At 37.8% G+C, this 72,089-nt stretch overlaps 2 long non-coding RNA genes across 2 annotated transcripts; one reads left to right on the top strand and one right to left on the bottom strand.

Annotated features, from left to right (window-relative positions):
• Window positions 1-38,612: 38,612 nt before the first annotated feature.
• Window positions 38,613-42,417, bottom strand: LOC148133021 (uncharacterized). Its single transcript, XR_015747042.1, has 3 exons — window positions 42,128-42,417; window positions 39,800-39,874; window positions 38,613-39,130 (listed from the first exon to the last, which is right to left on the bottom strand). It is a non-coding gene; the product is annotated as an uncharacterized LOC148133021 (long non-coding RNA).
• A 10,008-nt stretch (window positions 42,418-52,425) lies between these two features.
• LOC113417281 (uncharacterized) lies at window positions 52,426-63,410 on the top strand. Its single transcript, XR_015745949.1, has 6 exons — window positions 52,426-52,488; window positions 59,330-59,373; window positions 60,064-60,133; window positions 61,969-62,057; window positions 62,164-62,417; window positions 62,747-63,410. It is a non-coding gene; the product is annotated as an uncharacterized LOC113417281 (long non-coding RNA).
• The last annotated feature ends 8,679 nt before the right edge of the window (window positions 63,411-72,089 follow it).

The raw sequence follows: 72,089 nt of genomic DNA, 5'->3' as shown, positions 1-72,089 counted from the left end.
CCTCTTTAGGGTTCAGTGACTGGCCCAAGATCACCCAGGTGGCATTGTACCTAAGGATGGACTAGAACTCACCATCTCCCAGTTTCTAACCTGGTGCCTTAACCACTATACCAAACTAGCCCTCTTGATATCACTTGATTTGGACCTTAATTCCATTTTTCTTCCCTTCTTCTCAGATTACAACAATTTTGTTGCTATCACATGTACATGATCATTGGATTGACTCTTTAACATACTTATAATTCATATACGTCTTATAAGCAAGGTTGTATATGAATATTTTTAATAAGTCTCACACTGATTTATTATTTATTATTTATTAATTATTACGGTAAATTTCTATAGCGCTCATCTCACCCTACTTTAGGTGGTTTACAACACCATAATAAAATGATACAAAAACTAATACTTTACCATTGACCAAGTCTGCAATGATTGGAATTTCTCCAAATATTGCAAAAGCCTCCTCAAGTGGGAATACTTTTGGTTTATAGAAACGTTGGACTAGCTTCTCTCTCTTTTCTTTACTTCTCATGCCAGAATATTCTATTTTGGTTCAGATAGAGGCAGTTTTCCCCATATTGTGATTAAGAGATGCATATCTGAACATAATGAAATGAATACATCACTTCAACAAAATACACACACACAAACACACACATTATCATTGTATGATCAATATTATAAATATACTTCAAAATACAGATATAAAAATTAAAAAAAGTTCTTGGGCATTGGAGAATACTCTCTTTGGAAGTTATTGCCTAACTTTTCTAACAAAGTGCTTGTTAAAATATATTTTAGATCAATTTATTTCTCAGTATAATATCTCTTCAAGATAAATGTATAAAGAGTTAACCTAATATGTAACTCTTTCAACAGGAACAAACAGCTGTAAACTGAAAAGGCTTGAGTCTTAATTTGGATGTGCAAAACCCAACAAATGAAGCGTAGGAAATATATGGAGACTACAAAACTGGACTGTACAGGTAAATTATTCAGGTAACTATATATATAAAATATCACAAGGTAATATTGGACTGTTTTAAATTAGTGAACATTTTTCTCATAGTTGCATTTCACTACATATATAATAATTCCATACAAAGTTGTTCTGTATCATGAAGAACAATAGATTGTGATGACCTTGGGTTGGCATTAAAAATCTGCCGAGTACCTTTATTTCAACAACCTACCTTTGTAGTAGTGTTTTTCTGTTACAACATTACACTTTTTTCTAGTTATTATCTGGGGGAGAAAAATCCAAAAATTGAGTGTGAAGGAAGGTCTACTCCTAAATCAGTTCTTCAAATCTTATAAAGCATGATCCAGTGTTTTAAGGATTAAAGATTTCAATAGTTAAGGATTAAGCATACATTTAAATATCATACAAAAGATAAAGGGTTCTCCTACCCAGTTGTGTCCAACTCTAGAGGGTAGTGCTCACCTCTGTTTCCTAGCTGAGGGAGCCAGTGTTGTCTGAAGATGTTTCTGTGGTCATGTGGCTGGCATGAATATACACTGAGGTACACAGAATGCTATTACCTTCTACAGTATTGAAAATATTGCTGTTCAATCATTCATTTGCTTCTGACTCTAATGGATACCATTTTAATATGATACTCTTATAGTTCTTATAATTAGTTCCTGCTAATGTCCTAGTGAACATATTTAGTAACCTTATCTTCTATTAGCCTCTTTCAATTGCCTTCAATATTTCTATGTATTTCTATCCAATGACTTCTGCTTTCATGTTTATTGTTAGTACCTCTAGTGAGCAATTTGGTTTTGCTACATCTAATATAGAAGGATGGTTCTTGTAATTCAAAATATTCTCTACAATATTCTTTGGCACTATAACTCCAAAATATCAAATATTTTCTGTTCAGTCTTCTGAACCTCCATCTTTCTAAGCCATATTTTATTAGTGGTAAAATTATAGCCTTGACATAGTGTATTTATTTTGTCAATATGTTGTCTCTGCTTTTTAATATTTTGTATAAATCAGTCCAGTTGTTCAAGAAACTGTAGTATTTTTATTTCAACAATCACATCCCTTGTGAATTTTTACACCATGAAGATAACATCTGTTTTTTTTACTCCAACTTATGAAGGAGAATATTTGTAGTTCAGGGTTGAAATGAGAGGTCTTTGGTGCTCTGTGAGCTTGGTTGTTTTCTTGCAGATGTTTCATTACCTGAACTAGGTAACATCTAGTAACATGTTAGCACTGATGATGTTACCTAGTTTGGATAATGAAACGTCTGCAAGAAAACAACCAAGCTCACAGAGCATCAAGGACCCCTTACTCTAACCACTCTGATTGTTTGCATTTAAGATTCTATATTTCTTCCTCACCCAAAATGATACAATCAGATGATTCTCCTAATAATTTTAATTCCTACTTCTCCTAGTCTGGCATTTATCACAATATATTATGCAGATAAATTAATGGAATAAGATGGCAGTATACAGTATTTCCATAGTATCCTCCTTTCTCAGTTTTGAACTACTTAGCTACTCCATCTTTCCTAATTTTTGCTTCCTAATCAATAGATAGATGAAGTGCCAAGTAGAGCTATGTTTTTAAGAGTTATCAATGGTTTGTTATGGTTTACATGGTCAAGAGCCTTTGTATAATTAATAAAGCATAAATAGACATATTTGTGGAACTTCTTTGCTTTTTCCATTAACCACCAGATGTTACCCATGCGATTCTTGGTGCTTGTGAATCATACATCTGGCAGCTCTTATTTCCTCTATTATTGAGCACTGGACTGTAAAACTTGAGCATATCTTAACTAACATGTGAGATAAACACGATTTTCAGTAGTTTAAGCATTTTCTAGTACTGCTGTTTTGGCAATGGAAAATGAATTGATCTGCAGTTCAGCAAAATACTGCTTTATTTTCCATACCTAACAAAGTACTTGTAGCAGTTCAGCTACCTCATTTTAACCTCCAGTTTTATCGTTAGCAATATTTTCTAAGCTCCATTTTGCTTGTTGCTGTCTTTCCTTCTCTGGTTCTGCTCTTCTTTGGAACTCAGTATTTAGTTAGGCAAATTTCCTTCTTTCCTTCTGTGCTCTCTGCCTTCCTTTGGCTATTTTCAGCTTAAAAGCATGATCTTTGGGGGAGTTGCTTCTTCTTTAAGAATGTCATGAATGTCAGCCGAGAGTTTTTCAGGCACTCTTTTATCAAATTTAACCTATTAGATTAAATCTAATCTATTAAATATTTTATTTCCCTTTATCAAATCATCATATAGAATATTGCTGAGGTTGAGGGTCTGGTAATTATTTTCTTTACTTTAAATTATAACTTGGGAAATTGGAATTTGTGGTCTGAGGGCTAGTCCTTGTTTTTGCTGTGTGAATAGAGCTTCTTCATCTTTGCTTGAAAATAAGAAAAAAACAATTTCTCTCCCTCTCAATATATAAGTAGCCCTTGAGTTATAACCACAATTGAGCCCAACATTTATGTTGCTAAGTGAAACATTTGTTAAGTTACTAACAGTTATTTGATCATGTAACTATAGGGATGCTGCAATGGTTGTAAGTGTGAAAAATGGTCATAGATCATTTTTTTCAGTGCTGTTGTAACTTTTTCCTGGAAATTGTATGTGCCAAGAATAGGCATTCTATGGCTCACAATTCCCCATTTATTTTCACCAGCATGATTCCTATGCTTATGTTAGTGAGTGTAATAGCAAGATTATCTGCCATTTCTAAGTATAAAACAGAGAAACATAAGATTACTATATCAAACCTATTTCTCCAAAACAGAACAAGTTGTTCTGATTCCCTAAATCCTACATGAAATCCCAGCCGATAAAACAGAATATTTGCAGCTTAGGGTTGAAATGAGGGGTCCCTGATGCTCTCTGACTTAATTGTTGTGTTGTAGACATTTCATTAGCCAAACTAGGTAACATCATCAGTGCAGAATTTCAGCCGTTTGCACTGATGACATTGGCCGTTTTACAGCTCTGACCTAATGTAACCCACCTCCCCATTAAAGCACAAGGACAGGTAGCATTGTTAAAATTAATTGTGAAGAGTTTGTAATGCGGTGTGTGTAAATCTTTTTTTTCTTTTTACAATGGTGCAACTTCTCCCTGTATTATATTAGAGAAGAGGGTTTTTATAAGAAAATAGAAAAATCCTTGTCTCTAGCTGCAATGGGAGCACGGAGAGGAATCAGAGAATGTGAAGGGAACAAGCATGCTGTCTAGAACACACATATGTATGTCTGTTCCATGGGAATAGCACCAAAAATACCTTTTAAATGAAGTATGCGTCCCATTAGGGATTACAGCATCACTTGATCAAAGTCCACTGGAAATAGCTTTTGGCAGGACAGTTCTTCTCTATAACTCTTCACTGGGGAAGCTGGAGAAATTTACGATGATTCTGAGGGTATTCTAGGAAAAAAAAGGGCTTCACCATTGCGATAATGTTTGGGAAAGTGTAGGATAGGCAATGTTTTATAAAATAAAATAGATTTGGCCACAATCAACGTTTTGGCAATGGGAAACCTATTTTTCAGCAATCCTTTACTTCTCCCCTCCCCACCCCATTCCCTCCCCCCAAAAAACAGTTTGTGTACAGCAAATTGGCTCAGCATGAAGAAAGAAAATAATGCAATACAGGCATTGCATAAATTTAAACATGCTTTTTGGCATTCCCGGATAGATAGATTGTCATCAGCTGCAATGCGCTGACATAGTTGATAGAATTAAAGAATGTTTAGGAGCCCTGTTCCCCCCTCCTTTTTTTTCTGGTTGAGTTTCTTTTCTTAATGAAATTCTGGGCAATTGTCAAGTCTACCTGGCAGCCATTTGGAAGGGTGGGGGGCATTTTGTATGCATTTATTTTTAACTTCAACTGTCTGTTTAACTTTAGAAACGAACTGCAAATCCATATGCATTTCATACAGTCTGTTTCCCTTATATGCCTTTCAATTAGGCAAAAGCTTGCTTGGCATATACATGGGTCTCTCTCTTCCATTTGCAACTGTAAATGCTAAATGTGCTAGTATTAAAGAATCCTTGTGTGAGGAACAGAGAAATATTAAGGAGCTGCTTGAGCAAAATGTGCAAATGGGTGTCATTTTGTAACAAGGCTCAAAAATGGCAGCCAAGATATTCTTAAGCATCTGTCTGAAAGTAAGAGCAGAAGATTTCAAAGGGATTTTAATTTTTTTTAAAAGTAGGCTTTGGCTAGGGATGAATTTGGAAATGTAGAAGAGAAGTGCCAGCAGAAAAGGAATAAGCACACACACTAACCCTATCTTATTTATTTATTTATGTATTTATTTTATCTAAATGGGATCTGGTTTCAGGATTTTTTGGCATTGGTATAGTCTCGCCGTTTTGCTTTTTTTTTTTAAAGAAAAAGTTATCAGGAAGGAGTAGCAAGAATTTTTCTATGCAGAAATTCATAGCCATAAAAGCAAACAAATAAATAAATCTCCTCACACTACAAAGTGCCGTTGATGAAGAAGCTTCATGGAAAATATTAAAAATGGGACTTTCTCTCCCCCTGAACCATCTGAAATGGTTCATTCCATTAACTCATCTTAGCACTAAAAACACTAAACATAGAACAACAAAATTGGAAGGGACCTTGGAGGTCTTCTAGTCCAATCCCCTGCTTTAGCAGGAGACATTATACCATTCCAGACAAGTGGCAGTCCACTCTCTTCATGAAGATTCCCTCAAGTCAAATTTGACCCCATATGACTACATCATGGCCATTTCTTGTTTATTAAAAGGAATTTGCCATTAGGATTTTTTTTTCACCCCTGAGGCAACAAGTTTTAGATTTTCCCAGAGGCAGTGTTGGAAGTTACAATTCCCCTGTCTTCTAGGAAAACAGCCCCCACCCTTTGGCAAGTAGGGCTATTAAAATAGCTGGAGCCAGCTTACTTTTCACAACAAAGGAAGGAGAACATTACAGGCATGAGATACAGAGAGAGAAAAACCCTACAAACTATCTAAGATCCTTTCCCATATAAATCAAATAGATGGCAAGTTATAAAAGCTTGTGAAAAGCAAACCAAAAGGCATGGCAGGTTGGAAACATGACAGCAAACAAGCAACTACAAAGGATCAGGACCATAAAACCAAGATCCCAGGAAAAGAAACACACACACACAAAAACAAAGTCTTCAAAGATTCACACCTACAAATCAAAGAACCTGAAGTGTATAAAAGAGAGGTTTTCCTACTCACTTATTAGATTAATCCTAGGAGCGCTGTGAGATTTCTTATCTGCCTTCCTATTAATAAACTGATTCTGACTTTCAATGCAGCTGACCAAACCATTTTGCATTTCTCCCAGCAGGGAAATTTGAATCCACAAAAGGAAAGAACTTTGCCTATTCCTTAAAGGGCAAGGCTTCTCTTTTTCCTTTCCTCAGCAGAATACCTGGATAGTTTTAAGTGTCCAGATTAGACAGAACCTTGTGTTCATTGGAGTCACTAAGTCAGTCTTCTTGAAACTATGAATTAACCATATTTATTTATTCATTCATTCATTCATTCATTTATTTATTTATTTATTTCATTCTGTATTTTTTAAAATAAACGCCAGGAAGCAAAATCCTTCCTCCTCCTATTTTGCCAACAACAACCCTGTGAGAGAGAACGGTTGGCCCAAAGTCACCTAGCCAGCTTCATACATAAGTTGGAACTAGAATTCTCGTTTCTAGGCCAGCACCACTTAACCACTAGACCAAACTGGCATGTCAGGCAATAACATTAGCATCTTTTTTACCTTAGAATTTGAAGATCTGATTTCTTTACCTCCAGCCTGACACTGTAAAGTTATATGTTGTAATAATAAAACTGAAATTTCATGGAATAATGGAATAGCATGGAATAGCAGGACAGTTCAGTGATATAGAACGGTTGAAAATACTTTTTCTGCGTAGTGGTAGAAAAAAGTACGTGAAGTCTTGTTTAAACAAAGAACTTCTGATTTATATAACTGCTGTTTTGTCTCATTACTAACTGGTTGCAAACACTCCTTGAAACACAGTGTTGTGATGTTCTTGCCATTATTTTTGTCCTGAAGCTTTCAATGATTATGATGATGAATATTACTTTTAAATTAAGCTGTACACTCTTGCCTCAGGACAGTTGAAATTTCTGTGAGAAATAAAATTCTGAAGAATAAATAATATGTAGCTTTGTCTCTTATTTGCTGCCTTATCATAGCATACCATGACAAATAATCAGCCAATCCTTTATTATGGTCATTGACCAGAATGAACATGTTAACAGCAGATGAACCAGAGTAAAACTATGTGTGATGAAATTGTCAATGCAATCAAACTACGTCTGATTTTACAAATAGTATAGTAAAATTTAGCCATATTAATAGAAATTAAAATTGAATCTTACTGGTATGATAACAGAATAAAACAGAATTGTTTGGGCACTTAAAAAACAAATGATAAAAGTAGACTCCTGCATCCTTACAAAAAATGCAATATAACAGGACATGGACTATGGATTTATAAGGTATTAGTTTTACATCTGCCCTCAAGAACTGCTACAAAGGGGACATACTAAGTTTAGCACTCTCTGGAATTTAAGAAGAATTATACCACAACTACTTCTGCAATTGCTGTTGGAAAGCTACAAGCTTCTTTGTTTACCTGTTACCTGAGATATAAATAAATCCTGTAGCTTTCATCTTAATCATGCAAGAAGCCAACCAGTTCATTGAGCTGAAGGAGAAGGAATTACGCTCAGATAAAAGAATTTGCACCACAATGTACTTATTTAAAAATTTCCAATGGATACTAAAATATTTTAGTTCAGACTTTGCAGGACTTACAAACTGTACCAAAACTTCGAGGAGTGAAAAATCTTGTATAGTTAAGTATTTCCTGCTTGAACATTAATCTATTTCATTGGACATGGGGAAAGTGCCAGAATTAAGGCGTAAAAAAAATCTGTTTCTTGATGTGGGGCAGACAAGCAAACACAAATCAGAATTATGGTTCTTGTTTCCCTCAAGTTATCTATCATGAAAAGTGATGATAATTGTAAAAAAGACAAGAACAAGCTTTGTTTGAAATGAATAGATTGTAAGCAGCTAATGAGTAGATTGATGGAGTGCAGCCAAGTCTTTAATAAGTAAGATTAAGGTCACTAAATGCATGCTTTGATACATGTCACAGCAGTATCATAACTGAATTGTTCCCCTTTTAGGCAACTTTAGATTCAAGGCTGCTGTAGGTGATGACTTTTCAACATAGCATAAACTAGGAGCCTTAAAATAGCCATTTTATCAAGACAATACCGAATCTACAATTCTCCAGATGTTCAATGCTTTACTCTGTCTTTTGTTTCCCTTCCCTACACAAGAAGCTCCCAATCTTACAAAATGGCAAACAGTGAAATATACAAACATAAACAACCATTTAGAAGCAAATGGGGCCCTGGAATTTGACTGCAACTTGGATTAAATGGCCTTACATGCAACTTGAAATGGATAAAGAAAGGCTGCAAACCATTCATTTCTCTTTTGTGTATAGAGGGGCTGCTATTAGGGAAAGTTTATAAATCAATAGTAACTAGGCTAGCACAATTACTGAGCTTGCCTTTTGCCCTTAAGTGTTTGAGTTTAATAGAAGGAAAGGTGATCAGAAATCCAAATTCTTTTAAGGATTTTGGAATGGAAATAATGGTAACATGGAATTGCCTTGAATGCTTATACGGGATGAATTAGGTCTGATGGCCATATTTTATGACACTAGAAGAAGCAGATAAACCAAGGAACTAGCATTGATATGGAAGATGTTACTCAGAAATTATTTCTTTTTATGTAAAGTCAACCTAAAAAACTGGGAGTTGGCTACACATTATGAGAGCTGATTTAAATCTATTTAATACCAGTATAGTTTTAACAAAGCACAACTTAGCTTTAATAATTATTAGTAAGTTGGAGACACTGTAGTAAGTTGGAGGCTATGTTTTGGAGAAGTTGGTGAGATCATTTATTTATTTATTTGATTTCCCCCCACCTTTATTATTTTATAAGTAACTCAAGGTGGCAAATATTACCTAATTCTCCTATTTTCCTTGACAGCAACCCTGTAAGCTTGGTTGAGAGAGAATGACTGGCCTAAAGTCACTCAGCTGGCTTTCATGCCTAAGATAGGACTGGTATTTTTTAAAAAACTATTTAAAAACTCTATTTTTTTTTACTAACTTTAAATAAAATTAAACAAAACCATGCATATTTCACAGCTACAGAGAATACTTCCTTTGAAAATACTTCCTGATCCTAATCTTTCTGCTCTCTTCTTTTACCCCAGTAAGTTCTCAATAGGATCTGTCTCTGGCTTCTACATGGTTCTGAACTGTTGTTTAATCAAGTTTACTGAATAAGCCATAATCGATTGAGTTCACACACTTTCCAAGCAATAAATCAGTTTAAAAACTACAACAGCTCTTCTCACATAATACATTAAGCCAAAAACAAACAGAATAATTTATAATTTGTAAGCCATTCAGAGTCACGTTCTAAGGGAGATGGACAGCATAGAAATTAAATATAGATAAATAAACAAATAAATAAATAAATAATGTCTACTTTTAGTCACAGGTCTAAAGGCATCAGATTCAAATGAAGTGATATTTTCTCCTTCGTTGGATGCCTTCAAACAGAGACTGGATAATTAACTGTCCAAATTTTTTTAGCAGATCCTATCCTAAGCTGGGGCTAGATGTCTTCCAAAGTTTCTTCCAACACTATAAAACTATAAAATATTTTCAGGAAAGCTTTTCCTGTTTTTTTATCTTTCTCCGAGGACAAAAAGATTTAGCATTTTATTTTTTTCTGCCTTTTTATTCCAAAGGGGTTCAAACATTTTAAAACCTCAGTAATATTCTGGACTGCTCTGTAACTATATTCCCATTCAAGTCATCTAAGCCTGCTTGCCTTTTCTCCTTATGTGAAGTCTGTTACTTGTGAATATGGTTAATGCAGGAAAAAAAGTAAATAGAATTTATTTCAATGAAATATGTATTCTCTCTGATCATTTGAATTACATTTGTGGGTTGCACAAAATAAAAAAAATAAACATGGAATTACCTATTTTCCTTTCTCAAACTTTATAGATTAACTGATCTTTTATATATCTATAATGCTGATGTCATCAGTGTTAAGTATAATTAAGTATGTAAAGCAAATTGTCAACTATACTCAAACAATGTTAGGTAACACTGAAAGGCCAAGATGTACTTGATAGCACCTTTAGTACCCAAACACAGAATGAAGAATCTAAATAATATGAGTGGAAAACATTGGGTAATTTCTACCTTTGGAAAGATCTTTAGGCCTTGCAAAGAGAAGGAAGGCACAAATTCTTCATGGGTGCTGGATTTCAACATTTTGTAACTGGATTTCCCCTTTACTACAGCCATCTGTGGGTTCTCCGAAGTGAATCATGCATATAATGGTATTTCCACGTTCTCCAAGAAAGAAAGAACATGTAATAATTGTTTAAAAATAAACACCAGAAGGGCACAACCTTGTGTTTTTTGGCTTTGCATAGTAACTGGATGAAATCATTGTTCTGAATTGGGCGGCCAATATCTGGTTTCAAAAACCTGAAGTCTGGAAAAGGTTTGCATACATTGAGCAAGTGTGTCAGCACTAGGCAGCCACAAACCACAGCCAACCATCCATCAGGGATAGAGCTTTGAGACAAAGTAAAGTATATATGGGTTTTAAAGAGAATCTCTTGGGATAAACTATCAGAGTCATTAAAATTCTATAGTATATATATATATGGTTGTCAATAAACTTGTGTTTGTGTTCACAACCCAAAGGGCATGTTTAGGACAGCCATTAAAATACTCTAAGACAGTGATAAATGATATTTTACAACTAAATGTCCATCTAGCTAAAAATACACATACAATAAAGAGCAATGCTAGATGTATATTCACTAAATCTATGCAGATTCCTTTTTTTCCACACAAAAACACACACACATAAAAACACATTTTTCTTCTCATACCCATAAAACTTTCTTTGTTTATTCTCACCATCCCATATGCTCACATGTGGGATTTGAGGTTTGGGTTTTTTTTAATGTAGCAAATCATTAGCCATCCTGGTATTAACCCTTTTTAATTTATAGTGGCAGGTGCCAAGATATGTATGTATCAGTATGAAAAAGTGTGTTGATTTGGACAAAAGCATATGATAAAATAAATATGCTTGAATTATGGAATGTTTTATATTAATATAGAGTTGAAGGCTGGTTGCTGAATGCAGTGATAGTGGTGTAGGATGGAAGTGAAGCATGTCTGAGAATGTTTCTACATTGAACAGAAAGTAAGACAAAGATGTGTACATAATATCTCTTTTGTTCTTTAAAATATATATGGATAATTTAAAAGGAATGCTTATGGTGGTTAAAAGTGTATTTCAAAATGTAAATATACATGTATTTTTTGTGTGCAGATGACAATGCATTATTGGTCGGGAACCAATTATTTGTCGTCTCATGTTGTGTCAGAAATGCAGAAACTAGAAAGCAGAAAATTATTAATTTTTTAAAAATTAAAAACATTAATAAAAATATAAATGTGTACACTTCTTGCCCAATACTGGGCCACATTGATAGCAGAGATATTTCTGATCAGCAAATCATTCTGTGAACAGGTTGGTCCCAGCTGGCACTGTAAAAGATGGATAATTGTTTGAATAATGCCGCATTTGCAGTAAATTTCCTTGTCCACAGAGAGAAACCCCCATTTTTCCTTGTGGCCTTTAGTTCAAGCATACCAGTGTGCAGTCTGTTTAAACATCTCCAAATGTCCACTCCTCCTCCAAACTTCTAGGTAACCCTGATTTGTGGTGAACATTATATAACTCTTATAATGCAATGAAGAATATGGATCTTAAAATTAATGTATCAAAGACCAAGATAGTTGCATGTGCCAGGATACTGAATGATTATACATAAGTGGCAAAAAAAAAAACCAAAAAAAAAAAAAACCAACAACCTGAAGCAAATGCTGAATTTCTGTATCCTGAAGAAAATTTAGCACATGAAAATGCTTCTGGAATTTTAGTTGCAATATTGTTGCGAAGAACAAATATTGAAAGAATAAAAAATGTGTCAGTGTATAAGGATTCATGAACTGGAATAAGCATGGCAACAAATCAGCCAATGGGGACTGTTTGGTGACTGAGACACAGGATTTGTTGTGTGAACCATATGAGATGGCTTGGAGCCTTTGCGTGCCTTAGCTTAACTATTCTGTGTATAAAAGAATTCATTTTGTCTTTGCTAGAAAGTTCTAGTACTTCTTGTACTTGCTACTTCTTCTCTCTACTATGTTGCAAGAACTACATGGGTATTGTATACATGCATCATGTCATCAGATACCTGGATCATACTACCATATGTGGTGGACATGCACTGATGCTAAAAAATATTGGACTAGAATACACAAGTGGTCGGAAAAAATGATGAAACAACGCATAGACTTAAAACCAGAGACATTTTTATTGGGAATTTTGCCTGAAGGTTACAATAAAGAGATGATGTATTTGATTATTAATGTATTAACAGCAGCTAGAATTATATTTGCACAAAATTGGAAAAATGGGAATATTCCGTCGGAAGAGGAAATAATTAAGAAAATAATGGAATGTGCAGAAATGAGTAGATTGACAATGGCAATTAGAGAACAGAAAGAAAAATATTATTGTAAAATTTGGAATTTATTTTATGAATGGCTAGATAGAAGAGTAAGAAATTGATACCGTTTGCCGGCGTATAAGACGACTTTTTGCCCTGAAAAACATGCCTCCAAGTGGGGGTCGTCTTATACGGCGAGTATATAACAAAGGTCGTCTTATACGCCGGCAATACGTTGTTGTCACTCGGTGCAAGAGTGACGGGCGGAGCTCCGCAACTTGCGAAGCCCCTTCAAGCCCAGCCGGAGTCTCCCCCCACCCACTCCGCTCGTGCGGCGGACAGGCAGGCTCCAGGCTTTGCCCCCATCCCTCACCTCCTTCCATCCCCTCCACCCCCAGTGGCAGAAACTTCGCCGCACGTGGGGACGAGTGGAGGGTGGGAGCAGCGACGCCGCTCAAAGCTGAGAAAGCACCATCCTTGCTTTTGTGCTTCGGGAAGAGCTCGTGTTTTTGTTTTTTTGTTTTTCTCCCAGGAATGGGATGCTGCTCGTGCAATTTTCTTTGGGAATTTTTCTCTTCCCGGTTTCAGCCTTTGCTCCGAATTCCCCCAAGATTCACTTCTGGAAAGGATGCTTATGTAACTCTTTTCCTAAGCATTGCTGGGGTGTGGGGGCAGTGTGCAGCATGAGCGAGAGGCTCCTTTCCTTTCTCCCTGAGTGCAAAACCGTCTGCCTTCTTCTCTCTTGACCGGACCGAGCAAGGCTAATAAGATAATAATAAGATAATAAGATAAGATCCTAAGCGCGTTGTGGAAACAGATCTGGATCTCATTGGAGAAAGGTAGCAAATGAATGAACTGGACTTTTGGCAAGTCTTGGGGTAGGAACTCGACACTTTCTGGAAAGTTAGTGAGCAGGAAAATAGACATCCTTTCCGCTTTCTCCCAGCGTGGGTATTTCATTATCCCTCCCTGTAAGAAGTAACAACCACAAAGCCAAGGGAAAAAGCGATGCGCAGGAAAAAGCCACAGTAGGAAGTAAGATTTCTCCCCCCACCCTCTCTCTCTGAAATAATTAATATCGCAATCAGTGTGGTGCACCCTTGGAGACAAATTGGTTGGGGAGGTGGAAAGATATTAAACAACTCGACTGTTTTTCGTCCAGTTTTATTTTTATTTATTTATTTTCCCTGAAAAAGCAGATCGCTCAACGGTGTCACAAAGAAAGGGAGAGGAATTGAGTGCCAGCCTGAGAAAGGCGAAGCTGCCTCTCTAAAGCATTTTGGTGGCTTTGTAAGTTTGGGGGAAAGGGGCGGGGTGTCAATCAAGAATTATATCCAGAATACCCCAAGTGTTACAACTTACCGTGTTGCGGCGTATGACTTTTTGCCCTGAAAAACATGCCTCCAAGTGGGGGTCGTCTTATACGGCGAGTATATAACAAACTCTATATTTTGAGTGGAAATGTTGGGGGCTCGTCTTATACGCCCAGTCGTCTTATACGCGCAAATCGGTATATGCAATAATAGTATAATATATCATAATTGATAATTGAGTTAGAGTAAGAGAAAGAATATGAAATATACTTTTGAAAGACAATAACAATGTTAATGATAATACAACAATTGACAAACGTGATATAAAAGACTGATTAGAATGGTTATAAATATAAACAAGTAAGATATATATGACAATGTTACTATGTGCACAAGATATATGTATCCAACCGACACACTGTTGAACAGAAAAATTGTATTATTTATTTGTTTTTGTTTTTGTTATAAAAATAAACAATTTCGAAAAAAAGGATAGTTTTTAAAGATAGAAATATGGCTGTAGAGAGATATAGTGAATGTTGTTGGCATAAACTAGGTTGATCTATATTTCCTTTCTTTATGCTCTGCCTTTAATTCCTTTGGTTTAGCATCTTCATCTTTTTCTGCCCTCTGCATTGTTGCTCTCCTTAAAAGGGAACAATGTGATGGCTAAGTTATGTTTTTAAGTATGCTGGCAAAAGAAAGATAAAGGCTTGTAAGCTTGTCTCAAGGCTCAGCCATTTGTCTTATCAGCTTCTTATTGGAGGTGCAAATCCAATTGTATCTCATGATCTACTCACTACCTCATGACTTACTTAACTACAAGGTGCAGTAGAGGGCAATGGAGTGCAGATAGCTAAAGATTTACGTGGTGTTCTTTCTGCCTGTTCTTCATCTAAGATATTTTTAATTTGAAGTCATTTCCTTCTGCTGTTTTTCCAGACATAAATGTATGGAACACAAGCTCTTTTGATTCTCTTCCTAGTAGGATGTAGCTAAAGGGGTACCAGGCCTTGTCCATTACTACTGTATAATGTATTTTCTGCAAATAACATCGGTGTGCGTGTGTTTTAACATTCACTTTACAAATCACTCAGTTCAGATTTCCACTTTCAGGAACACTCATGTGCACATGCACTGACGTAGCATCACACACACTCTTTGGAGCAACTAAGTAAAATTCTTCTCTTATTGTCTTATCCAACCCACATCTCTCATGTACTCCCTCGTACTGCTGCACACTCTCTCCAACCCTCACACACACGCATACACACACCCCTGTGTGTATAACAGCCACTTACCTGCCTGAGGAGTCTGGGACTTGCAACTTCTTGATTTTGGTTGTGAGAAGTCAGAAGGAAGTTGCTTCGCCTAACAATTGGGATTCAATTAACAGCATCAACTGGGACTGCAGAGATTACTGTAACTAAGTGATGTGGTTGCACTTTGTGAACATCTACATCGCTTAGCAACAAAAATTCCAGGCCCAATTGGTGTTGTGAGTCGAGAAATACCTATTGTTTATCTTTTAGTTGCCTCAGTGAATAAGTGGGATGGATGGGAGATGAAATTCATAGACTGTGACCCATTTGATTCTATTTAAACATTATTCCAAAATATAGTTTGCTTTATTGTGTGAACTCAACAATTGTGATTTGTAAATCAAGATGTGTAGTTTATTTCTGTGTAAACTTGGTCAACTATAGTTTATTCAAAAGAGCACGATTAAACAAATAGGGCTTTGCATGACATGCAAATTATGCTTATACATACAGGTAGTCCTTGAGAAACAACAGGCCATTTAACAATAGTGCAAAGCTACAACTGATATCCCAAAACCATATGTAGCACTAACCCCGAAAGGGCCACTGGGGTCCAGGTTCTTCTGGTCCTCTTGGAATGGCCGCCAGTCCACACTGGTCCCTTGCTCAGGTACCTCTAGTGGCCTGGGTCATGTAGTGTTGTGGTGGTCAGTCTCCAGTCAGCAGGCAGGCCACGTGGTGTGGTGATGGTCAGTCTTTTCCTAGCCGGTGGGTCATGTGATGAGATGGTATTCATGTGGCTGGTTGGCCCTTCTTCCTTTCTCTCTGTCTCTCTCTCCGTCCCTCTTTCTCTTGAATTGCCTGCTGGGCTCTCCTTCCACTGCCTCTGCTCTTTTGAGGATTCCTCTGCTTGCCCCACAGAAGCCTCCCCTATCCTTCCCCCTTCTCTCCTCAGGCTTGCCCCATACAAACCTCTCCTGTCCATCCTATTGCCTTCACTCCTTCTCTCTTTTCCCAGGCCTCTTTCTCCATTTCCCCCTTAAGCCTCTTTTCCTATCCTCTCAGGCCTCCTTTCGATTCTTACCTTCTGGCCTTTTCCTCCCAGAAAAAAGCCCTCCTTCCTCCTCTCACACACTCTTTCTGTCCTCCTTTTTCCCACCAAAACCTCCTCCTCTTATTCCCTCCTCATCCCCGCTACACATATATGTGATCCTTTTTCAAAGTTATGACAGCTGCAGTGCCTCTGTGATCATTCACCCTTATACAAAACCATGAGGATTCTTTGGTATCCCCCCAGCCTCCCTTTCACCCCATCCTGCCTGATGGGACCTGCAGCGCTTGGGCCTGTTTCCCATGCCTTCTCAAAGTGACCACCATTTTCAGGGCCCTGACAATTCCTTGTTAAAATGGCGGCGTCAGTAGATTGAAGGCAACCCTTCAATCAGTTAAAAGAACATTTATTGAACATAACTGGTTACCCACAGCTGTCACAAGTTAAGTTTGCACGTGGTGGCGGGCAACAGCTGATGCACCCTGACAGCCCCTTTTATATTGCAGCTGTCAGACCAGCCAGTCAATGAACAACGGCCACAACTCCCGCCTAAACTGCGGACAAGAAAGAGGACCACGTCGGTATGTAACAGCCGCTTTCCAAGTTTTCTCTGTGATCAGCTGCCTCCTATCAGCTGGCCAGTGCAAGGCTGCAAAGCAATCCTGCCTATTTCTTGGCTTTGGGCAGCCAATCCTTGCATAAAAGGCAGCTTCAGGATGAGCTTCCCAAACCCTTCCCCTTTCTTAATCTCCCCCACTCTTTCCTCCCCAGAAAGCCACATTCTTTAATAAAAAAACAGCTGGGAAGGACAAGGCTTGTTGATCTTCTCTCCCCCACCTGAATAAGGAGCCAAAACTAAATTCTCCCTCTGGTTTTCAATCTCTATCCTATTAAAAACCTTATCTTAACTCCAGGCAGAAGACTAGAGGAACCAAGGGAACAAGGAGAGAAAATCTTTGCAGCTTTTCCCCGAGAATAGTTTTGGGGGGGAAACTTTGCCTTCAACTTGTGTAAGAAAATGGAGGATGCAGAGTCTTTGCAAACTTTAGCTGTCCATCCATTACATGTAGAAGATAATCTAGCCCATTGGTGGCTAACCTTTTTGGGCTCCTGTGCCAAAAATTGCGAGCGCACCAGCACACCCGTATTCGCATGCCAGCACCCAGAATGCAATGTGCACCCCCACTCCCCACTCCCCTTGTGCATGCATGCGCAATCCCCACTCCCACCCCCTTACTCGCACTGCACCTCACAGCTGATTTTTTTGACTGGTTTGAGGCCTTTTTCAGAGGCTTGGAAAAAGCCTCTGCAAGGCTTCTCAGGCTGAATTATAGGCCTGTTTCATCACTTTTGGTATTACAGGAAATGGGCCTATAATTCGTTCTGAGAAGCCTTGCAGAGGCTTTTTCCAAGCCTCTGGGAGGCGAAAAAGGCCTCAAACCAACCAAAAGAAAATCAGCTGTGAGGCGCGGGCATGCGCAGTGAGGTAAGTTTGCCTGCGGCTCGTGTGTCAACACAAATGGCTCTGCGTGCCGCTTGTGGCACATGAGCCATAGGTTCGCCATCACGGGTCTAACCTTTCTTAGCTGGTACGTCTTTTGCACCAGAAAGGCAATGCAACTTGAGAGGAGGAAGGGCAGGGGCCGAATTAAGAATGGCAGGCACGCCCAGAGTATTCCTTCTCCGTTGCTTCTTCCCGGCAAGGCAGTCAGCTGTTCATGCAGGGTGGGGAAGGCCTTGAGAGGCCTGAAGCAGCTGGGTTTGAGTCTGCAGTAGGCCTCCCAGGATATCTCCTGCCTCTGGGCTCCATTTAATGATCCATTCATTCATTTAACCATTTAACACTGTTTCGACATAATAGGCAGGCTCCCTTCTGGTCATAATTCAAGGACTACTTATATGTTCTGCACAACAAGAGGAGACCTCTATTATACAAAAGAATAGCTCAGACATTGTCATGCTGTGGATTTTACAGAAACATGCAGGTACGTCTCTTCAAACAAAGCATAATATGTGAGCAATATTCTGACCACATGTTTCTCTTGCAATTATTTATGAATGCTGCCCTGGTATGTATAGACTGAGCAACATATTTGTGTCTGCTTGGAAAAAAAAAGTTTTCTCAGCCACAAAACATTTGATGCACAGTAGTCTTTGAGGAACTGCACCCCCTTCTACTTCAGTCTAAGAACTAAAGGAACTCAAAGTACATTTCTTCATTTTTTAGCCATGTTTGTCAGCCAGTTGTTAGCGGAGGAAACTATTACTTGCCAATTTTTGGAAATGAGTCATGATAGAAGCTTAAATGTTGGGGACAGATCCAGTGCAAGTCTAAAACAATGTTCGCTATGTTTTGGAAAAGTTATTTTTATGAAAATTTTGGCCTGCAATCTTCCCACTTGATTATGCTTCTTCTGTTTTCCCTGTAGTGTATTTCAAAACTTGTGCCTTGATTTATACCTGTAAATAAATCTCTTTATTTATGGCAATGTAATTTCTCCAGCCCTAATCTCTCCAGGCCTTAGTCTCTCCATTGTAATGAAATAGAGAGACATTACCTAAGATAGCCATGAATCAGAACGAAAGGAGATGGAGGGAACTGTTTTTCATTGCAAGCCCATTCTGTTCTCGGAGAAAGTGGCCCAAATGGCAGAAGGAAAAAAAAAAGAACAGCAGACTTGCTGTCAGAATTGCCTATGACCATGATTTATAGATTTTGTTAAGCAGCTGATCTATGCGAAAGAGATGAGTGAAAATTCACAAGAAGATGGAGTAGGCAAGATAGATTTCTGAATTCTTCATGCAGACCATGAGGATATTCCTTACACGTGGCAGGGAATGTTTGTATTACTTAAAAGATGTGTTCCTGCCAAACAGGAAGATGCAGGAACTTTCTGGTGTTCCTGTGCAGTTTAGTCTTGGAAAGGCAAGCAAAAATTCCCATTGATAACTATGGATGGAAACATAACTAGGGCTAAAGTTCTGTGTACGTGACTACTCTGAATAAGGACTGAACAATGAATCTGTAAACTTTGTTATTCTATCAAGGCTTAATGCAAAGATAAGTCTTTTATATGGTAATTCTACCAAACAGATTTAGATGTATATATACAGATAAAGACATATACCAAATAGGTCTAAAGGTAAAGGTTCCCCCACACATGCGTGCTAGTCGTTTACAGCTCATTTCCGTTTCTAAGCCGAAGAGCCAGCACTGCTCAAAGACATCACCATGGTCATGTGGCTGGCATGACTAAACACTGAAGGTGCATGGAATGCTGTTACCTTCCTACCAAAGTGATCCATATTTTTCTACTTGCATTTTTACATGCTTTCGAACTGCTAGGTTGGCAGAAGCTGGGACAAGTAATGGGAGCTCACTCCATAACGCAGCACTAGGGATTCGAACCGCCAACCTGCCGACCTTTCTGATTGACAAGCTCAGCGTCCTAGCCACTGAGCCACTGCGTCCTCCTTCCAAATAGGTCTACAGGATCTCAATAGCAAGCTCGTTAAGTATGGCCAGTCCAGAGCCTAAAAATATTATTGCATAAAAACATGTTCAATCTGATTGCAGTTTCTGATTCTTTTATATTCTCTTTGACAACCAACTATAACTGAGATGATGATGAGTTATGAGAAAATCCTATTTTTCACAATCCATTGCATCTACTTTGTCACTAATGGAAACTCTGCCATCTTAGACAGAATCAAAGTTGAAGTTTGTTTTTGGGACAGAGATGGCATTGCTCTGTCTCCTGGATAACCTGTTGGGACTTGTCCCTCATGGTTGTGTTAGATTTCTAAATGGTGTTTGATACCATTGACTATGATGTCCTTTTGGATAACCTACAATGGTTGGGAGTTGGAGGCATTGTTTTGCTGAGCCCTAGTGCATATTTTCAATCCCTAGTGATGGGGGAAGACAGATCAGCTTAGTTATTCTGATTTGTGGGTGCTAAAAGTGTTAGTTTTGTCTTCGTTGCTTTTCAACATCTATATGAAGCCACTGGGAGGGATCGTTCAATACTCGATGTGCCGTATTATCAATATGTGGTTGATACCTCATTGTATATTACCACCTGCGGGGGGGTAATGGTGGTATTGTTGTCTCTCCTTTCAGTGTCTGAAGCCTGACAGAATCCAGATGAGAGAGAATTGACTGAAGAGGAACCCTGTCAAGTTGGATTTGCAGTGGATACATTAGGTCTTCTGTGCCATCAGACATATTCCTTGATGGGAGAAAACCCTTCATGGCTTGGCACGTGGATATCTTCAGGACTGCCTTTTCTGGCCAATTAAGTCTAGCAAGGAGAAACTGCTCCAAGTCCCCAACTTTTAAGAAGTTCAGTTGGCTGATACAAGGAGGCACTGTATTTCTGTTACAGTGTTGATATTGTGGCATGCTCTCACTGTGGAGATCAGGCTGGGTCCCTCTGTTGGCTTTCCATGAGCTTCTAAAGACAGGGGTTTTTCAGAGAGTCTTCCTCTAATTTAAGTTGCTGTTGCGATCTTTTAATGTCTTCGTAATTTTTATATGAAACTTGTACTTTTATGAGAGCTGTGAAGAGTTGGTTGGAGAGTGACAGCATACAAATAGGCTTAATAAAATACATTTTAAAAAACATGTTTATCACAGAATTATGACAAAGGAATGGACTTGGTGCGATGCTTAAAAGATGATATAATGCAAAAATAAACTAGCGCATATATAATAGGAATCTGCATTCGCTCATGCGCCACTCTTTTTGAAAGAATAACTGGCTTCACTTATAAGGGAAGGCAAGGTTCTCTTGGGCCCTCTGAAATGGGGGAGAAAAAAAAAACAATTTACTCAGTTCCAAATTTATGAGAGCCTTTTAGAGTGGAGGGAAGAAAGCAAGATCTAAATCAATCTGTTCCAAGTTCTTCATTCCTGCATCATTAGGCATAATTAAGTTAAAATTGGGTAAGTGGAATGGAGAAATATAAGCTGGATCATAGTATTTTTTTTCTTTTTAGACCCAAGAGCTTGCTTTAGTAATGACAGTAAATATACTTCCTACAAGAGTGCAATAGGTAGATAAGCAATGGATATAGGAACTTAATGGAAGAATTGAAGGGCACAGTACAATGAAGTTGCTTGCTTCTTATGCTCCATCAAAGAGAGGTTTTATTTTTAGAGAGGGAAGGGTACTTCACTTATATATACATTACTCTACAACTGGTTTGCTCTACTTATATGTGGATATTAGCTTTTGGAATTCCGAGATAGTAAAACTGAAATGTTTTTAGTAAAAGCAAATAAAACTCTAGATTACAAGAATAAATAATGAGGTTTTATTGATAGCAATATGTTTATTTGCTGAGTATTGTTAAGGAGCAAATACTGCTTTTATGGTATACTTTTTAAAAGCAAAACAACATACACTAGCCTTCAAGAACTCAGTGTGGGTTGAATTAATTGCTTGGGTAGTTAGACCAATGCTATACTTGGCTGAATTCCTGTTTTGCAATCTGGTTTGGAATATATAACTACAATATATATATATATATATATATATATATATATATATATATATATATATATATATATAGTAACAAGAGTTTTCAGAACAAAGATGGACATAATGCACAATAAAGGCTCAAACAATGTGCAAAACAATGAAAGAGGATAGATTTGGAATTCAGATTTCTCAAAATGTCTCCAAAATAGCTTCCAGAGATATGGTAACAATCCCTCTCCAAAAGAAAGAGTACAAGGATTAGAGAAAGAGTTCAACTGACCAGCGCGACCTTGCCAATACAGAATACAATGCCATTGCTTGCCTTATTGTCTGACAAGAAGTATACTGATAGAGAAGGGTCAAGAGGGGATTGGGATTACTGTAGGAGACAAAGGAGATACAGGTGTTGTTCTGTATGGTCATTACCATTCTTGTAGAACCGCGCAGTGATTGGGCAAGATGCATGGCGAGCTGATTGGTCGAGCGAGCCGCACTGATTGGCCTGCCGCGAATCTCCCGCGATTGGTGGAAACTAATCGCGGGAGATTCAAAGCGGTGCCATTGGCCGCGGCCGCCGCGGCCAAAGAATAAAAGCCGCCGCTTTTCTTTCGGACCCGGGCCGATCTCGGGAATCAATAAATGAGCTGAACTAAAGTCACTGGCTCCGAGTCTCTTTCCTTGCGACGGACATGACAGGTGTAACCTTGGAGTTTTTGTTAGGCTCAAAAACCATACAAATGCAACTGCTGTAGATTTTGCACTGGCAATATAATAATCACTGAGATTAATCTGATGAGTGATTATTGTTAATCTGAAACTTTTGCTTCTCAACTATACAGTAGTACATGACAGAGTTTAGCAAGCTAATGCACAACCTTCTATCAAAATGACAGCAAATACACATTCTTGTCTATCATGGCTTGTGGCTTTACAAAGTATCTGAGTATATCTGAAATTTACAGACTGGCAAAGAGGTGCAATCCATTTTGTTTCTCTGTAAGGATTATTTCAGAAGTAATTACCAGTCTAAAATATGTCTCCCTGTCTTCTTGTTGCTGTGCTCTTTGTTGAAACAGACAGGAGGTATAATAAGACTATTGTTACCTTTCTTCACCGTCCCTGTATTGTGTATGCTGGTTTTGCAGTGTTTTGAGGCAACATACAAATAGTATACAGCTGTTTGGACAAAGATATAAGATAAGCCAAAGAGTTGAATGTGCACCCCCAGGTAATGACTGGCTTACAATATTGTGCCAAATAACCTGGGAAGAAAAATATTGGTTTTCAACTATTCAAACTCTCCTTTCTCAAATGTTTATAATCTGAATATTAGATACTCAATCCTTTCTCTTTCGAGGAAATTATTTAACTTCCGTAACCAATTATTTATGTGAGCTTTTTAGACTTGAATAACTGCATTTTCAAGTTTCTTCTTTTGTGGTTTGTTGTATTTGTTAATTTGTGTGTAAACAATGGTTTTTAATGTAAAAGTGTAAAAAAAGCTTCATATAGCTTCTTGTATAATTCTAATATAATTCTTATGAATTTAAAATTATTATAGTTACAAGTACAATGGAAACGTGCCATTTTGAAATGTTTGTTTGAGTTGATACATGTAGAAATAGGTAGTCTTCGACTTATGGCCACAATTGACCCCAAAATTTCTATTGTTAAGCAAGACAGTGAATTGTGTGAATTGTGAAGTGAATGGTGCCCCTTTATGACCTTTTTTTTTTGCCACAGTTGTTAAGTGAATCAGTGAAAATTTTATGTGAATCATATGTTTGTTAAGCAAATCTGACTTTCCTTGCCAGAAACCGGCTGAGAAGGTTATAAATGGTGATACGTAACGGTGCAACTGGGACGGTGCAACTGTCATAAATACACATCATATGCCAAGCATTCACATTTGGATCACGTGACCATAGGGATGCAGCAATGTTTGTAAGTGTGAAATCAGTCATAAGTCATTTTTTTCAATGCTGGTGTAACTTTGAACTGTCACTAAATGAATGGTTGTAAATTGAGGACTTCCTGTATTCTCGGAACATTCTATCCTTCATGCTGCAATCCAGATTGGGGTTCTTGTATCTTTCATCTTTAATTTGCCTGCCAAAAAAGATAGTTCTAATCAATTCAACTGCACTGGAAATTGGTGTCTGTATGTTTTGGATGAGGAGGAGAGAATTCCCTTCAAGACAGAGCCATACAGATACAAGCTTGTAAAGCTTGTGTAGTTTGAATATAGCAAAACACCCATTTAAATATGGCCTTACAAATGACTAGTCTTCTGTCATTTTTCTATCTTTTTCTAATAAATACTATTGCTATTGTGGCTATTCTTGAAAATTTAATAGCAGGGATGATTGCAGAAACGCAATCTATTTATTTCCTATCAACTTTTTTCTATTTCTCTTAACAATGTATTCTGCCGTCTACATATTGTTTTCCAAAGATTAGGGTTGAATAAAATTGAATGTTGTTGTTGTTTATAACTGAAAACTTTTAAAAATTTAAAGCATCCTTCATTGCTCAACCACAGGTAACTCTTCCCTATTCGTGATTTGGCTATTGACATCCTGTACCTTTTTCATAACAGCGAAAGTAGAGAACGGAAAATGAGATTTTGCTATTTTTGTTTTTGCTTTTCTTTCTGTAGCACTTTAAAAACACATGAAACCAGTTTTGTTATATGCAGTAATGGAATCAGTCAAATTATATTGAGCATAATAAGTTCAATTATTATCTTGCTTATAATTAGACTTTTCCTCTCTCAGTAGTATTAAACCCAGTTAAAATGTACTATCTTTTTTTGACTGCTTTGACTATTTGCAGATTAATTGAGATCCCAGGATGTTATCAGTGCTATCATTTCTTTATGTGTGTGAGTATAGAAATGTTCATTTGTGAGTGCTTATTTGCTATCATTTCAAGTGGCTGCTAACTCAAAGCCTTCATGTACCAGTATATCTGGGTCTAAATACAAATAATTTCTCCCATTTAGAAAAAATAAAATATATCGCTAGCATTTCCCATTTCCCATAATCCGTGTATTTATGAGCATTTGTTTTCCAAAAATCTTGGAGACATTTGAGAATACTCTTTGTGATGGGAAAATTGATTATTTTTTAAAAATGCAACAAATACTAAAAACCTCAAAACATTTCCCAACTGATAATGGCAACAGACCTCAACTACCTTCCAAATTCCTAATAGTTGTAAAATTGGAGTAACAGTATATCTGCATTTGTGTACTTTTTTCCTGATTATGCCAGCAAATAAAATCACCAAGAGCTCTGAGGTCAGGCATGGCAAAGGTTCCCTTCAATGGAAGCAGCAATCAGGCCTTGGAGCACAAGGCAGCAGTATGTTGCTTTTTCTAAAAGGACATTTACAGTACTAAGGTAAAATGGCATTTCCCCATCCAATAGCACTTTACAAGGATAAGCCATGATGGCAAACCCTGGTTGGTGTATGGCAGGATCATATTGCTAAATAGCTACAACTATATTATTGCTGAAAGATATACCATGTTTAGTGATGCTTCTGCCTTGCCATCTTCATCTCTCTTTAAAGATGTTTTTCAGCTCCCAAAAGAGATCCCAGATGATTCACAAACAAGCCATTAACATGATAAACAGAAGCAAATGCTTAATCCTGTTGTCAAGAGAGTTTGCAGCTACAGGTATGATCACAATTGAGCCCAAAATTTATGTTGCTAAGTGAGTCAGTTGTTAAGTGAATTTTGCCCCATTTTATGATCTTCCTTGCCATTGTTGTTAAGTGAATCACTACAGTTGTTAAGTTAGTAACACACTTGTTAAGTGAATCTGACTTCCCCATTGACTTTGACAAAAGTTTGCAAAAGATGAACATATGATACCGGGGCATTGCTTCTGTCATATATACAAGTCAGTTGCTGAGCATCTGAATTTTGATCACATACCCATGGAGATGCTGCTGTATGTGTGAAAAACAGCCATAAACAACATTTTTCAGTGCTATTGTAACTTCAAACAGTCATTAAACCAACTGTTATAAGTTAAGGACTACCTATATTTATCTTCTCCTTAATAACTGTGTATGAAATTGTAAAAAAACCCAGAAGGTTACAAATTGAAGGCAATGGAGGCCTTTTACAATCCAGTAAATAAGCTTCGTCTTGAAGTACCTACCAGGGAAAAGATTCGTGCTTTTCTCTTTGCACTGTTGACTGAACCTCTAAGTTGGATGTGCAGACATGTCAAAGTAAGATGTTATATGAAGGTGGTGTCAGCCATAATAAGGAGGTTAGTGGAATGGGAACAATGAATGTTAACTAGAGCAATATGGAGTAAGTTTCTGGAGAAGGAGAGGTCACTTCGGGGCCCCGTCTGTTCTCTTGAGTGAAAAATCTACACGTGAGTGTCTACTGCCATGTCAAGATATGATTAGTTTGCACGAATTGCTACACGTTGCACAGATCTGCCTTTTGTATCAGATCTGCCTTGGCTGTCTCCATGCTGTCTAAAGGTTTGTTTGATAGCCTGTCTCCAGGGGGTTTATGCACAGCTTTGCCTTAATCCAGCCAAGCATAACTGCTTTTGATTGGTAAGAGACAGTGACATGGAGGAGTAAGCTTCTTTGGCTTTCCTATATTGATAAGACAGACTTTTGGCAGTCAATTCTGTTGAGGAATGGAGGGTTATTGGGAATCCTGAGTTTTCTCTTAGTATTAAGCACTTCTGCCACTCATAGCTCACTCCATTTCCATCTATAAACAACATAAAGGATGACATATTTGTTTCTGTTGAACAAGTGCTCCATATGTGGCCTTGTAGGATATTGGATTACCAAGAGTTAGATTTACTGCTGCATCTCTAGTATTTTTAGACTTCACTATTTTTGCCATGAAATCAGTCCCATTAGTCACATCTAAACTGTTTGTGCAGGGAAAGAGAGTAAGGTCACACGGCCAAGATCTGACAGCAGATCTGACCTGATTACTAACTGATTTGTCAATGCTCTTGACCTTTGGGGGGGGGGGTGTCAGGTAGAGCCATTTAGGTAATTCCAGAAGACACATTTTTTTAAACAGAAAGGATAATTTCCTTGAGTGTTGCTTCTTTTGGGTTTCAAAATTACCAGAGACTTAAACAGCTCAGAAGTCAAACAATATTCTCCATTCTTATGGTTAGATTGTCTTTTCTTTGATGTGTATATTCTCATTAGCCTTCTCTCTCTGTAATGCTGGCAGGCAGGAGATAAATACCATCTTTAATAATTTGAATGATCACCAGGTTCACAGGATTTCAGCGGGAAATTTCATTATTGTGGCTGGCTCTCCTGTTAAAATCCTCATTGATCTTGAGATAAAGAGAGAGACTTGATTATTGTCAGCACAATAATCCCTTCTTCTGTGCAAAGTTTGCATTAACCAGGGGAAATAAACTAAGATGGGTATCAGCTGGATTTCAATTTAAATTCACAACTCTTATATTGGACATTGAGATTGGCTTTGGTATGTGGTCAAAAGAGAGCAATGGGAATGAGGTTCTGTTATTATACTTGGACCACAGCAATTTCTGACAAGATCGGCTATAATACTCTTCTATATAGATTAAGATTTGGAGAAGGAGTATAATCAATGGTTCCACCAATTGGCTGAATAGTATTGACAGATTATAGTTGATCTTCAGTACTGGTAACTATAGGGGGAGTGGGACAGGCAATTTAATCATTAAGCCAAACATCATGTGACTATGATGAAGTTAAATATCTTCCTATTCAGTTGTTAAGTGAGTTACCAAATATTATTAAGCAAGTCTTCACATGCAGTTTTACTTCTGGCTTTTCCATTGACTCTGCTTGTTGGAAAATAACTGTGAAATGAACAAATAACCATGGGATGCTGCAATGGTTATAAACGTTTGCTGGTTGAGAAATGCTTGAAGGTTTGTAGACCTTCAATTCATGATTTTCTATTTTTTAATTTGCAAAGGATGAGAACAGTTGTTGAATATCACTTCTGTCTTCTTCAAGTTCATTTTCAAGCCTTCATTGACTTTGAAAAGCCTTTGAATCGGTTAAATTAAGTGCTATAGTTGAAGCTCCACAGAATCTTACATCAGCGTCCTAAAATCAATATACAGAATTGTCACAGCTACCTTCCATATAATTGAAAAATCTGCTATTATCAATAAATCAAGAAGATTTTAGTAAGTTATTAGATTGGCTGGACCAGGAGAAACTCCTAAATCAGGATTTAAGGAGGGCAGATTCACAGTGACTCAGTGTGCCATCTTGTAATTTTTAATAAATTCACATGAGAGCAAAATCACCCCTTATATATTGCTTTCATTTACCTAAAATTGGCTTTGATTTCACCCAAAAGAACAGTCTCTGGTGGAAACTGTCTCACATCAATTGGCTCTTTTTAATTAGGATACTCTATAAAAAATACATGAAAGTTAGATGCGATAGAGCTGGCCACTGTACTGGAAACATTCCAATCCATCAAGGGGTAAAACAGATTTCATTTCAGCTCTGCTATGTTTAATATCTATGTGAATTCAGAGCTGTTTTAACCAAAAAACCTTTACCTACCTATACTTAGTGATATGTGTTTGGTGGTACAGCTGTATACTGTTTACACAGTAGGGTTTTCCCCCCTTCATGCAGGTGGACCTCAAGCTTAGTGGAATTCTGACGCTAAGGAGGAACACTTCAGTCATTTACTCTAACCATAACCAAAACAATGGTTTTCTTGAGAAGACTAATTGCCACAAACTCCAACAGCAATAATAAAACTGTTCCAGATTTTAAATTGCTTTGGCAGAATTTTACAGGCCTCCAGAGACATAGGAACAATTTAGGACTAATTCTCCTCCTGCTAGCAATAGCACCAAAGCAAATCCTTATTATGTTTGGTTGCATAGTCGGATATTTGAACTGGATTTGGCATTGTTTCCATCTGTTGAATCCTTCCCATGGTTATGGGTTTGGGATATGCAGATATTGCTCTTTGATGGTGTCAAAGGTATTCAGGTTGTAAGTTGTTTCACGTAAAGCTGCCTTCTGCAACTGGTTGATGATAATCTTGTCCATGCCGTGAAAAAAATTGGAAAAAAAATGGATTATACCCAAAGTGCCTATTATTAGTCGAACCATCTTTGCTTTCTTTTGCTACAGTTGTTCTATTTCTGTTTGTAGGACTTTGTTTTGTCATTTTCTCCAGTTCTTTCTTTGTTCTGCTGTCCCCAGGTATAGCAATGTTCATTATATGGACTTTTCTGTCTTTCTTATCAACAATTGTTAAACCTAGGGTATTATGTGGCAGGTGCTTGTCTGTTTGAACTCTAAAGTCCCAGAGCACTTTAGCTTCTTCATTTTCTATTATTTTGTCTTTTTTGTAGTTCCATCAGTTCTTGCTTGCAGGGAAGTGATATTTCTTGCAGATATTCCAATGTACCATTGTTACTATTTCATGATGCCATTATCTGTAATCAGTCTTCTTGCAGCAGCTAACTAAGTGATCCAACTTTTCTTCAAATTTTTTTTTTTGCAGAGATGATATTAGTAATCTACTCAGTTCTGGCTTTATGTGCATTTCTTCTTAAGGTTAGGTCTTGTGTGGCAGAATTATCCTGTTTCTTCAACTTTCATGTACTTAGCCATTGCCAGGTCTTGTTATCTGCTTTTCTGCTATTTTTTAAAATGTATTTGCCATGTAATACTTATACTTTGCTTTGTTATCTCTCTCTTCTATTTTTCATTTGGTCTTTCTTATAGGCAAGTTTGGTCTCTTTGGTATTCAGTAAGCCTTCATGAGATACTAGCTGCACTGCATCTTCTTCACTGTTCCTCAGATATTCTTCCAATACCCTTTTGACTTCTTTAAACTGTCTTGTGTATTTGTAACATTGCATATGCTCCTATTTTCCAGTAGAGCTTGTCAACATGCTAAAACAATGCTGAAATGCATGATTCATTGTCATTATGGTTCGTTGCACAGTCAGCCAGATGTTCAGACTAGATTTGGCATTTTTTCTACCTATCTAGTCCTTTCCGAAGACCTGGGATAGGCAGATTTGGTTGTTTGATAATGTTACAGATATCATCCAAGATGTACGCTGTTCTGAATAGTCTTTTGCAATTGGCTGATGATGAGCTTATCAGTGTCGATGGTGTTCAGTGGTGCTCCAGTTGTTCTGGGATTGCACTCAAGGAATCTATTACTATTAGTACTATCTTTGCTTGCTTTTGCCACAGTCATTCTATTTCTGATCTTCCTATCCAGGACTACTACTACTACTACTACTACTACTTCTTCTTCTTCTTCTTCTTCTTCTTCTTCTTCTTCTTCTTCTTCTTCTTCTTCTTCTTCTTCTTCTTCTTCTTCTTCTTCTTCTTCTTCTTCTTCTTCTTCTTCTTCTTCTTCTTCTTCTTCTTCTTCTTCTTCTTCTTCTTCTTCTTCTTCTTGGAGTATGTGGATACTTGCTGCCAATCAATTTTTTAAAAGCTAAAACTATATCTCAAATGAGATACAGTACACAAGTATTCTCTTACAAGAATTCAAATCCCCTAGATAATATTCAGTTTAGGTTTTTATAAAGACTTTTCCACATTCCACATTCTATTTTTTTATTCCATAAGTTTTAATCCACAATGAAGCTGGTATGATTTTACTGGAGATGAGAGTCTGCATTTGCTGGCTCTCTTGCTGGTTTAAAATATTTTGTAATGTCTCAGTGGCTCCATTAATTCTTGCTGGATTTCATCAAGGTAGAAAGGGAAAAAAAATCTCACCTGACCTGGGTTTTTATGGCTTTGGGTTGTCTTTGCTCCCCTAGGTTTAGATAGAGCTAACGTTGAAATCTGTCAATGTTTGATATCACGTGGCAAATGGATTTGGGTACTGTAGCCACCTTTCATTGATGGTTTCTAGTTTTGAAATACTTACTCAACTTTATCCAGCATTCTGAAGAGCCTTTGCTTTAGTTCAGTGAAGTGCTTTATCCTCAGCAGTACTAGATAGGAGACATAGAAGGACTCTGATCACTGAGAAATGATGTCATTGTGGGCAAAATAATTGTATGTTTCTATCTGCAGCCATTTCCATAAGATGTCCTAATACTATGAATTCTTTTTAATTGTATTGCACTGTTATTTTATTTTACTCTATCCTGTTCCTGATGTTTATATTGCTTTATTGTTTCTTATTGGAGTTTTCCCTTTCCTTGTTTTTTTTAAATTTTTATATAACTTTTTGTTATACTTAATTGTTTATTTTGTGTTTTTTACTTTGCTGGCCATTGGCCATAATTAAATACTTTTAATTTACATTTGTATGTGATTAAGTTCACTAAAAGTACTCTCTGCAATCATAAAAGAGATTTACAGACAATTTAACTGGTCCAAAGTGGGAATAAACCTCAATGGTGAATTCCTTAACCACCTATATTTTGCCAGTGACCTTATCCTTTCCTCTAACTCTTTCTCTTTTCTTTTAATCTACATACATAGACGCAGACGCACATATTTTAAATGAAAATGATGGTGATGACTGTTCAAGTGTATGAATTCCAGCCAGCAAAAACTTGAATTTTTTTTGTGACTAATAAATCCTATTCACTGTATCTGCTAGCAAAGACGATCCTATTTCTGAACACAAGGTGGCACTCTTTGACCAAATGACATGCATATAGAATAAGCTCTTCTCCCTGCCTTAACCTTTCTCCCCTTTGAGATTAACAATAATTCAGAGGCATTATTTCTTCTGATATTACAAACAAAAGGTCAAGAGAACATTTTTGATTATGAAATGCAAAGCAATCTTCACTATAGCAAGGAAAAAATTGAACACCATATTTGTCAAATAAAACAGGGAGTGAAATATATACTAGAGAGTATCACATTCACTAAAAATTCTTTGATATGGTAAAAGTCTAACTGCTCCTTAACACCTATTTGCTCCCTTTAAAAACTGAACCACAAAATACTTTGGTTGTGAAATGAGTTTGAAGAATGAAGAATCCTTAAAATTCTAAGTACAAAAAAGAAACAATGTTAGCAAAATCTGCACCCTTAAACAACTTTGTATTGCTCCACCACACTTTAATCAGCAACCCAGGTTGTTGTTGGTGTTTTTTTCCTTTCAGATTTTGGTTATTAGTTCCTCAGTTCAGGCCCACATATTTCTATCTGTGAATGCTATTGTGCTGTAATGTGTGTATCTGGTTTGTTTATTTCTATGCCCTACTTTTCTAAAAAAGAGAGAGAGAGAAAGAGAGAGAGAAAAGTAGGATATAAAAATGTTTCCTCACAAAATGTTTCCTCACAACAAACTTTGCAGGTAGATTGAGGTGCAGAAGAGTCATTCAGTGAGTCTTTACATCTGAAGATGTATTTGGACCTGGCTGGGCCCCTTAATGCCACCTGTTGCTGATTTTCCATAATAGATGAACAATCAAGGTACAATGAATATGCAAAGAAATGTGAAGAGACTGTGTAATTTCCTCTAAACTGAACAGATTCTTTGTCCGTACAAGGTTTTACAGGTTCTCTTTAAACACTTTACAGCAGAAGTGGTTATATCAGAAGGGTCCAATAAGTCCAACAGTACAGCTGAATTCTAAATCTGTTCATATTTTAAACTTCAGTTTCAAGCAAGTAAGTTCAGCAGTAAACTGACTTCACTTTTTCAGTTACTTCACTCTATCGTCTTGGGGGAGAGTATTTCTGCTCTAATTTATTAAACCATCTATCTCTTTCTCTATGTCAATCTTCATTGTTTAGACTGATGGATTAGCTTAGAAATCATGATTTTTTAAAAATAGTTTTCTTCAACCTGGTGCTCGCCAAACAAGTTTAGAATAGAAATTTCCAGAACTTTGATCAATATATTTGAAGGTGTTAGTATGCATTTATTTTATTGTTCTAAGTAAATTGGGATTTTCTTCTAGACCCAGCTGACAATTATTAAAGCTCATGCCAGTATTTACCCTTCCATTGATATTGAACTATTGTTGTTCTGGCAGTATAAAGACTGTTCCTGATGCCTTTAGGTAGTCAATGCATGAATTAGCTTAATTGTTTATGATAATTCAATACATAGAATTGATAGGCTGGTTATAACATAGGCATTTCCGATAAATACAGAAAATCACAAACAAATTGCATTAGACTTGGTTTACCTAAACTCAAAGTTGTGCATTTTCATATGCCCACAAACACATATGTAATGTAAACATTTATGCTATGTGTATAAAAATACATGTGCTATTAATTGCATTGCAACCTAAAAATTGGAGTATGCAAGCAGTGCTGGAATGGTTTGGTTACATAAGTGGATAATTACTTGTAATTATGAAAGTAATTGCTACAGAAATAGTAACTAGTGCCTCCTTTTCTCAATGGCAATCCAATTCGAAAAGTAATGCACAAATTATATTTGTGGAAAGCTTAGAATGAGTTTACTTGCAACTTTCTTTGTTTAAACTCAATTCCTTGCCAAAACAATAGCCGGTATTATGCAACACATTGCTATTCAGTTGTTTTAGACTTCAACAATTATTAGTCCCAGTCATCTTAGTCAGTGGCAAAATATGTGTGACTTTTATTTCTAAATTACTAAGAGTAATAGAGTCTCCATGACTGTTATAGATTCTATCAGTGCCTATCTGTGGGATACTGAAAAAGAACAACTGAAAATGAGTGGCTCACAGAAGTGCCTTATTTTTTAGTTATAAACAGGGTAAGAAATAATGAAAACTTATATATAGAATATAAAATTATTTACTGATTGATTGATTTGTCTTTCAAAGTGGCTAAAAACAATCCATAAAACCAGTTAAAAACAAAGGAGTCCTTCCCACCAGGCAGCAAACCAAATATCCTTGCACCTCAAGCCCCATCCTAGTCCAACAATTGGGAGAAGAGCCAGATCTTCACAATTTTCCGGAAGGCTAAATTTTGGGGCTTTACAATCACACAATGTTATTATGAATGCAATAATATAATTATTGTAGTACCTTGAACACTACATTATTTGAAACCCATTGTCTTCCAGCAACTCCATGAAAACAATTGGTGAAATGTTTCCCGCAATGAAGTGGTACAGAAGAGAGGTGGGTCTAAAAGTGTCCTATGAGTTGATAACAAATGCAATGGATATTAGCTAAATATTTACTGGTTCGTGGTGGGGTTAAATTCAATCATTGGTGCTAAAGCCAAAGTAACAAAAGAGATCATTTGACCAAACCCCAGTAATATCACTTTTGGGAGATGACATGGGAAAAAGTAGAGGAGGATCCCCTTCCTGGGATATCAAATATTAGTGGTAGTCATGTGTCCAACAAAGAAATGCTATCATGGGCTGCAGAACATGGAACTGATTCTGCATCCTGTATTCTGGTCTTACGATCACTATATTTCATTATCCTTCTGCATGTTGAAATGTAATACTTCCAAACAATGGATAAATAGTCATTCAGGGATTTTGGAATTATTTAAAAGCATGGCCACAGGAATGTTGCTGATTGAATCATCCTAGAAATATGCTTATACTTCTTTATAGTTGAATTTGTGAATTCTGGGTTGTGACCAGGACTGAAAAATATGTTTATTTTCTGCATTTGTCCTGCCTTACTTGTAGACAATGAAATGGTTTGGATATGCTGCCAAATCTGATCTAAGAGTCAAAGTTATCTCAAGATCTGGGCAACAGCTATTGGATCAAATGAGCATGGCAGTTGTTTTAAGGACTTGAGAACTTCTTAATTCTGTATTGCATAGGAAAAACTGAAATATATGTGGAATGGAAATACAGAACAAGCTGATACTTCTGAGTATATTTTTCTAAGAGTTTTTACATACTGTTCCTTTGACTTTTCAGTACATTTACCTCTGTTCCATCAGATGAGTAGCAACCTGTTGTTCCCAAGGCAGGTTGTGTGGCTGTCCAACTATAACACATAGATGTTGCCCCTAATTAAGATAGAAAACTGTTTCCATCAACAGTTCCACCAGACTCCACTTGGCTGGGGCCTAGAATATGTTAGAATCTGGAACTGAAATGTCCTTGGGACGCACCTACGTTGAAACATAACTTGTTTTTAGATTGTCTGTACAAAGAACTCTTGGGCAAAATTAACATTTCTGTAAATGATGACTGTTTGCTATTTCATTTAAGTTTTAAATTAGTGTTTATACTGGCTCTAATGGGGGCTGCCAGGTGCCTAAATATGCCAAGTACATTTGAGATGCAAGTGGCACTGAAGTTTCATTTTGTCTGCCAGTCCCTGAAGGCTGCTCGTTTCATATCTTCCACTGAAACAGAAAGAGGAAACAGGGCAGTCGCCTTTTGGTGATCCAAGCAATGTTACTACATAATTTGTCCAGGGATTCAGTTTCATGAAGTATTTCCCAGCCCGATCCGAAATGACACAAATAATCAAATGATAGAAGCCATCAGCTTTCTCAGACGGTTGGTGAAAAGCTATATTGTGTGAAATTTGCTGTTTCTGTTGCCAGTTCCTAACCTGCCATTATTGCTTCTCTTTTAAGTCTTTGCAGTCATCTGACTTACATTTGAGAAATGGGTGACAAAGATTACAAGGCAGATCAAAATAAGAGAGAAAACAATATTTTTAAGACTTCTGTAGCTAAGGAAGACTCAAGGCTATTTCACTTATGGACTGGGAATGAGATGAAAGCAATTTCACCACGGGGAAACATGTTGTCAAAGCATATGGTTAAATGGAAAATGAGGAAAGGTCATTTGGTAATGACCTGTCAACACTTTTCCTTGCCTATCTCCCATTCTGTTACTTGGTAACAAAGAGCAGTGGAAAAGATTATCTAATCCAGAACTCTAAATACTAGTCTGTTAAACTTGGGACTCACCCTTTTGTGCTATTAGTGGCAGAGAAAAGAGGTCTCAAACACTCTTTTAAAGGACACATTTGTACTGGTTTGCTTTTGTCTCAGTTCCAGCTCAGGGCAATGACAGCATGCATGTAGCTGTTTCCACTATATAATTAATATGCTCCCTCTTCTGTCAATACAAATATTACCATTTAAATAATATATAACAATCTTTCTCAGTGGTTCTTCATAACCATCAGGATTTGCAAGGTCCATTGCCTTTTAGCATTTTTGTGCCATGATGGATATGCCCTTTTTCTTCTGGTTCCTGACTGCTGTTTTCCAGGACCATTCTGCCGGGAGAATTTGGTCCAAGGAGCTGATTTGTAAGATCCGAGGGCTGAACAGTAAATACACCATTTTGCCTTATTTTTTCTGCCAGCCTGAGGATGGAATAATATGAGAAGCTTGGGCGGGAGGCAGGACAACTCTTTCCCCTTGGATATGAAATTAAGAAATCATATGACATCTTTTGTTCAGTGTGATAGTTAGAAAGTCATCTTTTTCTGCTTGTCAAACAATTCACTTCCATTTAGTCAGTCTCCACTCTTTTTCCAATTATGTTCAGGGCAGCTAACCTGAGGTTTGAAAATGGACCATAGGCCCTTGTTTGGTCATAGTTGTGATCAAGAAGGTCTTTGTAAAGGTGCATGTAGCACTCAAGTTGTGCCTTTTCCTGGACTGGGATGCCCTTCAAACTCATGCCCTGGTCACTTCACAAGTATATTACTGAAATGCATTCTGCATAGAGCTGCCACACCCAGAAGCTACAACTGGCGAAGAAAGGAGAGGTGCAGACAAAATTGGGAGCAATGGATTATATTCCTGTGACTCCACTGCTTTGTGAGTTGCACTGATTACAAATTAGCTTCTGGGTATAGTTCAAAGTGCCAGTTATTACTTTTAAAGAACTGCCTCTGAAGGGCTGCTTATCTCCAATTTTTTCCTGCCTGCCTGCCTGCCTGCCTGCTAAATCAAGCCAGGCAGGTGTGTTCCAGATCAAAAAGTGTGAACTTGCAGGACCGAGGAAGTGTGCAATCTGTGTTGAAGTGCCTGCCCTCTGGAATAATATCCCATACAGAGATGCATGTAGCTCCTGCCCTTATGATGCTTAGAAAGCAGTTGAAAACTTGGTTGTTCTCTCAGGCTTTGGTATAGGGTGGTTATGGTGCCCCTTTAGTTATGTTTAGTTGTGTTGTCCTATGTCTGGGTATACTTTTCTTCCATTCAGCCTAGATGTTTTTTATTCATATTTATTGTTTTTTCTTATTTATATGTAAACTGTGCAGAATTGTGGCGATATCAGGCAGTCTCAAAATTGGATGAAATAGATACATTTGTCCAACTTTGCATTATGCAGTGTAGGCAAATTTGGCATTTTCTGCAAAGTGCAACTATTCTCATTTCTGTCTCAACCAATGTTTTTCTGTCTGCCTTTCTGACTAGCACTTCAAAAATTGAAGCAGTAGTTCCAGACAAACCCTTGGCATCATACTTTGGAAAAAACCTACTAACGGTGCCCTACCTGCTTTGGATACAAAAGATCCTTGACTCAATTTCCAGCATTTTTAGGTGGTCTAAAAAAATTCATTACAGAGTTGCTGCAAGCCACTGTAGACAATAATAAGCTATATTAAAAAGTGGTCTAGGTTGATATGTTATGGCAGCTTATTCTGTTCCCATCATCAGTATTTCTAAGAAGGTGCTACATAAAAAGTTTTAATTGTGTTATACATTTTCATTCCATGGCTGGATTCTAATATCATGTTTAGCTTTCATGTTGTAGTGTTAATGGTAATATTTTTAGTGAGTTCTCAAGAACAGGATTATTTTTTGCAAATATATTTATAGGGCCAGTTCATTTTTTTTTTTTCAAAGGAAAAATATACTAGGGGAATTCAAAATTAGGATTTGAAAAGATCCTGAAAAGAAGTTGGATCCACACATGCTATATAATCCTGGTTCCTTTTGAGGTATTGCTCTGGATTGAGTCTGTCTGTTTAATAAGAGGTAGTAGAAGAGATTGCAAGTATCTTCAGTCAAGCCTTCTCGGTGATAGTTCCAGGGATGGGATTCTACAGGTTCTCACCTATTCGCTAGAACCGGTTGTTAACTTTCTAAGCAGTTCGGAGAACCGGTTGTTGGAAGAAATCTCCTTTTGTTTTTTCCCAACCCTTCTTACATTCTTGGCAGTATGCCTAGACTTACTATCTCCGAATGAGGTTTTTTTCCTTTGCTGATACTTTCTTAAAGGGGAAGGGTTGTTTTAAGCTTTTTACACTGCTGTTGGGAGGAAATACTCCCATTGGAGTTAGCATTTTGAAGAAATAATTGAATAATGAAGCAGAGCTGCCAGAAAGAAGCTTTTAATGACAAGGAACCAAGATGAGTGACATAAGCGCACCAACGTGCCTACCGTCCCTGTCCTATTGTTTCTCTTATTCTTTTATTTTTCTTATATGTACCCATTTCATGTATTCACAACTATGTATACACTTATACTTATTATCTTGTAAACAATTGGCAAATCAAATAAATAAATAAATAAATAAATAAAATGAGTGACATTCAGCAAGGCTTCTTGGCTAGGTAGAAAGATTGACATTCAAACGTGAGTTTACATACCCTTTTTGAGTTTTGGTATAAAACTGGTGACCATTCAAAGTTACAGTGGCACTGAAAAAAGTGACTTATGACCATTTTTGACACGACCGTTGCAGCATCCCCACTGTCATGAGAGGCCAGGCGAGGAGAAGCGGCCCTTGATGTGATTGACATCGAGTTGACCACGCCCACCCAGTCACATGCCCAGCAAGCCATGCCCACCAACTAAGCCATGCCCACAGAACCGGTTGTTAAAAAAATTGAATCCCACCCCTAGATAGTTCTGTTCTGTGGAAGTGCTTGTTTCATGATATCCTGTATTACCCTTTTATTTCTCTTTTGCTTGATGTAAGCCCTCAAAGTTGTTGGGAATTGCATGTTATACAAGCCTAAACAAATAAATACATTTCTCTGCCTTAATTATTTAGTTCTAAATAGATTTAGAGAACCAGAATCCGGCTCTAACCTGAAGTTACTTTATCATAGATTTTGATTTAGTTACTCTTTGGCTTCTGAGATTGGATCATATTTGGTTGGTGCTATTTAGAAAAAAAACGTGTTTGATTCAGTTATAACTTGCTCTGTTTCCTCCTCATTTACAGTTTAAACAAATATACTCATGGGAAAGTCAGTTTTGTACAACATTGAATACTGGCGTTGGGCTTTGGGGAAATTATATGTGGAAAAGAAGTAGGAAATTAATTCATTTCAGATATTTCTCTTCAAATTTGTTCCCAACAGTATATTTTCCAGGGATTTGTCCAGAATGGTCCTTGGTTTTAATGACTCATCCAACAGGTTTTCTTGTGTTCTATTGGAGAATGGATGCATCTAAAAAAGAAATGATTTTAAAAAAAGGATTAAGTATCTTGTTTCTTCACGGTCTTTCTACCATCTGCCCAGAACATTTTAGAGTGATTTGAACTAAATATGACATTGCCAGCAAAATCAGCCAGTGTCTCTGAAAGATTGTATTCTACATTAGTAATATATTCTCCTAAACATAAAATATCATGTATAATAAATGGATGTCTGTTTGCAGGGGTGGGAGAAGGTTTTTATGAGATTGTTGCCAGTAATTTCTAGGTTTAAAATGTATAGTATACTTCTAGAAACAAATTGCTAATGGATTGTATATTTTTAGAGGTATGTGTATAAAATAGAAATGTTTTATGAGTTGACAGTATGATTGTAGAGGATTTTGTTGGAAGAAAATAATCCTTGAAGTTGTCAAGTACCTTTTCTCTCCATAAGCCCTTTGTCTCCATCCTGAGAGAAGGGTGGTTTTAAAAATTTGGACAAGAAGTGTTATTCTAACTGGACAGAAGGAACTAACCATACATTTTAGTGAGTCAAAAGGAAAGTAGTTTGAAGAAAATTAGTAATTTTTGGCTGTCATTTAAAAATGTTTATTATAAAGAATGCATATAATTCTAAGACAACTAACATGAAGCAAAATAAAAAATAATTTTTTTTTATTTTTTCAGAATGTTCACATACCTTTAAAAGCACTCTAGATTATTTAATGCCAGATACTTTAAAATGTTTCCTTGATTGTCACTTTCAGAATGGTTACTGAAAACACAAGAAAGAATTTAGACAAGAACAAGTTTAAGGCAATTCCGCTGTATACAGTTTCATAAAACGCTGAGTTAATTGTTTTTACCATTGTCTCAAGCAGCGTTGAAAAAAAATCTGTACCCAGTATTCCATGTGGGATTTTATTTTATTTTATTTTACTTTATTTTAGCATTTTTGAGCCAATGTGACTGCCTGGACAAGTCTCTGAAGTTTTCTCAGCGGAGTTATTTTAGCAGTGAATTGCCATTGCCTGCTTTCCAGGGCTGAGGGAAAGTGACTGTCTCAAGTCACCCGACTCACTTTGTGCCTATGGGCAGAAGTAGAACAGTCTCCTTGTTTCTAACCTTAAACACTTCACCAAACAGAATGCTGGCACTTAATTTCAGTTGTGCTTCAATAGAATTTGGTAATGTCTTTCTTAGCTAGTGCTATCCAATCAGCAAGGATAATTTTAAAAAATGGATTTATATTTTAGCCATTTGGGCATCACTTTTGGATAAAGAGCATTTAACAATCTATTCTGCATATAACACTGCCGTCACCAATGGCTTTTTTATCATTTTCTTTATGGCAATGATAATTCTAGACCATTCCAAATGTGAACAAATTGAACTGTCTTAAATCTATATATTTTGGATTAACTGTGGAATAAGCATTGGAGAGAATTTTCACTCATTGTCTTAGCCAGCAACTCCAATTTCCATAATATTTCAAAGAATTGCTCATTTCGTTATTCAGTATGCAATGCCTGTGGGACAAAAAAGGCGAGATTTGAAGGAATTATTTCATTTATACATAAAGATGCTTTTAAAATCTCTGCAATTTATTTATTTGTGTGTTTGTTTATTTATCAAATGTATATGGCTGCCTATCTCACAAGAAGTGATTTATGAAATTACTTCCATTCATGTTTTTTCCCACCGTATGTGATCAGTTTCTGAGGTAAACCATCACATTGAATCTGTGAGGATTGGTTTTGTGTTGTTTACTGTGATTTGTTATTTTAATCCCTGACTCTGCCTTCAGTTAGCTGTTCTGTTGTCTTTTCTACCAAGCTTATTTGATAATGACACCAGAGGATACTGGATACTGTGGACAACCGCCGGTCCGCGGACCGTGCGACGGCCGCGGAACAAGCCTTACCGGGCGCTGGTTGCTGGGCGCCGCCATCTTTTTTGGTAAAAGCGCTTCTGGTGAGCTTTTCCGGGTAGAAAGCTCACCGAAGCGCTGTTTCGTCATAAAAGATGGCGGTGCCAGCGCTTCGTGAGCTTTTCGGGTAGAAAGCCATTTCTACCCGAAAAAGCTCACCAGAAGCGCTAGCGCCGCCATCTTTTATGATAAACAGCGCTCCGTGACGCCACCGAAGCCCCTTTTCGTCATAAAAGATGGCGGCGCCCAGTTGACGCCGGCACCGGGCGCGGCGCCCAGCTGATGTCGGAACCGGGCCGCGGCGTCAAAAGGTTGGGGATCCCTGCTGTGGACAATCTATCTTCTGTTGTTCCTATTCTCATCATAGCTTCCATCAGAACATCCAGCATGAAAACTGCTGGACAATTCTGAGCAGGGGTAGTATTCAGCAGGTTCTGACCAGTTCTGGAGAACCGGTAGCAGAAATTTTGAGCAGTTCAGAGAACTGGCAAATACCACCTCTGACTGGCCCTGCCCCCATCTGTTCTCTGCCTCTTGAGTCACAGCTTATTTTCTGGGTCTTCTTTTGTTGCCCTGCACAGGAGAACGGAGCTGGAAAGCAGGTTCTTTCATTCAGAATAGAGCTGGAAGGGTCCTTGGAGGTCTTCTAGTCCACCCCTCTACTCAAGCAAGAGACCCTATACCATTTCAGACAAGTAGCTGTCCAGTCTCTTCTTAAGGTTAGTGGGGTGGGACGGGAATGGGATTTTGCAGTAACCTTCCCCTGCCCCGCCCACCAAGCCCTACCCACCAAGACCCACCAGACCCACCAAACCATGCCTACAGAACTGGTAGTAAAAAAATTTTGAATCCCACCACTGATTCTGAGGATTGTTATATATAACAATATATTTTATAGCAAAAACAAAGGAAACATGCAGGGCCAGGTTCTGAGATAGCATTCATCTCAGCAAAGGAACAGTACTGGTTAATTAATTTCAAGGCATGTCATTTTCACTTGACTCTGAAGAACATTATATGGAGGTCTTTGACCATTTGTGAGCAAGAATATCCTGCCTCGGGTTATAAATATTACATTTGGAAACAACAAGAACTGACCTGTGCTTTTTGAAGGATGTTCTGTGTTTTCATTCTTTTATGTGGTTCTGAAGAGTTCTTGATTCAGGGTGCATTTGAAATTTCATCTCACTTTATTCTTCCTGTGCAATAGCTGAATTTTTAGCTCAATAGATATTATCTAATTCTAGGAAAAGGAAAATAATGCACATATCAAAGTTTTTCTCAGATTCCAACAATTTTTCCTGATTATGAAGTTTATCAGTCTTGTCCTGTATTATCCTTGAGAAAAGACCATCATTTCAAATTGAAGTATGGCTCTTTCACAGCGAAAACTTGCGTGCTAGTCATCATTGTTGTGTCTGGTGGAAAAAAGACAAGCCACTTTAAAATGGACATTGAAAAAGTAGGTTTAAGTTGGGTTTCTTGGGAACCAGCAACAAACATTTCTGTTTAAATTCTCATCTGTTGTTATTGGTGTTTCCCTGGAAGTAAAAAATCTCTTTCTTCTCAGATTCTGTATTTTAGAAACTAAGGCTGAGACAACAATGCAATCCATTCTCAGTTAAACTGAAGTCCTATTTTTTTTCACTGTTCTGTTTTTAATACACTGTGTGCTAAAAGCAGACAAGTTGTTTTCTATAAATGATGCAATTGTTTTTTCCCCTTTTCCTAAAATTATTTGTTTTAGAATTGCACAAGTTCCAGAGAAACAGGATTTATTGACATACTTCTAGCAGGTTTTTGTGTTTAATTTTTGTCATGTTATCAGCACCAACTTTTCTAATGAATTTGACTCATGGAAAGCAATGATTAATAGCCCTTTGTTGTAGTGTTAGTTTTCATCCATGTTCTTCATTGTACTATCCTAACTATTGGAAAAGATCCATGAAATAATAAGTTGATTGTATCACAGAATAGTGTAGAAGAATAGTAATCACTTTAGATTTTGGATACAGTGCAGTTTGAAAAATGAGAATATATTGACTAAATGAAGCCAAACCCTTAATTTTCTGGATTTACTTTGCTAGATAGCATATTACTCATATATCTCTTCTTGGGGATGAAGTGGACAGGGTTCTCGATGCTATCAGTGCTACCACCTGCCAGTTAGACCCTTGTCCCTCCTGGGTGGTGAAAGCCTCCAGGACAGTGACTAGCAGGTAGGTGAAAGCAATTATTAATATATCACTTCAGGAGGAGACATTTCCAGCACCTTTTAAAGAGACCCTTTTAAAGAGGTGGTTCACCTCCTCCTAAAAACACATTGCTTGATCCCATCTGCTTTGACAACTTCCATTCAGTTTCCAAACTCCTTTTTAAGGAAGATTTTGGAAAAGGTTTTATGGCAGCTTCATAGGGTCCTGGATGAAACAGATTATCTGAACCCTTTCAGTCAGGATTCAGGCACAGTTATGGGATAGAAACAGCATTGGTCACAATTACTGATGACCTCTGGCAAGAATGGAATGGGAGTAGTGCAACAATACTGGCTGTCCTGGACCCCTTCCAGCAACCTTCAATACCATTGACCATGGTATCCTTTTGAGCTGGCTATGAGTGGCACAGTTCTGTGCTAGTTTGGCTCCTTACTCCAAGGCTGGTCCAAATAGGTGTTAATGGGGAGTAAGAGGCCCAGCCCTCAGCTGCTATCCTGTGACATGCCACAGGGCTCAGTACTCTCTCCACTTCTCTTTAACATCTACATGGATTAGATCATCCACCTCTATGCATTGAAGCATTATCAGTATGCTGGTTATACTCAGCTCCATAGCTCCATTCCTGGTGACAAAGTGATGCTGTGGCTGTCCTCTCATGGTGCCTGGTGATTGTGGGGGGTCTGCATGGGGGACAACAGGCTTTGGCTGAACCCTGGCAAGACCGAGTGGCTTTGGGTGCATGGAGCTCCAAAATCCAGGATTTCAACATCTTTACTTCTGGATGGGATTGCACTACTCCAGGCAGACACAGTTTGCCACTTAGGGGTTCTCTTGGACTTCCAACTCCTGCAATTGGTCATCACCTTTAAAGCCCTGCTTGGCATGGGTCCGGGCTACTTGAGGAACCATCTCACCCTGATGGGACGGGCTCACATCATCCATGCGGATAGAGGGAGCATGCTCCGGATCCCATTAGCCAAAGAATATCAGCTTGGTGGGCTCCCGGAGAAGACTCTCCTGCCATTTTGAAAGAACTTCAAAACTTGGCTCTGCCAGATGGCTCAGGGACCCAATGGGGGAGCTTCATACTGGACATGATTGATTAATTAAAACCTAATTCCACCTCCCCATCCTCTGTGTGTCCAGGTTCCGCCTTTCCCATCTGGTTTTAATAATTTGTAACTATCAATGATTTTATCTGCTGTGTGTCATGACTGTTGAGCTTAACGTCTTTTCTTGTGTAATGTTTTATGCTGTAAGCCACCCAGAGTCGTTGGATACGAGATAGGTGGGAAATAAAATTTCTAAATAAATAAATATAATGCCTGGAATCTTTTCTCATATTCTCTGACTATTGTAAAACTCTCTGATATGGAGGATGTTTTTTTAATTGTTAATTGATTATGTGCCATTAAATTGGTGTTTACCACAAAGATAGACCTTCTTCAGGATGATTTGTGCCCAGTCTGATCCTTTAGGTCTTCCAACAGTGTACCCATCACTGCTGTAAATGATGCCTACTGCTGGTCAGCCTATTTTTCTTTTTTCTTCCAACTTTCCCAGAATTATAGACTTCTCAAGAAAACTAAGTTTTCATATTATGCGTCCAAAATGTGGTAATTCGAGCCTGGGCATTTGTGCCTTGAATCAGAAATTTGATTGTTCCTTGATGCATTTGTTTATTTTCTTGGCTATCCAAGTTATTCTCAGATGTTTTACCAACACCAAAATTTAAAAGCCTCAATCCTCCTCCACTCCTGCTTCTTCAAAGTCCAGCTAGCGGTCATGTGAACTTGCACATGCAAAGCTGAATCCAGAAGCACACTTAGACCTCAAAGTTTAATTCACCATCCATATCAGGTTGAAATCTATTTCAATATATTTTTTCTGGACCAGGAACACTCTTTCTTACCTGGATTAAGTCTCAAGTTTTAGACCATAACTACTTTCATATGCTAATCCATGTAATGGTGGGTCATCAGAAGCTACAACTGAAACTTCATGTTTCCAACCTGTATATGAAGCCAGATGATATGGGTTTAGATTATACATATTTTATTTGATTTGATTTGTCAATCGCTTACAAAATAATAGGTATAAGTATAAACATGAGTAAGAATACAGGAAATAGGTACGAATAAATGGGGACAATAGGACAGGGATGGTAGGCACGATGGTGCACTTATGCATGCCCTCTAAGGAATCTTGTAGCTTTGAAGCAACTAAACAACACAATGGAGGTTGGTTATCCAGCACAGTAGGATGTAGAGAAGATATCTTTATTAGAAATTTCCTAAAAAAATTTTAAGATTGGGTGGGACAGTTCCCTTCTCCAGTGATACATTAATCTTATGTCCTCCAACTACTTAATGAACCGTGAAGGCAAGGATCAAGGGCACACATGATTGCCCTTCTGTTATCAAGTATCTTGACCAGTAACTAAGAGATGAAACTGAATATGAGCAATTTTTTATCTACCGAATGCCTAGCAAAAAGTAGGAAAATTGTTTTCGTTAGCTTTCCTTTATCATTGACGAAATGGACATTTTACAACTTAAAATAACAGGGAATATCTTGACACATCTCCCCCCACCCTCCCCAAATTCTAACTGAATGCCAATACCATATAGAAATGTATTTAGACAATTTATATTCACACTTTTTGAATTCTCATTAAATATTTCTAAATGAAGGTGATGGACCTTCATCATAGAATACAATTCCTAATTTGCATTCATAAAGATATGTTTATATTTATATAAACTTTTAATCAAGAGGAGAGTAATATAAAGATAGTTTAAAAATGACTACACTCTAATTTCATAGCTATAAGAAGGTATTATTATTTTTCTATCAGTAATTGCTCAAAAGTATAATTTATTGAATACTATTTATGTACATTTGAAAGATATGTGAAATCTTTCTTGTTGGACCTAATAGTCTCCAGACCTCAATCGGTTCCATCTAACATATGTTGCGAAAAATGCCACATGCTCCTTTAGACATACTAATTTATCTATCCATCTGTAGAAACGTAATAAGTACACCAAAGGCATTAAAAACAATCTGAAATTATTTTTATAACATTTGATTAGATTGGAGGGCATAAACAGAACATGAATGTTACTAAGTGAACACGTTGCCCTATTTTACTCTGCAGAAATTAGGAATTATTTAGTAATTGAACCCATGACTGAAAAACCAACATTTTATGCAATTATTTGCTCATTTAGTCTTAACTGAGCACTGATTAAATACCTAGTTCTTAACTTAAATTTCTTGAAGTGTTTATATTTATCCATGGTAAGAATTTCTTCAACAATTTAATGTAATAGTTATTAGAAAAATTTCTAATTTCAGAGACCTTTTATTCGGTGAAATAATTCAATTTCCATTGTATGGAAACTTTTATGATAAATATTAATACAGAACAAGGATTTCTGCCTCCACAGGAAATTTTGTTTCCACAGTCTCTTTTTCTTTTAAATTTTATCTATTTAGATCTGAGTTTCTATCAGCAGTAAGATCCAGGTTACCTTGTTTAATAGAGGCTTTTAGCACTTTAATAGTTTTAAATAAAATTCTTTGAATCTGAATTTTAAGATAACCAGCGGCAAAGAATTATTGCTGAAATGCATCTTCATTATAAATGAAGCTATTTTTGTTTATAAGACTATAACAACAAATAATTCCAAATGGTATCTCAAATCTTTATCTCAAACTAGTTTAGTTACCATTTCTCTTAGTAATGTAATTTTGGTCATGATTTTAAACAGCTGCAGAATTAGTTTGGATATTCTTAACAATACTGGATTCTTATAACCCTAAATTCTTTTAGGTAAAATTGCTTTCAATACACATCTCAACTATTTTTCCCCTCAAGTTTTTCTACAGCCCTTTCCAAAACTTCAATTTGATATTCTTGGCTTCCAATATTTTGGTTTTCTTCTACACTGACTAATATTTGTTGTTATCAGAGCGATTAAAATTTTACAGTGGTTGAATATCTATCTAATCATTATTTGTCATAAACACTTATGATTATTTATTTATGTTGCCTATTTAGGTGTCCAACCTAAAGTTGGATGTCTAAAGTTTAACTGTCCAATTCAGGTTCATTACATTGAGTGGCTAAATTAATTAAACAATACACATAGGATCTACAACCAGGATAAAAACAAACTAACCAATATCAGATCAATACTGTCATTGCATGGATTCAACCATGCCTCCATTTCCCCATGCTCAGTGAAGTAGCACATCTTTTAAGCCCTTGCAAAAGCCTGATGAGGGGATCTGGAAGGGTCTAATCATGGGAGAGATATTCCAAAGGGTGGGTGCAGAGAAGGGGTCCACAAGATGCGACTGAAACATGCCTCTTCTACCATATGTATTAAGACAGGTAGTTGGAAAGAAGCAGCATCTCGAATGATAATAACTATTTGTAATAGTGTAAAATGGCTAATTTTAACTATTGTGTCCTGTTTTCTATTCCATTTTCTTTAAACTGTTTCTATTTCCTATCAATTTTTTTGAAACTCTTCATAGCTTTTAAATTATTATGGAAGCTTTCTTCAAAGCCAATAAATGGATTCTGTAACAAATGATATGTTAGTCTCAATTATTGACTTTTCCAATCCTTTTGTAGCATTTATAGCTTTAAAAAAAAAAATCTTTAGCAGTTCTTATTCTTGTTCATAATCCCAAGTAGCCTGTTTTCCCCAGGTTTGCCAAATCTATTCATTTTAATGTGAGCAACTTTCTCCATGTCTGTTGAAAGCCTCTGAAGAGACTATCAGTGGACAACCCAGACAGAAGTTTGGGTAGCCTTTAATAAACCCTTCGGTTATTCTTTGAATTAAACTAATATCCCCAAAGATTCCTGGATTACACCAAATATTTAAATCCTTTCCAGCAAGTTTTGGCAGTCTCATCCTCATTTTACTCAACCTCTGGCAAAAGACCACTTTAAACTTTTAGCAAGAGCAATCCCCACCCATCCAGCAAGCATACAAAATGGTGCTAGAAAGAGATTAAAGAAGCATGCTTCTCTGTTTGGTTTTAGAATGTACTAACTGGTCAGGCACATCATTTTCATTTGCTGTGTAATTTTTAGATCATTGATCTATTTCTCACTTTCTGAATTAATATACTAGCTAATCAAAACAGTTAAAGTTATCCATCATATTATAGACCTCTTCGCATGTTGCATTGCAGATCTGAGTTTGCGAAATATGTATGCTACAAAGAAAAACATCCAAAAATGATGAGGTGTACATAAATAACAATGGGATATAAGTCAAATAAGATTGTATAATAGGAAAATATCATGTACAAATAAAAGTGTATACAATAGTGTATAAAAGTCATTGCATATGTTCTTTTTATTGGAGCATGTGTGTTTTGAATTATGACTGGGTACATGCCAAACACATATTACTCAGTTATAGTTCATTCTTCTATCATGCAGTTCCCAACACATTGAGGCTAGGGCAGGGGTGGGCAAACTTTTTGGCTCGGGGGCCGCATTGACTTTTAAAATTTGACAGACGGGCCGGGTCAGCACAAGATTTTTTGGGAATCGCTCCCCCACCCTTCCCCCACTCTTCTCCTCCTTCCCCTCCCCTCGGAGGCCCCCTGAGTCAGGAGTTGCTACCGCCGGCGCGACTCCGCGCGGCTCCAGTCCCGCGTTGCCTCGGGAAGGGAAAGGCAAAAAGGAAGAGCCGCGGCGGTGCTTTGCAACGGGAGCAGCGGCACCGGAGGCTCAGGCTCAGCGGCTCCTGGTTTTGCCTTTTCCTTCCCAAGGCAACACGGGACTGGAGGCGCACGGAGCTGCGCCGGCGGTAGCAACTCCTGACAGCCCCAGCTGGACACCTGAGCGGAGCCTGGGCGAAACTGCCTGTTGCTGCTGCCGGAGCACCGCCGGGTCGCCTCCTCCAAGCAGCCCGACCGCCCGCTGGGCTTCCCCTCTGCCGCGCGGCTCAGGGCCAGGCGCGGCGCCCGCGAGTTAAAGGAAGCCGAAAGTTGCTGGGAAGTTGCTCGGGTGCTGGGAACAGGCTTTTAAAGTGCCGCCCAAGCAAAGTTTAAGCAGCCCGCCCGCCCGCCGGGCAGAACCCTTCCTGCTCCTCGGCGGGAAGACGCTCCAGCCTGCAAACTTTGCCTTTGCAAAGTTTAAGCTTGAAGCCCGGAACCGAGCAACTTCCCAGCAACTTTTGGCTTCCTTTTAACTCGCAGGCGCTCGTGCTTGGCGGAGGGAAGCCCGGAGTCTCCTCCAAGCAGTCCGCCTGCCCGCCCACCGGGCTTCCCCTCCGCCATGCGACTTGGGGCCAGGCACGAGCGCCCGTGAGTTAAAAGGAAGCCGAAAGTTGCTGGGAAGTTGCTCGGGTTCCGGGGCTTCCAGGGCTTTGCAAAGGCAAAGTTTGCAGGCGGGAGCATCTTCCCGCTGAGGAGCGGGAAGGTTCCGCCCGGTGGGCGGGCGGGCTGCTTGGAGCAGGCTGCCATGCGGCTCGGGGCGAGGCACGAGCGTCCGCGAGTTAAAAGTTGCTGGGAAGTTGCTCGGGTGCTGGGAGCAGGCTTTTAAAGTGCCGCCCGAGCAAAGTTTAAGCAGCCCGCCCGCCGAGCGGAACCCTTCCCGCTCCTCGGCGGGAAGACGCTCCAGCCTGCAAACTTTGCCTTTGCAAAGCCCTGGAAGCCCGGAAAACCGAGCAACTTCCCAGCAACTTTCGGCTTTGTTTTAACTCGCGGGCGCTCGCGCCTCGCCAAGCCGCACAGCAGCCCGCTCAAGCAGCCCGCCCCACCCGCCGGGCGAACCCTTCCCGCTCCTCGGCGGGAAGACGCTCCAGCCTGCAAACTTTGCCTTTGCAAAGCCCTGGAAGCCCGGAAAACCGAGCAACTTCCCAGCAACTTTCGGCTTCATTTTAACTCGCGGGCGCTGCGCTCGCCCGAGCCGCACGGCGGAGGAAGCCCGGAGCTCCGCCGGTCGCCTCCTCAAGCAGCCCGCCTGCCCGCCCGCCCGCCGGGCTTCCCATCCGCCGTGCGGCTCGGGGCCAGGCGCGAGCACCCGTGAGTTAAAGCGGGCGGAAAGTTGCTGGGAAGTTGCTCGGGTGCTGGGAGCAGGCTTTTAAAGTGCCGCCCAAGCAGGACCGCCGAGCCGGGAACGGGGCACCAAGGCAGGGCAAGGCTCCACCAGCAGCGGCCTAGCTTTAGGTGGTTCCAAGCAGCCCGCCCCGCCCGCCGGTGGAACCCTTCCCGCTCGGCGGGAAGACGCTCCAGCCTGCAAGCTTTGCCTTTGCAAAGTTTAAGCCTGGAAGCCCGGGAAAAAAGGGGGATCGGCGGGACTCACCTTCGGAGAGGTCGCACTCGAAGGTGATTTCGAACTCCCAGCTGAGGCCTTTGCAAATTTCTTTTCTTTCCTACCCCTAGATCGCTCCGCACTGTTTTGCAGCTTTGGGGGCCACGCGGCACAGGGCAATACGCCACGCCCAGCGATTTTTTTTCAGGGCGGGCGGATTGGACAGACCAATGGCAGCGATTTTTTTTTCAGGGCGGGCCGCATTGGACAGACCAACGGGCGGATGTGGCCGCGGGCGTGGTTGCCCACCCTGGGCTAGGGAAATGCAGACCTGATGGATGAAAAAAAAAAAGTTTCCCGTCCATATTCTGCAGCTTGGCATTTGGCTCTGTTAATCAGTCAATGCTTGTTGATGGCTAGAGGAAATATTTTCTTGACAATTTTGTTGGAATACTGCACCTCTGATTGTTGTAACCTTAGAGATAGGTGGAGCAAATGAGTATTGGAGAAACGTTGACAGCCGCTTTCATCCTTCCTAGATAGCAGGTTTTAGGTGACATTGAAAGATTCCATTTTGTCCCCAGGGGCAGAAGTATTGAGGGGATCCCACAATTTCCCACATTGTCACCCTTGTTATTCAATTGCTTCCAAACAAATGCCAAACGAACTGGCAGCACTTGGACAAAATCAGAAATCTAAGGTTCTTGGTTAGACTAGGAAATTAAAAGAAAAAAAAATCAGAAGAAAGCAATAGCAAACTACTTCTCTGGTAAAGCAATACAAAATAGATGGCTGTACCTATGAAGTCCACAGAAGCCAACTTTAATGTTTTTGTAACAATAATCAAGAGATGAACACAGTGTCCTTGATAGGAAAATAAGACCAGCCTCTTTTTTTCTTTTCCATATGGGCCAAGAGATACCATAGAACTTCTGAGTCAAGGTCTGGGGGATTGAAGAGAAGCTAGCAAAGTAAAACTTAAAGTTGCCCTGTTGGGAGTATGATAACACCAGTGACTCTTCAGTATCTAATAATCTGCTGCCTACTAGGAACAATGGAAGTTAGTAGGGAGTTTTGGGTTTGCTTCATACCCCTCTTTGTTTTCCCCTCTAGTTTCTTAGCAATATAGGGGGTTTCAACTTGGTCTTTTTTCTTTTTAAAGAAAAAGTATTATCTTTAAAAAGGAATTCATTGAAGGAACAATAATATTGGGGGGGGAAAAGGTCTCAGTGTATGTGTCCCCCCCCCAAAAAAAAAGTTGCAGTCCATTTGCAATCAACCTGAAGCCAATAAAAAGAATATTTTTTTTTTTAAAAAAGGGCTAATGAAAGATGTACCCTTCAGCATTAGGGTTATCAGCCTTATGAAAAGTAATCACCAATTGTGTTCATGAGATATATCATGAAAGGCATCATCAATTGTCAGTTCAGTCCTCTGAGCCTAAATTCATGTAGTATTTCAGCAAAATGTATAACAAGTTGAACAAGAAAGCAACCTGCAAATATCCATAAAAAGATTTGAACAAGAAAGTAAGGATGCTTTTACCTCAACAGAATCCTGTTGCTTTCTAACCACTTCCCTGAAACAACCCCATGGGTCATCCAGTTCACTACTTGAAAGGCTGCATTAAATGTGATAAAATGTATGTGAGAGACTATGTCAAAACTGGATTCTTAGAAATGAGTCCAGTGCAGCTCGGCAAGATCCTGTTGTTTTCCTAATTCCCTTGGAGAGGGTGGCTCTTAAGGTTATACCGGGCTGCCAACAAGACTGATAATTTTTGACAGTCCCCCCCCCCCCAAAAGGGGGAGCTACATTCATTGCCTCCTCACCAATAGACCTTATCATTTTACTAGCATTCTGTCTGTAACTTCCAGGAGGAGAGCATAGCCATATGAAAGGGAGAATGTGAAAAGCCACAAACCTGGTTCAGAGGCTGGTCAGCCACTCTGGTGAGCGTTTCATATATGTTTAGATCTTTTTACCCAAGAACCTATGGCACAGTCAGATCTCTTTGAGAATAATTGTACATGACAGTAAATCCACATTAACATTCAGTAGTGCAAATAGAAGAAAATAAACATGTGACTCAAAAATCAGTTTCAGGCAGAACAGTTTTATACATGGTTGGTAGAGAAACATGCTCTCAATATTTTTATATTCTCAGCATTACAAACTGGCTCAGCTTAAAGGATTTAAACATTTTGTTCACTGTAAAGAGAGTATCACAGCTGTAGAACTAAGCAAATTTTTAAAGAGCTGAATTCATGTTTTGATGAAAGAATCTATTTGTAGCAGAAGTGGCTTATTTTCTTTAAGCAACCTGCTGGGGCATAGGTATATTACTTTTATAGAATGGCTTTTTTCAAAATTACTTGATTTCAACATAAATTTACACAATGCATCCTTTCTAAATGTAAGGTAAGCAAATAATAGTTCTACATAAAATTGATTATATGGGAGATTTCAATCTTAATTGAATTCCATGGGACTTGGTTATGATTAGACATGTATATAATTGTAACATGAGTAAAGTTTACAGTATGGATGCTGATTTGGAAAATCTTTGTGAAGAATTTATTTACCTATTATAAATTCCATAAAGTATAACAATTGGAAAAGTATAGTATAGTATAAAATATGTAATATACTGTATAATATAATATTAAATATATATGGCTTTCCCTCTCACAGCAGTGACTAGGTATTTACAAGTCTAGCATCTGCATATAACCCATGATACTTGAGGTCAAAATAAAAAAACTCAATCAGAAAAAACAGGTTTTGATGCTAGTGTTCAGTAAGTGGTATGCCATGTACTAATGAACCAGCCAAGTAACAAATTGTATACCTGGGGCTCCTAAAAGCCTCTCTTTTATACTAGATCTTCTCAATTATCAATTTTTCTGACACTTGTACTTTATTATGAAAATATCTATATTATATATTTAGAAATCCACTTGAGATTGTGATTTGATCAACCATTGCAGAATATATCAGACTTTCAAAAATATTCATAAGATTTCAATGGTCAGTTTCTTGACTTGAACACTATCTTGCAAAAAATAAAAGAATCAAAGTTTCATGTACATACATAATAGTAACCTCATGATACTACAATAGGCTACTGTTGATGGGCTGCTTGATAGGAACTACTGTAGAATCTTTGGGGAAAATAGGGGTCATAATTTTAAATGATATCCATCAACATACCCATGTTTAGTTCTGGGTGTCACTATCTAAAAGGATCCAGGTAGCTTGTGGTGTGAAAAATATTTGCTAGAGATCCTGTGTTAACTGGTTCTGCATAAAGCATCTTCCATCATTTATAAGGTTGCAAAAATCATTCTTGATCATTTTACAAAACTAACTTGTCCTAATTGTTTTTGAGAAGAGCGTGTTAGATTTCATAGATTTTGGTGAGGTCTGGCAAGGCAAGATCTTGAAGTGTTACAAGCAGACTCGTAATGTTGATTTCCTGACAAGATGCTTCTGCTATATTTAATAGTGGAGCAAAAATATGATTCATATGCATAGCATGTCAAGAACATGAACATCATTATGAAGTGTTGATGTGTTTACATACCCTTTGTAAGAAGATTAAAGTGTTTCTAATTGTCCCTTTCTTGAACCTAACCTAATATTTTTGGTGTGTCCCATAGAATAATATTGAAAGAATGAACAAATCAGTGGTGGAACCATCTGAGATTTGCCTAATTAGAACTCAAATTGTTCCCATATTGGAAGTTACATGTGTGTAATGCCTTTTGGAGCAAAGAATAGAAGAAATATGTAAAGGTCAGCCAACAATATACTGCAATGAAGTGTATTTCCATATTTTTTGAGAAAAGGACCTTTCCATGCAATAAGACACATTTGATTTTACTAGAAACAGATTTCAGAATGGTCTTATCCAGTTTGGAGGGGATGAATCCTGCAAACTATTGTAGGTTCGTATTAACAAGAATTTTTGATTATGATGTATTTCAATTTGCTTTATGAGATAAAATGTCTGTCTGGTATGCAATATTGTGATATTGTAATAGGACTATACTATTATAATGGCATTATATATTGCAATGGTACCTGATATTCTAATGATACTTGCTGATATAAGATTTCATATAACAGATTAAAAAATAGCTTTTTCCCAAACATTAATGTCTGTAATGTTCCCAGTCAAACTCCGAATATTGAATTGTATGGAAATAATGCTGTAATTCAAGGAGACTGATCCAAGCTATTAACAGTCCTTACCGTTGTCATTAACAAAAGAGCAGCCTTCCTTCCTTCCTTCCTTCCTTCCTTCCTTCCTTCCTTCCTTCCTTCCTTCCTTCCTACCTACCTACCTACCTACCTACCTACCTATATCAAAACACTGCCTTTTTCTCCATATGATGATCATGCATATATGTAACTGGGCCAGCATTATTTTGGGTACAGTAACATTTGTCATTTATTAGACTGATTTTGTTCACAGTAAATTTCAACTCCAAGACTCTAGTGGATTTGAGATAGCTGGGCAGAGTCCATTGTGGGATAATATAGCAAGTCTTCTCATATGTATGCACATTTGAATCTCTGTAGGATTGGTGGGGTTTTGCCAAAAAAATGTTCACAGGACCCCCTCTTGATGAGAATTTTTTTTAGTAAACTTGGGAGCACATTCACTCCTGGAAACCATATAAAAACCAATACATGGTGTTTTTCTTCTGCTAATGATGGCAGTTTGGCAATATTATCTGCTGAGATAATCAGCTTTGGTAGCAAAAATATTTCTCATCACTCCCTTTTTAGCTCAGTTCTCTGCGAGAGAAAAAGAGTAATGTAAATAGAGCCCGTGTGAGTGGGCTGTTAATGAAAGAGTTGCCAAGTGTATATGCAAGTTTCTATGTACAACTGCAATTATGGAAATTTTTCCTCAGCTTTTGAATCAGTAGAGGCTTACAGACTTTTTAAATTAAGATGTTGTCAAAAATCTATTGCTTGCTATTCCTACCCTTATTGTCAAAGGAGCTTCTAAAACAACAAACATTATTCATGTAAGAATCTCATTGCAGCTTCTTGCGGATATATACCTAAACATTGTTTATAGAGCTCAAATGTCTTTCTGCCTAAAATAATGAAGATATAATTTAAATAGCTAGGCTGCTACAGATTTTTTTTTAAATTGCTAATATCTTTGAGTGACATTTCTATAGTCTTTCCCTCCCCCAATATTAAGTGATGATTTGTTTCATCATGTATGTGTAACTTTGCCCATCTGTCCATTATTTTAAAACTAAACTTTTTGCCATTTTAACAATATAACAAGAATTTAGCATGCCTTTTATATCTGTTGGGTGAACTGGAAAGGGATGCTATGCACAAATTCACAAAGGTATGATAATATGATAATTTTTATTTTTTATTTATTAATTTATTAATCAAAATTAGACATCGCCCACCTAACTGACTCTGGGCAGTTTACAGATAAAATCATACAGTATAAAAAATAAGAGTTGAAACAGAATGGGGCGGAGGGAGTGCTTTCAGGCTCACCTTGGCCACTCCCAAAGTGGCACGCTGCTCTTTGATCCTCACATGAATTGGCAGAGCCAGGTTTTCATGCTCTTTGGAAAGCCGAGAGAATGGAGGCCAACTTCACCTCTGGGAGCAAGATGTCCCATAGGGTGGGGACAATGACAGAGAATGCTCTCTTCTTAGATCCTACCAGTAGGAATTATTTAACTGACAGTGTCCATAATATACCCTCTCTGCCTAACTGGATGGGACGGGTTGGGACAAGATGCTTCCCTATGTAAACTGAACCCATTCCATGAAGGATTTTAAAGGTGATAACCAACACATTGAATTGGACCTGGAAAGAAACTGGCACCCCCAATACAATTCACATTTTAGTGCAATCTGTTAAATAAATCACAATTGCTGGAATCAATCTTGCAAAGTATTAATAGCATATGAATAAAACTTAAAAATTACCCCATGCAACAGGAGATATTAAAAACAGTTACAACCATCATCATCATCACCATCATCCAATAAATATAAGACACAATCTTAAGGCAAATTTTATTCTAAATATCTTAGTTTTGACCAAGTCACAAAATGCTCATAAGGATAATACTGTATCAGAAACACCAAAAGGAGCATGCTTTGCCCAGGCGAGAAATAAAAAGGTGGCCCCAGGAAGAAGTAAGGTTTGAACTTCTAGAGCAGGTGATAAAACATTGGGTGATGCAAGTTCATCATTATCTCACCACAAGAATTATTTGCATAAAATAATAAGAAACAACAACAGGCAGTACACAAAACCCCACCTCCTCTGGTCCGTGGAAAAAACTCTCTCCACAGAACTGGTCGATGGCACCCAAAAGCTTGGGGGCTGCTGGTTTAGGTTGTTGCATAAACCCACCATCTGCAGTTAAAATTCAGTGTGTTTTATGAATTCAATAATAGCATCATTGCGACATAGCTTATCCTATGAATGCTTTCTGTTTAATGCTCAATACACAGATGCTCCCTAAACACAATAGATTTTCTGTCATTTATTCTGATCATCAAAAAGGTTCTGCCGTGGGGAGAAAAAAGGAAGAAAGGTGCACAGTATCACAATAATAATGGCCGTGCAACCTATTGCAGTTTATATATCAACAGCTTAGGCAGAAAATAAAGGGCTGTTGCTGAATACAGTTTGAATACTGTGTTTGTCTTGGAGGTTTTTTTTTTTCCAAGAGTAAAAGGCAAGTACAGTATGGTAGAGCAAGAGCCTTACTGTAGTTTACAGAAATCTTTCCAATTCTCTCCTCTGCACCATTTTTTCCTTCTAAATTGTGCATATTTCTCCAGAGATCTCCCCAGTTTCTTCAGTGGCACTAATTTTTTTATGCCATTTTTCTGGTTGGCTAATCCTCTGATTCCACCAAACACATCAACAGGATTTTATACTGACATTGAACTGATATTGAAAACTATTGAAATATTGAAAAACAAATAAAACTCTTGAGTAGTCTTCATTCAGCCCATCAGTTTGCTTAGCTTTTCCTTTATGGGGTCATGCTTCATAATGATGCTGAGAGGTAGATGAGCTCACAAAGGAGAAGTAAATAAAACCTTTGGGTGGGCTAGTGAAACTTGCTCACTGACAAGTTTTACCTTGTGTGCGCATTGACTACTGGTAACTTAGATCACATATGGCTTTATTTTTAACTTTTCAGTGTTTATTTGCTTGCTTATTTCCTTATTTAATATACTTGTTGACTTAGATTACTTTACACACAATATTTATTTATTTATTTACTTATTTATTATATTTGCTTATTATAGTTATTTATATTTACTTATACTTATTTATTAAATTTATTGATTATATTTAATATATTTCATTTAGGATTAGTGTAGTTTAGCTTAGGGCATTAGGGATGGAGGCATTCCTCTCTTATGCAGGGAAACTCCTCTTCGAGGTAAGAGATCCTCCATTTTATTGATTTATTTACTTGTATGTGTAACTCTAGGATTAGTTCAGGATTCAAAATTCTATCTGCTTCTTTGGCAATTTCTTTAGGGAAATGGTTGAAAAAGTGGTGGGGCTCAAGACTTGGGCAGAAACAGCATTGGTTGCCCCTGGTGGATGACAGGCTCAGGACCTGGTTGGGGAAGTGCACCTTTCTTGGGTCTTTTACATTTCTAGGGGCTTTAGTCAATGGTGTGATTCAACCTGGTACAAAATGCAGTGGCCCGCATGGTTTTATGTAGAGGTGACACATGGTGGGCACATGTGTCACCTCTCCTGCAGGAGCTGCATTGGTTGCTGATTTGCTTCTGGGTGCAATTCAAGGTGCTGGTTGTCACCTTTAAAGCCCTTCATGGCTTGGGTCTGGGTTATCTAAGGAAACATCTCTTGCTAGTCACATCCACCCGATCCATTAGAGTGAGGAGGCAAGGAATGTTGCGGGTCCCACCCCTGAGGGAGATATACCTGGTGGGACCCAGAAGAAGGGCCTTCTCCGTGGTGGCTCCGTCTCTCTGGAACATCCGCAGAGATTAGAATGGCCCCCTCACTAATACTCTTCCGAAAGGCACTGAAGACCTGGTTTTTCCAGCGGGCCTGGTTACCCCAGAGGGGAATGGAGCCCATCAAATGTCTAGTGTGATCTGCTGTTGTCGAGAAGGGGGTGGGTAGGAGTTGGTTTTTGATTTTTTGTTTTTTGTTTTCCAAAATTTTGTTCTATTGTACTTTACTAATTTATTTGATTCTTTTTGTTAGTTTTTATTGTTTTTATTTTTATTTTTTGTTTTAAATATGGTTTTACATTGTGTAAGCCGCCACGAGTCACCATGGGTGAATAGGCGGCAATTTAAATAAATAAAATAAATAAACAAATCGGTATAACAATCAGTTCCGTGTAGAGAGTTAGAAACTATACTTTAAAAAATGGGTTCAATTTGGCAAATTGTGCAGCCTATGATTATATGTAAGGTTGATATTATTTTTAAAGATCTTTTTAGAGCTAGAGGATTCCTTACATATGCTACAATGATGCTACAATGTATGGTTGATAATAGATTAATGTAGTTACCTTGCTTTTCAAAAGGTGGCTTTATGGTCCAAGATTTTGGCAGAACTTCTGCAAAGTGTTTTAGAACAAATGGCCAGAATGCAGCCAAAATACATTGCAACTAAATAAGACTCTAGCAGGTATGATTGTATCCACACTATGATTTATAATACTTAGTAAATTTGCCTCCTTCAGTAGGTTTGTCCTCAAGTGTTGAAAATGTCTTCTTTGGCAGATTTATCTGCAGAAATACAGACAACATCAAAGAGACCAAAGTAAGTAACCAACTATTTTGTTTGTGTGAGAACCTGTAGCAGGAGTGGGGCTACAAAGGCAATCCTCCCTCTGCATCAGTGGTGGGATTCTACTGGTTCAGCCTGGTTCGCGCGAACCACTAGTAAAAAATGCTATCGTTCGGCCGAATGGGTAGTAAAAAAACAACTACTGGTTCAGCTGAACCGGTATTTCTTTTCTTTCTTTTTCCTCCCAACGATCAGCTGTTCCGACATCAGCTGTACCAGGATCCCCCTTGCTGTCTTACTGCTTCGCCCAGGAGGCTTCCCTGAGGCCCAGGAGACAAAAAGGGGCACACGGGGGGGTGCTGCACTGCCCCCCTGCACTCTGTTTTTTGCCTTCCTGGGCCTCAGGATAGCCTCCTGGGAGCAAAAATGCCCCCCCCCAGGAGGTTCCCTGAGGCCCAGGAGGCCAAAAAACAGAGAGCAGAGGAGTGCTGCACCAAAAAAGCCACACCTACCCATTCACATAGCCACGCTCACCTAGCCACTCCCACCTAGCCACACCCACAGAATCGGTAGTAAAAGTATTTGCATCCCGCCCCTGCTCTGCATCATACCTGACTCTTCCTATTCAATGGCCAGTCTTAAATTCCAGTGTTCTTGGTGGGTTAATATGTAATGTCTTTTGTGAATATTGTTTAATAGTGTGTTTTTCCATAAAAATACAGAAAAGAAGCGGATAGAAGAACTAACGTTGCTTCAAGAAAGGGAGCTGTCAGAAAAAGATCTTACCATAAAGAGCTGTAAGTCATTCATTTCCTTACCATGCTGTTTTAAGCCCCTCTTTTTATCCACAAATTTATATTGTATGACTGATGTTTGCTTCTTATAATTTCTGCATCTTAGTTGGAAGAGGAGAATCTTTGAAAAATCTTTCAGGACCAGCTCCTTGCCAAACCATGGTCACTAGCCATGGTCATCCCCATCTTCAAAAAGGGAGACCCCAGCCTAGTTGAAAATTACAGACCAATCTCTTTATGCTGCGTCACCTGTAAAGTCATGGAATCAATTATTAACCAATCCATTATCCTCCACTTAGAAACAAACAACCTATGCTCTAACAAACAATTTGGTTTCAGAAAAAAAATATCCTGTAATCTACAATTCCTACACGGCAAAAACATATGGACTACACAACTTGATCAGGGCAAAGCAATTGACGCTATTTACATAGACTTCTGTAAAGCCTTTGATTCAGTGGTACATGACAAACTACTCCTAAAACTAAAATCTTATGGTATCTCTGGACACCTGCATAACTGGATAGAAGCATTCCTGTCAAACAGATAACAAATGGTCAAAATTGGGAGCGTCCTATCAAATTCTGTATCTGTCAACAGTGGTGTCCCCCAAGGCAGCGTTCTTGGACCAACTCTCTTTATACTTTACATAAATGACCTCTGTGATCATATTAAAAGCAACTGCATTCTGTTCACTGATAATGTAAAGCTATTCAACACCACTGACAATACTGCTACCCTTCAAAATGACCTCAACTATGTGTCAGAATGGTCAAACAAATGGCAACTTCAAATCTCAACAAACAAATGTTCTGTCTTACATATTGGCAAAAAAAATCAGAAAATAAAATAGAGGCTGAATAGTCAAGACCTTGTTGATGGCCCCAACTATGTCAAGGACCTTGGAGTACTCATCTCTAATAATCTAAGTGCTTGAGCCCACTGTAACTACATAGCCAAAAAGGCATTAAGAGTTGTTAACCTAATCCTGCATAGCTTTTTTTCCGGTAATATTACACTACTAACTAGAGTATACAAAACATTTGCTAGACCAATTCTTGAATACAGCTCATCAGTCTGGAATCCGCATTACAAAACGGATATTAATGCAGTTGAGCAAGTCCAGAAATATTTCACGAGAAGAGTCCTCCACTCCTCTACTCGTAGCAGAATATCTTATGCCACCAGACTTAAAATTTTAGACCTAGACAACCTAGAACTATGCCGCCTTCAGTTCGATCTAAGTATAGTACATAAACTTATCTACTGCAATGTCCTACTTGTCAATGAATACTTCAGCTTCAACCACAACAATACAAGAGCACACAATAGATACAAACTCAAGCACCAAACTTGATTGCAGGAAATATGACTTTAGCAACAAAGTAGTCAATGTCTGGAATACTCTACCTGACTCTGTGGTTTCTTCCCCAAACCCCCAAAACTTTAACCTTAGACTGTCTACTATTGACCTCACCCCTTTCCTAAGAGGTCTGTAGGGGGAGTGCATAAGTGCACCAACGTGCCTACTGTCCCTGTCCTATTGTTTCTTTTTTATCCTTATCCATTTCATGTATTCATAACCATGCTTATACTTATACCTGTTATTTAATACTTGCTTGACAAATAAATAAATTAAAAAAAAAACAATTTAGTCAGCAAAATGGCTCAGTTTATGAGGGAAAATAAGGAACTGCAGAAGAAAATGAAAGACAATCCAGAAAGTGAGATCATTTTAATTTAACAACATTTTAATTGTTTTCATTCAAAAAAGAAAAGTGATTTATTTAATCTTAAGTTTGACTGTAGAAGTTCTAGTTCTTTTTTTTTTTTGCCAGGAGATGTAGACAGAGATGAGGAAATTAACTACAAGGTACTAAAGGAGAAATATGAGAAGTACCAGAAAGCCATCAGAAGAGCGAAGACTGTAAGTATCATACATAACAGTAAGAAATCAGAACAACCTCTTTAAGTGAAATTTTAAATACATTAAAAGTTAATTTTGATTGTACTTCATCAATTTCTTTTTATAGGAGGTCTCAAAAGAAATTGAGAAAAAGAAAGAACTGGCAAGGGCTTGGGAGCAGGCAATTGATGATGTTTGCTCCCATCTCATATCCCTACCTGTCCAAGAAAGACCAAGACGGCAAGATTTGTCCTTCCGTTTCTTGGAGAGAAATAGACGTGTTTCAACTGATGACTCACTACTTTGTTCTAAAATATTTGTTTAACATTTTCAGTCTCTGCCAGAAAAGAGTCCAAAGAGACACCTGATTGTATACAAAAGGTAAATACACAGACTATTTGAGAATGTCAATTGGTATAGAGATTGATATCTGGTTAAATTCCACTAAACTGCACATATAGTCAACTGTTTCATGAAGTGAACGTTAGTAAATAAAGACTGAACATCTACTGAGCACATGATGTCATCTTTCACATTGGATAAAACTGCTGTTTGATATACATAATTTAATGTGTTAGTTGTTTTTTTCATTGAAATACTTATATTTTTTCAAAATAGGAAGATCTGGTTTCTCTTAAAATACAGTCCTCAAATACAGGATTGTACTAATGTGATTCTGTTGTAACCTACTTCTTTTTAATCTATTTCAGTGAATTCGAAGACACCTGTACTCATTTTTGGGACTCCCTCTGCTAATGGTTTAATACAACCAGGGACAACCAGGACCAGCTGGATTGCTGTGACTAAGAGATGCAGTCATGTGGCATAGATTTTGCACCTCTTCATTTAACAACAGTGGCAATTTGTCCACATTTCATACCATTTGAAATTGTAACATGATGACTACCTTTATGATGAAAATTCTTTTTCACCACCAATTATTCTCCTGAAGAAATTGCTTTTGACATCCCCCTCTTCGCTGGAAAACAAAGTGAGGAAAAGGCTTCCAGCAGTTTGAATGTGGTGCAGGTGATTGTGCCCTGTAAGTTTCTGTCCTGAGTACTTGGGATGTTAACAAAGAAGAACTCAAGAACACCCAGGTGGAAGACATCAAGCATTCTTTGGACAATATCCATTCCAGCCAAGTTAATATTTTCCATCTGGCCAAATGTCCAACCTCTTCTTCACTAAAGGAGCCAGACGAACAATGTCTCTCTCATAAAAATTTGGTGAGACATAATTAAAAGACATGCATTCCAGCTCAGTCATTGCCTGGGCTACAGGAACCTTGCTAGGTTTTGGAGTTCTTGGACATTTGGTGGAAAATATTCAGGACTCACGGCTTCTGGCTGAGGAACCAAGGCCAGTAACAAAAGTAACTCAAATTGTAAAGGCAGGGGGAGTTGGCGGCAGATGAAGTCAGCAGTTATTGAATTGTTCATATTTGGAAATCAGGACCCTATTCTTTGCTTCAGAAACAACAAAGCTCTCTAATGAAAGTAGTAAAAGAATTGAAACAAAGAATAACTGAGCATCTCATAAAAATACAGAATAAAGTTGCCTGCACTGAAGCCTCCAAAGAAGTTCCAAAGTAATAGCTAGCAAAAGCATTGAAAGATGCCAATACTGTACTATTAAATATACACAATACTGTACTATTAAATATACACACCAGCTCACTGCAAGAGACATCTAACTAATATATAGTGTACTGCAGTTATAACTGAATACCTAGAAGAATTGAAACAAAGAATCATTGAGCATCTAAAACAGTACAAAAACACAGCATAAGGTTGCCTGCATTGAAGCTTGTCCCAAGGAACAAAATAGCAAAAGCATTGAAAAATGCCAAAACTATAATAGCAAATATAAATATCAGCTCACTGCAAGAAACATGTAGCTAATATACAGCACAGCTGCAGTTATAACTGAATACCAGGGATTCAAAATTAACAAAAAGGAAAAACAGCTAAAGGGTACACTACCAAGATTAACGAAGCATTGGAAATAATAAAGCAGCAAATAATAGCTATAGCCAAGAAGATCCTTCAAATTTCTCACTACAGGCAGAATCTCCAATTTCAATCCCAATTAGAAACATTGAGAGACTACAGTGAATCAATTAATACTTGACAAGAAAGACATAATACAGTTGTGAGTGCAGATATGGGATAACCCAAAAAGTACAATAATAGGCCAAGTGAGGAGAAGCGCAGTGCCCCTTGACGTGAGTGATGTTGAGTTGGCCACGTCCACCCAGTCACATGACCACCAAGCCACACCTACCAACTAAGCCACGCCCACAGAACTGGTTATTAAAAAATTTGAATCCCACCCCTGGATATCACGCAGGCAGGTCTGTCCAGCTCTGCTTCCTGAGATGGCATCTCAAGAAGTAAACTTCCCTCACCCTATAGCAGAGCATTTTTGTAAAAGCAGCAAAAATGTATTCATTTTATACAATTATATTAACCACAGTAAAGTGCATGAACATAATTTTAAAAGATAATAAATTTCATACAATTGCTATGCATTGTGTTATAGATCTTCACACAGAGATGCATGGTATGACAGGCAATATATAATATAAATATTTATCATTTCAATTTCTGTGGCTTCCCACTCCTACAAAACTTTGGGCATCTTACAAGGGTTAAAATGATCAATATGAAATATTTAAAACAACAATAGAAATGACGCTGCCAGAGGATAAAACCAGCCAATTCATAACAAGCTATTCAAACTCTGTAGTGGGATCATATGAGCTCCTGGCTCAGAGCCCATGGAAAAAGTGCCTTGCAAGATGACAGGATTGGGGCTGTGTGGATCTCAGGGGTAATGCATTTTAAAATATAATAATAACTAATAATAATAATAATGACCCTATGCTCGATCACCCAAAAAATTCTTAATAAGTGCATCTCATCAGCTAAAAATGTGTTGCAGACCCATGCTTTATACCTAATGCCAAAATATCCAGATGTGTGCACGTGTATATCATGAGCTTTGTGTAAATAAGAAGGAAGTAGAAAAAAGATTCTTTGAAGATTTGATTAAGGAGAACAAACAATCAAAAGATTCTGCTAAAGATACAGCATCTTGAAAGAGAATGATAGGAAAAGTAAGGCAGAATAAGAATGGTAGTTCAGGATTTGTACCTAAGTTTGCATGCTTTCTTGCAGCACACCCTCTAAAGAGATATGCATTTCCCCTTATCTCAAAACCATGGAGACTGTTAGTGATGGATTTTTGTTTACATTCTTTGCATTTCTGCTGAGATAAATCTCCCAATTTAGGATGGAATTTTCCAGCCACAAGCTAAACCTTGACACAAACCTATTGCCCCAAATTCCTGGGAGCTCTGAAACTAGTCAGGTAAATTTGACGAGGAAAGTATAGCCAGATGCACAATTAGATTTTAATATGGTTTTCTATCCTGTTTGCTCACGGCATTTGTTTGGGTCCTACTCCCTTTCTTTGCTCAATTTGTTTATGGATTAATTATTAGCTAGCTTTGGTTTGCAAAGTTCATTTCATGTAACGGTGCAACTATTCTTATTTCCCAGGTTTTTAAAAATAAAATCCTTTATTTTCACTTAGCTTTAGCATATCTATTAGCCATATACTCAAACCTATTTGCCTTGCTAACATTGGCTAAAATGTTAATCTATCTATTTAAAAACAAATTTTGGAAAACTTGAAGTCTTTTGCCTCGTCCAGATTCCAGGTGTTGGAGGGATCTCCCCAGTCAAGAAGTAAGGCAATACAATAATTGGGCAATACAATTATTTGCCCAAATGAATGCTTCCAAATGAAGGACAGATACACCAAGAACTTCCATAAGTCAACTAAAGGCATAAGGGAGAGAACTCCAAGAAGGGGTTTACTTGTGGGCGTTTGAGACACATACCCATGCAAACAAGTTCTCATATCAAGGGGAAGAATGCTATCAAACTTTTGACAGCAGACATATATAATAAAACAAGATTATGAACAATATGATGGCTGAAATAATGACCAATGGTGGGTTTCAAAATAATTTCCTACCAGTATGGAGAGTTCACTTTGCGCATGCACGCAGAGCTCAGAAACCACTTTCTGCATCAACGCTGGTGAGCTGTGCTGTTTTTTTAGTTCATGGCAATCCGCTCTGCCATGTGAATCAGCTGAGCTAATAAACAACAGAATACAGGAGAGGTAAGAGCAAGAGTAGATAGGTGGGGCCAGCCAGAGGTAGTATTTGCTGGTTCTTTGAACCAGTCAAAATTTTTGCTACTGGTCTGCCAGAACGGGTCCGAACCGGTTGAATACCGCCTCTGCTTATGGCTTTATCATTGTTCATTTTGGGGAACTTCCCTCTGTCAAATAGGTTTTAAAAAGTTATAGTCTTTTAAGTTTTGCAGTATTTTTTTTATACTGATCAACTGTCTCACAAATTAGGCAGTTTACACACAAAAATAAAGTAATTGCAAAAAATAGTTACACATGCCACCCAGGTTCACCTACCACTCCACAAGACCTTTAGAAGGAGATGGTTTTTCTTGCTTTGTAAATTGCAAGCAAGAACCACACCCTTTTACTTGAAGGGGGAAGATGTTTTATAACATGGGAGCTGTCCACAAAAAGGCATGTCTCCATAATCCCATCTACCTGACCTCAAAGGGGGCAATTTGGAGAAAGGCCTTTGGGAAGAATGTACAAGGGAGGCTGATTCTGGTGGAGAGAGATAGTCCTGTGTGTATCCTGGTTTTGTGGCACTTTTGTTTTAAATATTAAATCCCACACCTTGATTTGATCTCAAGAGCTTTGAAAGAACCAGTGCAGTGACCTCAATTTTGGTGTCCTACTGCTGAATTCATCTTGGTCAGCAGTCAGTCTGCTGCATTTTCAACCACTTGCAAATGATAGATGTGATAAAATAATAATAAAGAAATTATGGTCAGATGCAAGTAATTTAAAACCCATGAAAAGTAAAATTTGTAGAATATAAGGATCAAGACAGCCTAATAAAAAAGTTATCAGCTTGTCACTAGAAAAATTGAAGATGTTTTGGAAATCAGAAAGCAACAAATAACAGCAATAGCTGTGAACATGGAATGCTATAAGGCATGAACCATCCAATTCAAGAAAAACCAACTATTTCAATTAGACCAGAGGTGAGGCTACCAAACTATAAATGGCAATGATAATTCTGAATATGGAAAACCAAATAAAAAGAAAATCCAACTTGTGGAAAGATCTATGAGAAAATCAAAAAGCCTATAATAAAAATGCTAGATGGATAAGAGAATTTGAAGATGAATTTAGAGTCACATTGTGATAGAGATTTATTTATTTGATTTGTTAATTGCTTACAAAATAATAGGTGTAAGTATAAACATGAGTAAGAATACAGAAAATAGGTATGATTAAATGGGGACAATAGGACAGGGACAGGAGGCACGATGGTGCACTTATGCACGCCCCTTACAGGCCTCTTAGGAATGGGGTGAGGTCAATAGTGGATAGTTTGAGGTTAAAGGAGTGGGAGTTTGAGGATGTAACTACAGAGTCAGGTAGTGCATTCAGGCATTGACCACTTTTGCTGAAGTCGTACTTTCTGCAATCAAGTTTGGAGCGGTTAACATTGAGTTTGTATCTGTTGTGTGCTCTTGTATTGTTGCGGTTGAAGCTGAAGTAGTCATTGACTGGTAGGACATTGTAGCAGATAATTTTGTGTACTACGCTTAAGTCCAACTGTAGGCGCCGTAGTTCAAGATTGTCCAAGCCCAAAATTTCAAGTCTGGTGATATAGGGTATTCTGTTGAGAGCGGAGGAGTGTAGTACTCTTCTCGTGAAATACTTCGCTCAATTGTATTAATGTCTGATATACAGTGTGGATTCCAGACAGATGAGCTGTATTCGAGTATTGGTCTAGCAAAGGTTTTGTATGCCCTAGTTAGCAATTCAATATTTCCAGAGGAGAAGCTTTGTAAGATTAGATTTACAACTCTTAATGCCTTCTTGGGTGACATAAACTTAATACATAAAATAAATGTAAAAATCCTTCTACATAGAACAGGAGGAAATAAAAGGAAAAGCAGAGGTACAAAAAATCCATTTCTGGTTGATAAAATGGTTCTGGAGAATTGCAAAAGCTGAAAAACTAATTTATATATGGTCTGGATTGATTATAAAAGGCGTCTGATTCATTGCCACAAAGTTGGATCATCAAAAGTTTGGAAACAATTCGTGTCAGTAAAAACTTTAGAATGTTTATAGAACAAATAATGAAGCAGTGGAAAATAGAATTAGTGGTTGGCAATGAAAAATATGGGCTTGTCAACATCAGCAGAGGCATCTTCCATGGTGACTCATTGTCACCCTTATTATTTGTCATTGTCATAATCCTACTTTTAGTGATTTTGAAGAAAACAAATCTTGGCTATCAAATAACAAGAAATGCTAATAAAATCTCACATTTGCTTTTATATGGATGTTCTGAAGCTTTTAAAATCAGAAATCAAAATCCAGTCACTGACAAACATGGTAAGAATTTTTAGCACAGAAATAGCAATGAAATTTGGCCTAGAGAAATATTCTACAATAAATAAAGCAGAGTAAAATCACAAATAGTAATGGAATAGAAATGCTAAAATTGCCAAACCATTGAGGGCCATCAGGATGAGATCTAAAAGTATCAGAGAATTTTGCAGTTGGATATCAAGGATGGACATGTTAAAACTATGATTAGTAAAGAATACATCCAAAGAGTGAGAAAATTGCTAATGGCAAAATCGAGTGGTGGAAATATTATCAAAGTTATTAATTCATGGGCCAAACCTAATACCCTGCTGGAATTATGAACTGGACACAAGCTGAACTGGACAGTTTGGACTGAAAAATAAGAAAACGGATAATTATTCATTTTTCATTACATCGCAATAGTGATATTGATAGATTATACCTGCCCTGCAAAAATGGAGGCAGAGGTTTACTTCAGGTCAAACAGTTGAAGAAGAAAAACACACATTGGCTGATTATGTAAAAGATAGTCAAGCCAGGTATTGATACAATTAAAAACTGGAACTTACTGAATGTAGAGAAAACAAAACATAAATATCAAACTAATGCAATATAAACCAAGCAAAATGCTGGCAAGAGAAACATTGCACGATCAATTTCTACAAAAGATTATGGGGAAAGTAGATAAAGATAAAACCTGGCAATAGCTTATAACTGGAACATTAAACATAATACAAGCTGATGCTTGATTTTAATTGTGCCAGAGGAAACTGTTTGAATTAATGCAATCTAGGCCAGAATTTAAAAATTGTCAAATGTTTTTAAGTGCCAAATAGAAACAGAAGAAACAGTAGATCAGGAAGGGTTAGAAGATCACACAAGCTGATTATGAATGGCATAACTATTTATTAATTAAAGTGTTATGCCACCCATACTCTCTATAAGGTCTCTGGGCATATTTGCCAAAATGATTCATTGGAACATCCGTAAAAATTACTATGTGAACATTTGGTAGGAAGACAGCATTGAAAAAAGTAATTAAAAATGAGCAGTTTAAAATATTGTGGGATTTCCCATTTAGAAATCCCACAATATTTTAACCTGCTCATTTTTAATGGAAAATCACACCCATGGCAGCAAAAGAGGCATGCTGTGGACCTCATCGATCAATTCTGGTTGCCAGGATCCAGGAGAAGAGTCTTTTTCAATTATCCTCTAGAACATTGGGTTTCCTGAAGTGAGAGATCCATTCTCTTGGCTTCTGTAGGACCCTTAAAACCTGGTTTTGCCAATTTGCCTATGGCCCTGATGGAGGCATGTCATCCTGGAGGTGATTAATGGACTGAGGGAAGATTCTACCTCCACCTCGTTTCTACCTTGATCCCTTCCTTGCCATCTTTGTTAATTTTAATGTTTAGGGTCTTCATATTTTAATGTTTATCTTGTTTTTACTCTGTTGTAAACTACCTAGAATCTCCTGTAGGCGAGATGGGTGGCATATAAATTTAATAAATAAACAAATAAATAAATACAAAGCGATAAAGTGTTGGCTCATAATAACCAGATGTAACTATGGCTGAAAAGAAGAAAGTGTGGATAATTGATATGGCAATTCCAGAAGACAGACTAGAAGACAAAGAATTGGAGAACATCACAAAATATCAACATCCTAAAATCAAACTTGAAAGATTATAGCATATATTGGCCATTGTGGCCCGAGTTGTTGTTGACACAGCACTTCAAAAAATAGACACATTGTGCAATTACAAAAGGCCACACTGCTTGGATCCACACACATACTATGCCTATACAATACTAGGTTTGAGGGAACACCTTGATGGTATGAAGGCCAAATCAGTTAAAGAACTGACGGCTGCAACATTGTTTTGAATGGATTATAATTCTGCTTATTTTGGAAGAAAACTCAAATTAGTGGATAAAAATGCCAAATCCAGTCTAAATATCTGGTTGATTATGTGACCAACCATAATAATGATTTAACTTATTATGCATTATGACATCCTCAATTCTGGGGAAGAACTCAGTGTGTAGGAAGGCCAATACCAGCTGAAGAATTGGTACTTGTCATTTCACATTTTAATGTCTATATAATAATAGTAATAATAAACTAGCAACAATGGTGCATTGGAACATCAAGAGATACCACTGGCCTACGAGCAAAAACTGGTGGGGCTACAAAGTAGATAAAGTAATAGAAAATGAAGAAGCTAAAGTTCTCTAGGACTTCAGAATTCAACAGGCAAGTATCTGCCACACAATAATCAGCCTTAATTATTGTCAAAGAAGAAAGACAAAAATGTCTGGATAGTAGAGATTCCGCTACCTGGAAACAGTGGAATAGAAAAGGAAGAACTGGAGAAAATCACAAAATATGAAGACTTGCTATAGAGGTAGACCAACCAAGCAAAAGAAAGGTCAGATAGCATCAATGGTAATAGGTACCAAACCATCTGAAGCACTATTTGAATACCATCGGCACTGATAAAATCACATCAATCAATTGCAAAAAACAGCTTTATTTGGAACAGCTTACATCCCATGATAAAATATTTAACACATCAACATCTGCCTATCCTAGGTTCTTGAGAAAAAAACTCAGTAGGCAGATAAAAATGCCAAATCCAGTCTAAACATCTGCCTGACTTTATGACCAAACAACAACTACACCATCATCATCATCATCACCACCACCACCACCATCATCCAATCTTGCTGGGATTTAATTTAATTTGTTTTGACCCATCCAACTTATAAAACCTTCTTACCATTAAGTGCTCATGCCACCACTGTATAATAAAAATGTTCCTTTTCATTTGAATCTTGCATATTTGGCTGGTTTGCTTTCCATTTTCTTATGTTTCTCAATCTTGAATGGAAAGCAGCCAACCTTTCCTGCTCCATCTGTATTACACACTATGCAGATGACTGAAAAGATTAAAGATGAACACTTTTTTTAAAAAAATAAAAGCTTTAGGAGTAAAGAAATTTCTTTCCAGTTTAAATGTTGTAGTTCTTTCATTGATATCAATTGTACTGGGCATGAGAGACACATGATGACACAATTGCTAATAGGATGTATCAGAATTAATTCGGTCTCATTCCTACTCCTTTAAAATTCTTGCCAGTTGTAGTACAAGATATTTTCTCTTTGACTTGATATTACAAGCTGGCTGAAATAAAATTGGAAAATTGGGGTAATTAGAAGTACAACATTAGTAGTAAAATACATATAATAAAACACTAAATGCAAGAAGGTCAGGGAAAAACAGTGGGGTTGTCTCTTTTGTCCAAAGCAATAAAGTTATGGTCTGAATTTTGTAGCTGAGAAATTCAAGTGACTCATCCTATTGGCTTTAATTGTCCTACTAGGAAGTTAGGGAAGAGCTTCTATACAATTGGGACCAGTAACTCGATTGTTACACAAAATGGTCGCTAAGCCAGTTTGGTCTAGTGGTTAAGGCACCAGGCTACAGACCAGAGACTATGAGTTGTAGTCCCACCTTAGGTATGAAACCTTGTGTCAGTCCC

Source organism: Notechis scutatus, chromosome 1 (genome assembly GCF_049901735.1).
Source record: "Notechis scutatus isolate UNSWTSFEM ecotype Mainland chromosome 1, rNotScu1.2, whole genome shotgun sequence".
Lineage (NCBI taxonomy): Eukaryota > Metazoa > Chordata > Lepidosauria > Squamata > Elapidae > Notechis > Notechis scutatus.
This window is presented reverse-complemented; position numbering and strand designations above follow the sequence as displayed.